Here is a 72,089-nt window from a genome sequence, read left to right on the forward strand (position 1 = left end):
TCTTAGGCCTTGTGCCCTCCAGATGCCCTGCTTCCTGCTTTTCAGATGCCTTCCTGCTGCTCTCACCCTCTCCCAGGTGTCAGAAGGATGGTCTCCTGTCTTACCATCTTTCTCTGTCCCCGACTCGGCTCTTGTGCTGGGGGATTTTAGTGGCTGCATGGACGACCCATCCAGCCACCTGGCCTCTCAGCTCCCTGACCTCCTTATCTTTCCTGTCATGGCCATTCTACCCAAGACTACCAGTCTGATCCTTACCATCATCTAAAACAGCCATCTTTCAAGAATCGCAAGTTCAAGCATTCCCTGCCCTTGTCTCCATTGCTTCTCTGCCATCTTCCCTGTCCCCTAGATGCCACCTTGTATCTTCTTCAGGCGCTCTGAAACATCCTTACCTTCCTTGTCATTTATGTCTGCCCAACGAGTCCATTTATGCTTTTCCAACAATTCCATTCATGCTTTTCCAAACACCTTTGCAGCTCTTTCTTCTCAAGGCAGCCATCTAGCAGGAGTCTTGACTTTGAAATTACTGCATTATGTCTTTTCTCCATTATGTCTTTTACCTGCACTGCGTAATTGTGTAGGGCCGGGCAGTCACCCAGTAGGATGGGGTGTTTCACTAAAAATGAAGCATCATAAAATAAGGTAGACTTCTCAGATTCTCATAATCCTGCTGTGCATAGTTTCTGACTAATAACTGTTATTTTAGATCTCCTCCACCTTCTTCCATCATCAGACCTCCGCCATCCCATCTTCGTTCCCTTGCTCTCTCAGTAGTTGACCCCAACTCTTGCTTCATGAGGAAGGCTGAAGCCATCATGTAGGAAATGCTCTCAGCTTCCCAGCCAGAACTCTAGATCTGTTTCCACCTAGTCTCACCCTGTCTTCTTATTTCCACCCTCCTCTTCTCAGGGACATGGACTACGGAGTCTTTCTCTATCTCCTTTCAATCTTCTTGAAACCAGGTCCTTCCCATCAACATCTACACATGCTCGAGTCCCTCTGCAGTAAAAACAAATAAACAAAACCAATCCTCCCTGAGAAAATCCTCCTGATAGACCCCCTCACCTTCCCCTTACAGCCTGTCATTCTATGAGAATTGCCTTTACTCCTGCCTCCAGTTCCTCACCTCTTACCTCTCAGCCCACTTCCAAATGACTCCTGATCACATTAAGTCAGCAATATAATGCTTGCTAAGATAACCAGTAACCACATTTCTAAGTCCAGTGACTGTCCTTCAGCTCTCCATTATTTAGCCTCTCTGTCACATTTCTTGGTGTTAATGCACTACTCCGTTGACTACTCCCCCTTGAACCACACTCTCTCTTTGGCTTCTGTGACATGACATCTACTTCAATCTGTCCTTAGGTCATTGTATATTAGAATTAGTCAAGTCTTAATCATAGGCCCCCTGTACATTGCACTCCGTACTTTTAACTCTGTACTTTCTGCCTAGGTTGCCCCATTGATATCCACGGATTCAACTGTTACTGCTTCACAGTGACCCATTAATTTAAATCTTTAGCCGTTTCCAATACATACATTGACTGCTTATATGACATCTATACTTGGATGCTTCTGGGTACCTTGATCTCAGCATATCCAAATTATTACGTTTAGTTCCTAATTTCTAATGTCCTTTGTCTCAGTGAATAGGTCGGCATCCATCCAGTATCATAAGCCAGACTTGTAGGAGCCAAACTTGACCTCCTTCTCCCTCATCTCTGTACATCTAATCTACCAACAAGCTCTCTCAACTTCTAAAGATTTAGAAACATGTCTCTTGCCACTGCCAGAGTCTTAGTCAAAGTGGTCATCATTTTTCATTCATCTTCACTATGCAATTAGCCAAATATTTTCAAAATGCACACTGACCAGGCCTCATGCCTGCTCTTAGCTTGAAGATCATAATATTTAACATGGTCTTCAAGGCCCTTCTTTTGTTTATTCATGCATTGCTTGATTCATTCTTTTTAAGAAATACAGCATACCTTGAAGATAATGTGTGTTCCATTCCAGATCACCACAAGAAACCAAGTATTGCAAAAAAGCAAGTTAAATAAATATTTTGGTTGCCCAGTGCATATAAAAGTTATGTTTACACTACATTATAGTCTATTAAGTGTACAGTAGCATTATGTCTAAAAAACCACTACGTACACATTTTAATTTAAAAATGATTTATTGCTAAAAAATGCCAAGCATCATCTGAGCTTTCAGCAAGTTATCATCTTTTTGCTGGTGGAGACTCTTGCCTCAAAATTGTTGGCTGCTGACTGATCAAGGTGATGGTTGCCGAAGGTTGGGGAGGCTGTGGCACTTTATTAAAATAAGACAACAGTGAAGTTTGCTGCGTTGACTGATTCTTCCTCTTACAAATGATTTTTCTGTAGCACATAATGCTTATTTGATAGCCCTGTCAAACTTCTTTTAAAATTGGAGTCAATCCTCCCCAACCTTGCTAGTGCTTTATCATGAGTTGATGTAATATTCTAAATCCTTGGTTATAATTTCAATAATCTTCACAACATCTTCACCAGGAGTAGATTCAATCTTAAGAAACCACTTCCTGTGTCCATCTGTAAGAAGCAGCTCCTTATCCCTTCAAGTGCTATCAAGGGATTGCAATTCAGCCACATCTTCAGGCTCCACTTCGATTCCTAGTTCTGTTGCTGTTGCCACCACCTCTGTGGTAGCTTCCTCCATGGAAGTCTTGAACCCCCCCCACAGTCATCCATGAGGGTCGGAATCACCTTCTCCTGAACTCCTGTGCGTGTTGATGGTTTGACTTCTCCCTGTGAATCACTGATGTTAATGGCATGTAGAATAGTGAATCCTTTCCAGAAAGTTTTCAACTTTTGTTGCCCAGATCCATCAGAGGAATCACTGTCTATGGCAGCTATAGCCTTATGAAATGTATTTCTTAAAGAATAAGACTCAGAAGTAGAAATGACTCCTTGACCCATGGGCTGCAGAGTGGATATCGTGTTAGCAGGCATGAGAACAACATTAATCACATTGTACATCTCCCTCACAGCTCTTGGGTGCCTGGGTGCATTGTCCACCAGCAGTAATACTTTGAAAGGAGTCTTTTTTGTTTTTTGGTTTTTTTTTTTGAGCAGTAGGTCTCAACAGGGGGCTTAAAATATTCAGTGAACCATGTTGGAAACAGACATGCCGTCATCCAGGCTTTGTTGTTCCATTTACAGAGCACAGGCAGAGTACCTTTAGCCTCACTCTTAAGGGCGCTAGGGTTTTCTGACTGGTAAATGAACACTGACTTCCATTTAAAATCACTAGCTGTATTAGCCCCTAAGAGAGTCAGCTTGTCCTTTGAGGCTTTGAAGCCAAGCACTGTCTCCTCTTCTCTAGCTATGAAAGTCCTGGATGGCATCTTCTTATAGAAGGCTGTTTCATCTACACTGAGAATCTGTTGTTTGGTGTAACCTCCTTCATGAATCATTGTAGTGAGACCCCCTGGATAATTTCCTGAGGTTTCTCCATCAGCACGTGTTGGCTCACTTGCACTTTTATGTTATAGAGAAGGCTTCTTTCCTTAAACCTCATGAAGCAGCCTCTCCTGGTTTCAAACCTGCTTCTGCAGCTTTCACATCTCCCCCAGCCTCCACGGAATTGAGGAGAGTTAGGGCCTTGCTCTGGACTAGGCTTTGGCTTAAAGGAATGGTGGGGCTGGTTTGATCTTCCACCCAGACCACTCAAACTTTCTCCATATCAGCGAGAAGACTGTTTGACTTTCTTATCATTCACGTGCTCACTGAAGTAGCACTTTCCATTTCCTTCAGGGGCTCTTTCTTTGCATTCCCCGTTTGGCTAACTGGCACAAAAGCCTAGCTTTCTGTCTCTCTGAGCTTTCACCTTGCCTTCCTCACTGAGCTTAATCATTTCTAGCTTTTGATTTAGAGTGAGAGATGTGTGACTCTTNAAAATGTACATGGATAAACAAAACCTTTCCTCCTTCTTTAACTCCCTTTTCTCAGGACCTGGTTTTCCTGCAGCCGTGTCAAGAGCTCATTAGTTCTCTCTCTCTACCCAGGACTCCAGGGTCAGCTGGTGGGGTGTGTGATCCTTCTTGCTTCCCACGGTCACTTCTGAACCATTTCTTCCCATCCAACTGGCAAAGGAACGTCAGACAAAAAACATATTTTCCTCTTAGGCCTTGTGCCCTCCAGACACCCTGCTTCCTGCTTTTCAGATGCCTTCCTGCCGCTCTCACCCTCTCCCAGGTGTCAGAAGGATGGTCTCCTGTCTTACCATCTTTCTCTGTCCCCGACTCGGCTCTTGTGCTGGGGGATTTTAGTGGCTGCATGGACGACCCATCCAGCCACCTGGCCTCTCAGCTCCCTGACCTCCTTATCTTTCCTGTCATGGCCATTCTACCCAAGACTACCAGTCTGATCCTTACCATCATCTAAAACAGCCATCTTTCAAGAATCGCAAGTTCAAGCATTCCCTGCCCTTGTCTCCATTGCTTCTCTGCCATCTTCCCTGTCCCCTAGATGCCACCTTGTATCTTCTTCAGGCGCTCTGAAACATCCTTACCTTCCTTGTCATTTATGTCTGCCCAACGAGTCCATTTATGCTTTTCCAACAATTCCATTCATGCTTTTCCAAACACCTTTGCAGCTCTTTCTTCTCAAGGCAGCCATCTAGCAGGAGTCTTGACCTTGAAATTACTGCATTATGTCTTTTCTCCATTATGTCTTTTACCTGCACTGGGTAATTGTGTAGGGCCGGGCAGTCACCCAGTAGGATGGGGTGTTTCACTAAAAATGAAGCATCATAAAATAANGGCTTCCTCCAAGGAAGTCTTGAACCCCCCCACAGTCATCCATGAGGGTCGGAATCACCTTCTCCTGAACTCCTGTGCGTGTTGATGGTTTGACTTNAGGTAGACTTCTCAGATTCTCATAATCCTGCTGTGCATAGTTTCTGACTAATAACTGTTATTTTAGATCTCCTCCACCTTCTTCCATCATCAGACCTCCGCCATCCCATCTTCGTTCCCTTGCTCTCTCAGTAGTTGACCCCAACTCTTGCTTCATGAGGAAGGCTGAAGCCATCATGTAGGAAATGCTCTCAGCTTCCCAGCCAGAACTCTAGATCTGTTTCCACCTAGTCTCACCCTGTCTTCTTATTTCCACCCTCCTCTTCTCAGGGACATGGACTACGGAGTCTTTCTCTATCTCCTTTCAATCTTCTTGAAACCAGGTCCTTCCCATCAACATCTACACATGCTCGAGTCCCTCTGCAGTAAAAACAAATAAACAAAACCAATCCTCCCTGAGAAAATCCTCCTGATAGACCCCCTCACCTTCCCCTTACAGCCTGTCATTCTATGAGAATTGCCTTTACTCCTGCCTCCAGTTCCTCACCTCTTACCTCTCAGCCCACTTCCAAATGACTCCTGATCACATTAAGTCAGCAATATAATGCTTGCTAAGATAACCAGTAACCACATTTCTAAGTCCAGTGACTGTCCTTCAGCTCTCCATTATTTAGCCTCTCTGTCACATTTCTTGGTGTTAATGCACTACTCCGTTGACTACTCCCCCTTGAACCACACTCTCTCTTTGGCTTCTGTGACATGACATCTACTTCAATCTGTCCTTAGGTCATTGTATATTAGAATTAGTCAAGTCTTAATCATAGGCCCCCTGTACATTGCACTCCGTACTTTTGACTCTGTACTTTCTGCCTAGGTTGCCCCATTGATATCCACGGATTCAACTGTTACTGCTTCACAGTGACCCATTAATTTAAATCTTTAGCCGTTTCCAATACATACATTGACTGCTTATATGACATCTATACTTGGATGCTTCTGGGTACCTTGATCTCAGCATATCCAAATTATTACGTTTAGTTCCTAATTTCTAATGTCCTTTGTCTCAGTGAATAGGTCGGCATCCATCCAGTATCATAAGCCAGACTTGTAGGAGCCAAACTTGACCTCCTTCTCCCTCATCTCTGTACATCTAATCTACCAACAAGCTCTCTCAACTTCTAAAGATTTAGAAACATGTCTCTTGCCACTGCCAGAGTCTTAGTCAAAGTGGTCATCATTTTTCATTCATCTTCACTATGCAATTAGCCAAATATTTTCAAAATGCACACTGACCAGGCCTCATGCCTGCTCTTAGCTTGAAGATCATAATATTTAACATGGTCTTCAAGGCCCTTCTTTTGTTTATTCATGCATTGCTTGATTCATTCTTTTTAAGAAATACAGCGTACCTTGAAGATAATGTGTGTTCCATTCCAGATCACCACAAGAAACCAAGTATTGCAAAAAAGCAAGTTAAATAAATATTTTGGTTGCCCAGTGCATATAAAAGTTATGTTTACACTACATTATAGTCTATTAAGTGTACAGTAGCATTATGTCTAAAAAACCACTACGTACACATTTTAATTTAAAAATGATTTATTGCTAAAAAATGCCAAGCATCATCTGAGCTTTCAGCAAGTTATCATCTTTTTGCTGGTGGAGACTCTTGCCTCAAAATTGTTGGCTGCTGACTGATCAAGGTGATGGTTGCCGAAGGTTGGGGAGGCTGTGGCACTTTATTAAAATAAGACAACAGTGAAGTTTGCTGCGTTGACTGATTCTTCCTCTTACAAATGATTTTTCTGTAGAACATAATGCTTATTTGATAGCCCTGTCAAACTTCTTTTAAAATTGGAGTCAATCCTCCCCAACCTTGCTAGTGCTTTATCAATTGAGTTGATGTAATATTCTAAATCCTTGGTTATAATTTCAATAATCTTCACAACATCTTCACCAGGAGTAGATTCAATCTTAAGAAACCACTTCCTGTGTCCATCTGTAAGAAGCAGCTCCTTATCCCTTCAAGTGCTATCAAGGGATTGCAATTCAGCCACATCTTCAGGCTCCACTTCGATTCCTAGTTCTGTTGCTGTTGCCACCACCTCTGTGGTAGCTTCCTCCATGGAAGTCTTGAACCCCCCCCACAGTCATCCATGAGGGTCGGAATCACCTTCTCCTGAACTCCTGTGCGTGTTGATGGTTTGACTTCTCCCTGTGAATCACTGATGTTAATGGCATGTAGAATAGTGAATCCTTTCCAGAAAGTTTTCAACTTTTGTTGCCCAGATCCATCAGAGGAATCACTGTCTGTGGCAGCTATAGCCTTATGAAATGTATTTCTTAAAGAATAAGACTCAGAAGTAGAAATGACTCCTTGACCCATGGGCTGCAGAGTGGATATCGTGTTAGCAGGCATGAGAACAACATTAATCACATTGTACATCTCCCTCACAGCTCTTGGGTGCCTGGGTGCATTGTCCACCAGCAGTAATACTTTGAAAGGAGTCTTTTTTGTTTTTTGGTTTTTTTTTTTGAGCAGTAGGTCTCAACAGGGGGCTTAAAATATTCAGTGAACCATGTTGGAAACAGACATGCCGTCATCCAGGCTTTGTTGTTCCATTTACAGAGCACAGGCAGAGTACCTTTAGCCTCACTCTTAAGGGCGCTAGGGTTTTCTGACTGGTAAATGAACACTGACTTCCATTTAAAATCACTAGCTGTATTAGCCCCTAAGAGAGTCAGCTTGTCCTTTGAGGCTTTGAAGCCAAGCACTGTCTCCTCTTCTCTAGCTATGAAAGTCCTGGATGGCATCTTCTTATAGAAGGCTGTTTCATCTACACTGAGAATCTGTTGTTTGGTGTAACCTCCTTCATGAATCATTGTAGTGAGACCCCCTGGATAATTTCCTGAGGTTTCTCCATCAGCACGTGTTGGCTCACTTGCACTTTTATGTTATAGAGAAGGCTTCTTTCCTTAAACCTCATGAAGCAGCCTCTCCTGGTTTCAAACCTGCTTCTGCAGCTTTCACATCTCCCCCAGCCTCCACGGAATTGAGGAGAGTTAGGGCCTTGCTCTGGACTAGGCTTTGGCTTAAAGGAATGGTGGGGCTGGTTTGATCTTCCATCCAGACCACTCAAACTTTCTCCATATCAGCAAGAAGACTGTTTGACTTTCTTATCATTCACGTGCTCACTGAAGTAGCACTTTCCATTTCCTTCAGGGGCTCTTTCTTTGCATTCCCCGTTTGGCTAACTGGCACAAAAGCCCAGCTTTCTGTCTCTCTGAGCTTTCACCTTGCCTTCCTCACTGAGCTTAATCATTTCTAGCTTTTGATTTAGAGTGAGAGATGTGTGACTCTTCCTTTTACTTGAACACTTTGAAACCATGGCAGGGTTATTAACTGGCCTGATTTCAGTACTGTTGTGTCTTAGGAAATAGGCAGGAGGAGAGGTAGAGAGATGGGGAAACGGCTGGTCAGTACAGCAGTCAGAACACACTTAACATTAATCAGTTTCCTTCACCATCTCGTATGGGTGCGGTTCTGGGTGTCCCAAAACAATTACAGTAGTGACATCAAAGATCACGATCACAGATCATCATAACAAATGTGGTAATGAAAAAGTTTTTTTCAACTCTAGTAATTGCAAGAATTACCAAAACTTGACACAGAGACACCAAGTGAGAAAATGCTGTTGGAAAATGGCACCCATATACTTGCTGAAGGCAGGGTTGCCACAGATCTTCATTTTATAAAAATGCAGTGTCTGTGGAGCTCAGTAAAGCAAAGTGCAATAAAACATGATATGCCTATATATTTTGAATGCTCATACTGTTCAGAGCACCATGGAAACAGTGGTCAACAAAACAAACAATTCCTGCCCTCATTGGGCCATGGAAGAAATATTCTCATGGGGGAGATCAACAATTAAATAGTATAAAAAATAGAGATTTATTTTCAGGGGATGGTAAGTACTATGAAGAAACATTTAGTCCTCTAAAGAGAGGACTCCAAACAGAACATGAAAGCAGGTGAGGGCACACTTAGGGCTCTTACCCTCTGTTCTCCTTTGTTCTCCATGCTCTAGACTGACCAAATTTTTTTTTAAATTCCCCAATGTGTAAGGCTACCTCAGGGCCTTTACACATGCCCCCAGTTCTTCCTCCTCTTCCCCCTCCTCTTCTTTCTTCTGCTGCTGCTTCTTTTCATTCTTTTCCTGCTTCTTTAATACTTGGAATGTTCTTCTCCTTCCCCTTCACTGGACCTACTTGTTTTTTAATCTTTAGCTCTAGGCTAAACTTATTTCCTTAAGGAAAATCTTTCTGGCCCTCTAGACCAGATCAATCTCTGGTATTATGTATTCTTATTGACCGTGTTCTTGTCTTCATGTTGTCAGTTTATTTTTGTGTTGTATGGGGTGGACTTTACACATTCAATGAAATGTTTACGATTTACTTATATTTTAATTAATACTAAAATTACTACAATTGACATTTTTGAAAACTAGTTTCTCTTAAGCTTTAATCTGAATGATGAATCATGTTTTTTGATTTATGAATGTTTAATTTCTGCATAAAAACAAAAAATGTTTAATTATTTGATTAATGTCATTTGATTAATAGGGGTGTTAATTATAAATTTAACAGATTAAATTTTCTATAAAATTTAACCTGTCTTAATTAATCAAACCTCCCTAGATGTTTTAGATTGCAAATATTATAGATCTGATTCTCCCAGGGCACAGCTATAGGCAGAACTACAAGTCGAACACAATTTTCTTAGGCACTTAAACATTGCTTTCAAAACTAATAAATCTCAACTTTTAGACATAATGGATCAGATTATCAAATAAACACCATTTAGAAATATAATCAGTCAAATTATTGTAAACATTTCAAGATAAAATTGCAAGTCTATTACCCATTAACCATTTAAAATCAAAATAGCAAGTCCAGTGGCTTAGTGAGCTTACACATTTCATACACCTTAAATCGGCATTTATCCACCAGTCTGCCCAGTGTGTCTCAAGAACTGATGCTCTCAATCCGTGGGGCAGGCACGTGAGCCTTGAGGTGGCCAGAGTTCGTGGTCTGACTGCATCCTGCCCAGAGCAGCCTCATCCAGAGTTCCAGATCCCATCAGTTAGCAATCCCAGTATTCCTTTGAAATATTATTGGTCTCATGACATGGTAAAGGTTGGGAAGCACTTCCATAAATAACAAATAAAGCCACATGAGTTATTATGATTGCAAAACCTTTCAAAGCCACATATTAAAGCGTAAATTCTGTGGGTGTGTTTTGCCTATTTTATCCACTCTAGGCTTATTTCCAGACTTCCCAGGGTGGAAAGACACTTCCCCAAATAGGGAGAGCAGATGTGCCATCTCTGGCCAGCTGAGGTCACTGGCCTAAGACATGGGATACTGACGGATTTGGCTGCATGTGCAGAATAAATCTACCTGAGCCTCAGCTTTAGAAGCTGAGCCCTATTTTATAGTCAGGCTCTGCTTTCCTTCAGAGTTCTCAGAAAACTGTAACCTCGTTCACAATTGTACCACCTGATTTGAGGTGGTTTTACTTGTCCTGCCTAGACTGAAACTACCCCCTTTCCATAATGTGGCAACTTCTACCCTCCTTATATCTTCGCTTCTCCTCTCTTCCTTGCCACCATTATTCTAGTGTCTTATTAGCACAGTTGTAATTTCACAGTGAGGTCCTTGACCACTCGATTATCATCTGTCTCTCTCACTGTGAACTCCACTGGGGCCCCAACTCTGTCTGTTTTTTTGTTCAACACCTTATCTGTGTTCTGTGGGACAGGACACCCAGATAATAAACTTACGAACCAAGTGAAGAAACAATGTAGACTTATCCAGAGAAGCCTACTGCATTTCACTGGTCCTCAAATCTGGGAGAATCTTCCTTGCCATCTTCAAAACTTACCAGATAGGTAATACATAGGTATTACATCAAGGGATATGTTCCCCGGGTAACAACTTGGTCATAATAAATACTTAACTGCTCTCTGAGAAATGAGAAAAGCACCAAAACATAATAGATCAGGGTAGATAGACATGAAGTCAAAGATAGAAAATACTCCAGGCCAGCAAGGTTGGTTTGATTTTTTCACTGAGAGGCTGCTAGTCAGTGTGATAGTCACCAAGGGACACACTGACATTAGCCTTCCTAGCAATGTCCACAGAAAAAGGAGCGCCAGGACACCTGGTGCGGACTTTGAGGAAATAATATCCAACTTCAAACATCCCGGCAGAGAAAAAGGCATATGGCTTGTGAGCCACAAGATCTAAGAGCCATAGGATGCACTTCCCTGCTTTCCTCTCCCTCCCACTACTTTCCAGGCCTCTCCTCATCTGCTACCTCATCATCATTCTTTAGGCATCAGCTTCAGGAGCACTGCCTCCAAGCTCTTCCCAGCTGTGCTCCACTGCAGCCCCTCATTCTGGGACGGGTGCCTCTGTCCGGGGCCCCCAGAACATCGTACACCTCCCATGCCACATCATTCACGCTCCGCATCATTTCAGAGTTACCTGTGCACCTGCGTGTATCCTTTAATAGGTTGTGGATTCCGTGCTGGCAAGAGGGAGGTATGATCAGTTGATGATTCACAGTACCTCACACAGAGTCACCCTCAGAGCCACTGTTCAGTAAGTGGCTGTTGCATGAGTTCATTGTTGTGATCCCTTGTTGATTAGGGGACCACTTTCTGCTGGTCGTTGGCCTTCACGTGAAGAGAGCATGCACAGGGACAAGGCTGCGGGTCGAGAGTGCAACAGGTGCGGTCCCCTCAGAATTGCTCACTTTCATGGGAAAGTGGTCCATTGGTATTCTGGCCTCTACATCAGTCTCTGGGCACTTAGTTAATGTGAGTCCATTTCTGAGAGAGAATCGTGTTTGGCCAGGTTCCACCCAGCTGCAGCAGCAGCCTCTGCCCTGCAAACACCTTCTCCATCCGCATCTTGTTCTGACGCCACGCTTGGCTTTAGAAATGCTCATACCTGGGAGGAAAAGTGACTCCAGACCCAACCTGAAGGCAGTTCTGCCCTGAAGGAAACGAGCAAGCCAATGATAAAAGCAGCCTGCACGAAGACTGCGTTCATCGGGGGTGCGTGATGTTAGGTTTGTATTCACTTAGTTAGCTGTCTAGCTGTTTAGCTCTTGAATGTTATGATCTAAATTTATTCTACATTGAATCTGCAGAGCATTTAACCTATAATGAAAAAACAGCTTGTTGTACTGGTTTCCTCCCAGGAAACTATTTTCCCCTTAAATGAAATATTATATAAATCTTTTTTCCTGCTTTTCCCAAAGTCTTGGGGTTTAGTGACAGTGACACTTGAAGCACAGGGGAGGAAGAACGGAGGGCCTCTGGCTGCTGTCTGGGGAGGCCGTGTCCCCGTGCGGGGCAGGGGAGTTTTCCCTCCGGGCCAAGCTTGTCTCTGCGTTATTCTGTGTTCCACTTAGCTTCCGTCATGAATGACGGACAGCGAGGAAGGAATAAAAAAGAGCCGGGTCTTTGGAGGCCACTTGCAACACTTCATCCTGTTTTTATTTCAAGAGTGAACCTTGGCTATAGTTTCTTTCATTTGTAATTATAAGTTGGTTATTACCATTATTGCAGGTTTTCAATAGTTCAGACCCTTTGCTAAATCCTTGCTATGCATTTATCCCATTTAATCCTTCCAGTGACCCTGTGAGCTCCACACCCATGCCATCACTTTCTAAGGCTTGGAGAAGTGAAATGACTCGTTCACAGTCACAGAAAAGAGATTGGCAGTGCTGAGCCTTACACCTCTTTCTGTCTGATGGAAAAGCCCGCCTTTTTTACCCCTGTGATAGCTTCCACAAAAGCAGCTTAAACATCACTTAGGAAGCACCAGTAGTTCTAACTCAAGTGGCCACTGCCGCCAACCTGTCCCAGACCGTAGTCTGCTGTGCTTTCTGTCGCCCTTTGGGGCCACAACCCCCTGAATTGCCAGGGCTCGTGCATCACAGTGGCCATTACTTTAGGAAGAGCTATATATCAAGAATGCTTTCCAGGTACAGCGGAGACAGGAACCAAGGGAAAAACGCAGTTTTTCTCTGCTTTCTAGGTGAAGGGTTTTGAGCACTTTGAAGATAGGAAGAGATATGAGAAAGCGTATCATGTTCAGCATGAAATAGAGAGAGCAGTTAACCCTCAGATAGAGCCAATCATGTGTCCCATGTAGCTAAAACAGGTAGCATTTAGTAAAAAGAAACTTGGTCACATCAAATCAGTATGTGTGATTTTGTTCTTTATTCAAGAAATATTTACTGAGCGTTTAGTTTACTCTGTGGAAGGCTCTGTGCCAGATGCTGGAGACTTCCCCCTCTATTTAAGCTTCTGTCACAGTTCTCAGATCATCATGTAATTAAAGACAACTCGTGTTGACCCATAGGTAACATGGGATCTAAATCCACTTTCCTCAGATCCAGGTACAAACCTTCCTCTTCAAGGCAGGAGTTCTGTGGGGGCGCCGGTGTTATGAACCAGCAACGTGCATCTTCAGGAGCGTGGACCTGCGGGGGGGCCCATCCCACGTCACATGAGGGGCGTTGCCAGGACACAGTTCTGCCCTCTGAATAAGGTTTTGGGGAAAGGAAAAGTAGTGGTTGTTGAATAGCACTCAGCTTTTTACTGAGCATGATTCCAGGGTGCTTTTCATCTTTTCCCGTGTCTTGAAGAAAGCACCTTAGCTCTAAGGAGAGAGCATACTCTGAATATGCCTTTTTGGGGGTCTTCTAAAACAGAACTTTATAGATAAGGTCAGTTGAAGTTCAGTGCTTCTTATTCTCAGGTCTGAGTATCTTTAAGATCTACTAATCCTCCCTCCACACCAGCAGACTTCATGGCCCATCCCTTCTTTCCCAACTTCCTAAAGGATTTGTCTACTATGAAATATATGACATAATGCGGGTAGCTCAGTCAGTTAAGCGTCTGCCTTCGGCTCAGGTTATGATCCCAGGGTCCTGGGATGGAGCCCCAGGTCCGGCTCCCTGCTCAGTGGGGAGCCTGCCTCTCCCTCTGTCCTCCTGCTTGTGCTCTCTTTCACTTGCTCTATCTCAAATAAATAAATAAAATCTCAAAAAAAAATCTTCTCCCATTCTGTAGTTTGCCTTTTAGTTTTGTGAAATAAGTCAAGCAGAGATCCACAATTATCCTATGGTTTCACTCTTATGTGGAATATAAGAAACAGCTCAGAGGGGGGCGCCTGGGTGGTGCAGTCCTTAAGCGTCTGCCTTCGGCTCAGGGCGCGATCCCAGCGTTCTGGGATCGAGCCCCACATCAGGCTTCTCCACTAGGAGCCTGCTTCTTCCTCTCCCACTCCCCCTGCTTGTGTTCCCTCTCTCGTTGGCTGTCTCTCTCTGTCAAATAAATAAATAAAATCTTAAAAAAAAAAAAAAGAAACAGCNGTGTTCCCTCTCTCGCTGGCTGTCTCTCTCTGTCAAATAAATAAATAAAATCTTAAAAAAAAAAAAGAAACAGCTCAGAGGATCATAGGGGAAGGAAGAGAAAACTGAATGGGAAGAAATCAAAGAGTGAGCCAAACCATGAGAGACTCTTGACTCCAGGAAACAAACTGAGGGTTGTGGAAAGGGAGGTGGGTGGGGGGATGGGGTAACTGGGTGATGGGCATTAAGGAAGGCATGTGATGTGATGAGCACTGGGTGTTATATGCAACTAATGAAACACTGACCACTACACCAGAAACTAATGATGTACTGTATGTTGGCTAGCTGAAGTTAAATAAAAAATTTAAAAAAGAAAGATGTTAGTTGAAAAAAAATAAAATATATGACTTAATACTTAACATAATAGTTGGCTGAGGACTTACTACGTACCAGACCCTGTACCGAGCAGTTTTACAGAAGCTATGTCAGACCAGTTTTCTTCTTACATGCATTGGATAGATGAGGGGAACTGAGGGTTAGCAGATTTAGGTAAATTGCCGAAGTAAGCAGCAGAGCTGGGGTCGGATGCAAGTTTTAGCAGCCCTGACCTTAACCAAATCAATACACTCACCGTTCATCCAGTACTTATGGAGTGCCTGCTGTGTGTCGGATGCTCTGGACACTGGGGATCTGGAAGAGAGGAAAATGAAGTTCCTGCCTGTAGAGACTTCCTTGGGATGCTGGGGGAACAGTGAACAATTAAATAAACATGTACTGTAGTATCAGGGAGTGAGAGTTATGTGGGCCATGTGATCTGGACTGATAGCTATGTGTGGATATGTGCTTATTACCAACGTGCTGAAGAAAAAGACTAGAAAGACATATACCATAAGGGTGGTTATCTTTGGTTGTCACATTTTTATTTTCTCCTTCACACTTTTTTTTTTAAAGATTTTATTTATTTATTCAACAGAGATAGAGACAGCCAGCGAGAGAGGGAACACAAGCAAGGGGAGTGGGAGAGGAAGAAGCAGGCTCATAGCAGAGGAGCCTGATGTGGGGCTTGATCCCATAACTCCGGGATCACGCCCTGAGCCGAAGGCAGACGCTTAACCGCTTTGCCCACCCAGGCGCCCTCTCCTTCACACTTTTTTGAAATTGTTCAAATATTCTGCAGTGGCAGAATATTTCTGATATAATCAGATGAAGCCCATACATATTATTAAAAACAGAATTTAATCTTAGAAAATCCTGACAAATGGCATATGGCTTAGGCTCTGTCCTCTTCCCTCTTGCATTTCAGCTCTTTATATTATAAAAGAAGCCTGGTTTGGTTTTTTCGTCTGTGCCAATGTCTGAAACATTTACTGCTCCCCCAGGAATGATGTTGGCTCCCTCTGCCCTAAGCTTTTCTGAGTTTGTGCATATCAGGGCTTTTCAAACTGGGCTCCACATTTGAATCTCTGGGGAGCATTTCAAATCTGATGCCAGGGCCTCACCCCCAGACCTGCTAAAGCAGAAGCTTTGGGGTGGGGTCTGGGCCTCCTTATATTTCAGAGTTCCCCAGGTAACTCAACTGTGCAGCCAGGATCCGGAATCCTTGGGTAGTGGACTTCCTCCCCCTGCTCCTCCGAGCTCCCAAACACATTTCCTGGGGAGCGACCAGGGTAGAAAGTGGCAAAGTGCATCCTTAGCCTCCTCCTTCCTCTCTGTCTCATCAGCTCTGGGATGGCCAGGGAGCAGGAGGGGGAGGAATGGGTCTGAGCAGGTGGCCAGAACCAGGCAGAAGCTGGGCCAGTCCCACGCCCTCCAGCACCTGGCTGCAGCCCTCACCACCCCCTCCTGACCTACTTACTCAGGGCCCGCAGCCTGAGGGACTAAGGACTGGAGGACAGCAGAAATGATTAACAGAGCCAAATACTGTGCAGATGGGGAGCAGAGGACACACTCCAGCCACACTAGAATTCTCACCGTTCCGGAACACAGCACTCCCCATCACAGCTTTAGGCCTGATGCCTGTGCCGCCCTCTCAGACTGAAATGTCCCCTGATGCCAACTCAGTCCTCCCCTGGGGGCTGAGTTCTGCTTTTCCTTTAAGGCTAAGCTTTGTGAGTTCCTCCCTGACCCTCTGCACCTTGATCTGTGGCTCCCCACTGCAGGTATTTGTTTCCAGCATTAAGATAGCACTTCACACCTCATGTTGTCTGGGGAGGTGTCTGCCTCCCTGACCAGGTGGGGAGGCCTTGAGGGCAGAGATCGTCCTCATTCATCACAGTGTCCCCATGTCCCACACAACTGACTGTCCAGTCGAAGGGCCTAGGCCTTTAAATTGGACAGAACCCACTCAGCCTTTGAATCCTCACCTCCACGGCTAAAAGGCAGAATCCCAGGTCCCATATCAGAATCTCAGGTGATTCCAGTGCACACTAAAGTTTGAGAAACATCAGTAGTCTCATCGATCCTTAACTTCCTTAGCTGTGAAACAGGAAGAGGATTGACAGGGCTGTTGGGAGGCATGAGTAAGGAAACACACAGTGTCTCCTGCAGGATGGAGCCAGGGCTATTAGCTTCTGTTCTGCGAGGGGACAGGAGTCTGCAGCGGCCCACACTGAGCGGTCTTCAGTCTACCCCAGTGAGCCCTGCGGTGAGGTGGAGCAGGCTTAGAAGCCCTCCAGTGGGGAGAGGGCGAAGGCGGAAGGCAGCGTGTCACCGTGGCCCAGGTTTGAGTAGGGCCTGCCGTCTCTCTCTGCTTCTTAAGGGCCCCGCCAAGAACAAGTGTGTGCTGACCTGCAGTGCTCAGCTGCTTTGAGCCAGATGCCCAGTGAAGCCCGCCCAGACCTCTCTCACTTTGTCCAGTCCCTTATCCACACTGGGTGAGATCCTGTTTGGGATCTCAGCGAGCTGCCAGCACCTCGTGCATGAGCAAGGTGCCGAACGGGAAGCTGTGGCTGTTTGGATTGAGCATTTTTTAAAAATTAATTAGCCTTACTGATAATAATAATTCCATCCACCACGGGGACGGCACCACATCATTTCACATTTATGAGGACTTCTTTTGCATCTACCATTTCATTTTATTTGGGGGGGGTTAAATATCTTGTTTATGTGCCAGGGGATGCAAGAGAGCACAAGGGGGAGCAGCAGAGTCAGGGGGAGAAGCAGACTCCCCGCTGAGCAGGGAGCTGGATGCCGGACTCCATCCCAGGACCCTGGGGTCATGACCTGAGCCGAAGGCAGATGCTGAACCAAATGAGCCTCCCAGGCGCCCCCATCTTCACCAATTTAAGTATATAGTTCAGTAGTGTTAAGTACACTCATACCGTTGCGGCAGATCTCTAGCAATTTCATCTTGCTAAACTGAAGCTGTGATACTTGTTGAACAGTAATTCCCCATTTTCCCCTTTCCTTTTTTTTCTTATTATGTTCAGTTAGCCACTGTATAGTACATCGTTAGTTTTTGTTGTGGTGTTCATTGGTTCATTAGTTGTGTATAACACCCAGTGCTCATCACAACATGCCCTCCTTAATACCCATCACCCAGTTACCCTGTCCCCCCACTCCCCTCCTCTCTGAAACCCTCACTTTGTTTCCCGGAGTCCATAGTCTTTCATGGTTCATCTCCCTCTCTGATTTCTCCCCATTCAGATTTCCCTCCCTTCCCCTATGGTCCTCCGTGCTATTGCTTATGTTCCATAGATGAGTGAAACCATATGATAATTGTCTTTCTATGCTTGACTTATATCACTTAGCCTAATCTCCTCTAGTTCCATCCATGTTTATGCAAATGGTGGGTATTCATCATTTCTGATGGCTGAGTAATATTCCATTGTATGTATGGACCACATCACCTGTATCCATTCATCTGTTGNCCCTCTCTGATTTCTCCCCATTCAGATTTCCCTCCCTTCCCCTATGGTCCTCCGTGCTATTGCTTATGTTCCCCTAGATGAGTGAAACCATATAATTGTCTTTCTATGCTTGACTTATATCACTTAGCCTAATCTCCTCTAGTTCTATCCATGTTTATGCAAATGGTGGGTATTCATCCTTTCTGATGGCTGAGTAATATTCCATTGTATGTATGGACCACATCACCTGTATCCATTCATCTGTTAAAGGGCATCTCGGCTCCTTCCACAGTTTTGCTACCATTCCATTTTATATTGATTTATTTAATATTGAGAATCTTGATAAGACCCGTATGGAGAACATTTTTGGGGAAAATTATTGCTGTTTCAAAAGATAGCCAGGGAAATCCTGTTCCCATGTGGTATAGTCTCCCCTCAGAATTCCCTGACTCGATTGCTGCTGGAGAGAGGGCCCCCATGTCTGCCTGGCCCACACGCAGCCTTTCTGTGGGGCAGCGGCGGGACTGAGACACCTCTCTGCTTACCTGCGCTCTGCTGTCATCAGATCCTGCCAGCCCATCAGGGCAGCTAACAGAGGGGAATGACTGTTTCAGGGACACCAGCTTCAGTTTTTAAACTTTAAACCTTGCCCCCAGACAAATTAGATGAAGGTTACTCTCAACCTGTTCTCTGGGACATGGTGGAAAAGCCTTACATGGAGAGCTAACAGAAGCTGCTAGAGAGATGTAAATACATACTGGCAAGAGGCATGTGTGTCCTTCACTGACATGGCTTGAGGTTGGCTCTGGCCAGGAATGAGAATTTGGGACTCTGGGCAGCTGGCAGGCACTTTTTGGTAGGGCTAGAACCAATTGCCAAGGTGGGGCCAAGCTGGTTTCTAATTACAACAGCATATACTCAGGACACAATTCAGATTGAAGTTGCCAATGAGGTGGCAGACCAGGGAGCAGGAAGCCAGCAGGCGCAGGCCCAGGGGCATCTAAGTACTTCCCAGGACCTTATAATCTAATAGGAGACATTAGACTCCCAGCTATAAAGAGTTCAGATAAATGTGGCTGTTGCCAGAGTGAGTCAGCACCTGGTCTAGCCTGCAGTCTCAGATCAGAGCTCAGAGCAGTAGAGAGTAACTGGAACCAGAAGGTGGATTGCTGAACTCAGTTTTCCCCAATGTCATGGACAGGTAATTGACATACGATAAACTTGCACATGCTTAAAATATACAGTTTGATATGTTTCATCATCTTTGTATACGTGTGCAATCAACACTACAAACAAGATAATGATCATATCCATCACAGCCAGAAGTTTCCTTGTGCCCCTCTGTAAATTCTCCCTTCTATCCCTCCCTGCTACCCCAGTCCCCAGGCAACCACTGATCAGCCTTCTGTCACTATTGTGTAATAGTTTGCATTTCCTAGAATATTACCTAATGAAATAGTACCTATTTGCTCTTGTCAGACTTTTTTCATTTAGCGTAATTATTTTGAGATTCACTCATGTTTCATGAACCAGCAGCTCATCCTTTTTATTGATGTGTAGTATTCCATTGTATACCACAGTTTATTCATTTACCTGATGATGGACGTTTGAGTTGGTTTGTGTTTTGCGCAATTAAAAATAAAGCTGCTATAAACATTTGTATATAAGTCTTTATATGGACATATCTTTCATTTATCTTGGTAAATACCTAGGAGTAAGGAGAGCATCATACATTACATCTATATTAAGCTTTGTAAGAACTGCTAGACTCTTTTCCAAAGTGGTTTTATGCATGCAATATTTAGAACATACTTATACTAAAAAAAAATTATCTGATGTTTAAATTTTACTTGGTGCCCTGTATTTTATCTGACAACCCTATCCCCAGGAAAAACCCAAGATCAGACCGTTCCCTCCTAGATCAGTGGTTGGCATACTTTTTCTGTAAAGGCCCAGATAGTAATTTTTCTAGGCCTTATGGGCCATACATTTGCAGTTACTCAACTGTGCCATTATATTGTGATGCCAGCTGTAGAGAACATGTAAATGAAAGAGCATGGCTATGTTCTAATAAAATTATATTTACAAAAAACAGCAGGCAAGCTGGAGTTGGCCCACAGGTCATATAGTTGCTGACTCCTGTCTTAGATCAGATTTTCAAAGTATGATTGCAGGGTCCACAGTGTATCACCTGGGAAGTTGGTAGAATAGCAACTTCTTAGGCTCTACCCCTGAATTACTGAACCAGAAGCTCTAGGGATGGGGCTCAGCCATTTCGGCATCAGGACATTCTGATGCATGCTACAGTTAGAAGGATTCTAACTGTTGCCCAATACGGATGACCAACAGAATCACCTGGGGCACTTCCTCAGAGACAGTCCCCAGAGCCCAGCATACCTTCCAACCAGAAATGCAGTGTGCACGTTGGGAGTGAGCATGGGAAAGCTGAATGTGTATGTTTTAGAAGGTTTTACAGTTTAGAACATTTATAATGAGTGATCATTGAATATTAGATGCTGACCTGCTCATGTTTTAAGATTTCAAAGCATGAATGTAAAAAGAGTTAATCTCCCCAAATTAATGGACCTTTCACATCCTGAGTTGTCCCATAATGAAGGTATGCATAAAGGTGGAATTAGGTTCAGATTGGGAAGATAAAAACAATAATGTCCTTTATTCAGAGATCTCTTTTCTTTGCTCAGAAACTAAAAATGCATTTAATAAATCCCATTAACTACATTCCTGTGATGCTGTCCCCCTAGGCAGAGTTGATTAGACTAATGCTCACTCCACCTCCTTTCCCACGGGGAAGGAAAACTAACGTAATTTATACAGGCTAATATACTACAGTTCTTTCCTGCACAGGATATCATTCTGCCCGAAGAGAAGTAATTAAATCAGTCAGCCATGTTTCTTTTTGGCTAATTCCCCCTCCCTAACCTCCCAGATACTTTCCACCCTGGCAAACTACAAATATGTCAAAATGTTATTTTGAATGTTATATGAAAATTCATTTAATGCCTCTTTTCTCACAAAACAGCCTCAATTAATGTCTTAGACCCTGCTATCTTTGACTTTTAGTTATTGACTTATTTAATTTCATTAAGAACAAGTGATCAAAATGCTTTAGCCAAAGGCCTCTGGTCTTTCCCTCAGAAAGACTGTTATTAGTTAGTTGGCACAATGAGAAGTCCTTTGTAGCAGGAGATGGCTAATCACAGTTTCAGGAAGAAGTTTTTGGGTCTGCAGCAAAAGAAGAGAAAAGCAAATAAAGGTCCTTTACTGTGGAGAAAATAGCAGCTTACCTTGTCTGCTTCTTAAATTTTACTTTGAATACTCCATAAAGTTGAACAAGCAACTTAAAAAAACAGTCATTCGGCTCTCTCTCTCTCTCTCCCTAAAATAAACAAATAATCTTTTATAAAGGGGGAGGCACCTGGGTGGCTTAGTCGATTAAGCGTCTCACTCTTGATTTTGGCTCAGATCATGATCTCAGGGTCGTGAGATCGAGCCTGGAGTCAGGTTCTGCCCTCAGTGCGGAATCTGCTTGAGATTTTCTCTCTCCCTCTCTTTCTGCCCCTCCTCTGCTCTCTCTCTCTTTCCACCCCCCATAAATCAATCAATCAATCAATCAATCTTAAAAAACAGAAAACAGTCATTTGGGCCCAGTTTAATTAAGCAGCTCTGAACGAGAGCGTGCAATCTGGGAAGAATAAGGCCAAGACATTGGAAAATCAGTTTGGCAATATCTTAGCAAGAGTCAAAAGTGCTTCATGACTTTGAGATCAAAAAGAAAGGAAGGATGAGGAGTTCTTCCAAATAGCTGCAAATCTCTTCTCCAAGTATCCTCTTGAAAATATCTCATAAGGATTATTTTTTTCTCGTGAATATTCAGGGAGTATGAAGGGATGGGAACTTTGAAGTGTGTGTGTGTGTGTGTGTAAAGAAAACCAGTATATAATAATAGATATAAATATTTAGAAAAATAAACATATAAATATGGGAAGAAAACGAAATGTAGTCATCCATGGAGAAAAGGTCCTCACTTTTGCAGTGAAGGTGGTATTTGTGAATCTCTCCCAGTGGGATATCTCTGAGAACTCTTCCCTATAGTGGAGATAGTCCCACCCTTTAATAGTTGCCAGTTGGTTGGCCAGGTTCTGCGCAGCTGTCTATGAATGGCTGATCTTTGGAAGGAGAAACTGGCAGGTGGCAAAATCTCCATCCATAGAATACAGTAAATATTTGTGAATACATAATCAAAATGTCGACCGCAGTTTCATTCTTAGCGTCTCCCATTATGTCATGTATACTTGCTTTGGAGGGCTTTATGTACTTGAAATGATTCCTTTCCCCACAAGACCCCTTTGAAGGAGATATGATTTTCTTTGGTTAACAGAAAAGCAAATTTAAGAGTAGAAAAATGGTAGTTTGCCTTAAGGTGACACCGCCGATCAGTAAAGTAGGAGAGATTTGAACTCAGGTTCATTCAGCTTTAATGTCTTGTCCACCACACATAGTTTCCTCCGTTCCATTTCTGTACACCTTGGCAGATAACAACTGAGTAGCTATTTCTAAGAATACATAATAAAAATAATAATTTTTAAATGCATGTTTTTATTAACTTTTATTTGTCCCAGTTCAGTTTCTTTGTAACTCAAGAGTGTAATCACTGTAAACAACCTCTAAAATGTTAAATTTGCATGCAAATTTAACAAAACCAACAAAACCAACAAAATCAACAGTAAGACCATGTGTACCTGAGTGCCAGTATTTCTTTTTATTTTATTATTTTACTGGAGAAATGCAAAATTTCTTCTACCCCATTCTCTTGGAGTCTAGAAACTGAATAATGGTCAAGACCACGGACTCTCACAGGAGACGAATCCAGACTTAGCCACTTGCAAATTACATAATTTGGGGATGGTCTCAATCTCCCCATTTGTAAAGTGGAAATAGTAATGGTGTCTATTTTATGGGGTTGTCGGAAGGATAATAACATGAAAACCACTGGCCTATTCCTGGCACATAATAGACGTTTATCAAATTTTATTTTCCCTTTCTACTTGCCTTCTGATCTTGTTTGTTAAACATGGCAGACAAATACATTGTGTTTACAGATAAAGTGGAAACACTGTCCCACTATTCGTATGTATGTATGTGTGTGTAAATAAAATTTTTCCTTAGAATTGTGGCATATTAAAAAAAATGCTATTATCTAAATCCTTTCTGCCATTTCTTTTTGTGAGCAGAGAATCTCTCTCCAAAGATTTCCTTTTCTGTTCTTTTAGTCAGTAAAACAAATAGACCAAGCAGACCGCAGCAAACAAACAAACAAACAAAAAGCCCCAGAAAGCAAGAACACCAGGGAATGTGGTACACATCAGCCACAAATAGAAGGAAGGAATCTTGCCTATCTGAGAGCCCCTAAAATCTCTTTGAAGAGTCTTTCAAAAGAGAAAACATGGGGATGTACTGTATGGTGATTAACACAATATAATAAAATAAAATTAAAAAAAAAAAAAGAGAAAACAAACACCTTTTTCATTAAGAATGGGGAGCATTTCCTGTGGTCCTCTCAGTCTCTCAGCCAGGTGCAGAACCAGCCTGTGCTGCAAGGGCATCTAAGAGAACTGAGGGAGCAGCGTGGACCCAGTGAGCCAGGCTGGAAGGTTTTCAGGCTTTGGGAGGCTGTCTGCCTGCCCCCTGGCTCCACTGCCCACTGGAACCTGCCAGATCACAGAAACACAGAGCAGCTCAGCTCCCCTTAGGAAAAGCTTGGAGGTCCAGCCAGGCATGTTGAAAGACCTGGCCTGTGTTCCGGGCTTCTCCGGTAATCTTTTCACCATTACCTAGTGATGTCACTCTCCTCTGTGGAGCTCTTTTCCAGCACAGGTGTCCCCGCTCCCTCCTTGGTGTCCCCGCTCCCTCCTTTTCTTAGTAGAAGGCCAAAAGGAGAGTTTGAGCTTGCAGCAATATGATTTTTCTTTGGAGTTAGGGAGAGGTGACAGCGAAGAATAGCCCTCTCTGTGAATCAGTAGTCTTCATATCTTCACATATAGCAGCTGCCATGTATTGGGCACTGAACATGGGACTCCCAGCCCTTTTTCTACATGATCAGATTGGACCTTGATAGCAACCCTACAAGATAGCTATTATTATCATGTCCATCCTGCAGAGGAATAAACAGAGGCTGAGAGAGGTTCGGTTACTTTCCTCGGACTAGTCAGCGATCTGTGGTACAGCCTGGATTTACTCCCAGGCCTGGGCTTGCTTTCTTGTTTTCAAAGAATAGACACAAACTCCTAAAAGGGGAAGCATCTGTGGATATGCAGAGGTCCTCTGTGCACGTGGCTCATGGTTTGTTCCTAAAGTCTTCCTGGCTTGACATTTCGGAGAAGAGTCTTCACGCAGGCTGTTGGATTTGGGCACTTGGATGGCAGATAAGATGGCGCCGTGCCACCCTCATTCCTGAGGGTAATGTGCGTCATGCGGACCCATCTGAAACCTGTCATAAACTCTCATGTGGGTGCCGTGTGGGGCGCACACAGAAGCTTTGATCCTGTTGTGAGAAAGGGAAATACTGATGCGTGCAGGCCTATTTTATCATAAAGGTCAAACGTTTGGATGAAGGTGGAAACGGGATGGTGGGGCTTCTTCCGTGAGACTGTAAGACAGGGAATAAAAGCAGATCCAAAGTGAAGAGGGGCCTCCGCCAGTGAGGGGTTACTTTTGAGGAAATGTCTCTCATTTCTGGTCATTATGGAACCACCCTGACATGAAATTTTGCATCCATGAAACAAATGAAACTCAGGGAAAAGGCAGCACCTCCAAGAACAGGGACTGTTGAGACGGGCAAAGCGACGAGAGGAAAGGATTTTGCCACCATCCTCATATGAGGCTCAGGACTCCTCAAGAAGCTATCAGCACCTGTTGAGCAGGTTGTCTCCCCAAAATTACGTGCCCCTGGCAAAGGCAGCCTCTGGCAGCAGGGAGCGTGGACCAGGAGAGGTGCCTGGTTGAAATCCCTTAATGTTTTTCTGGTGACGTTTGAGAGCTGTTTTACACTGTTCAGAGAGTCTCCACGGGTGAGTCTGGGATCCAGTCATACCTCCAAAGGAATCCCCACCCACTGTAATGGCTCAAGAAGAACAGGTTTGAGTTCCCTGCCTCTTTTCTAGAATCTGCACCTCCCACACCATCCACCCTCCATCACTAGTTAGGAGACCCTCAGTGCGACAGCACCGTCTTGTAGTGCGCCATACCCACTGCCTGGCATGGGGACTCCCTGCATGTTGGTTGTTGAACTGAATTGAATTGATCAAGCCCATTAGTCCCTTTATCGATATGGGACTCCCTATCTAGCCCAGTTTTCCAGACCTAACAAGTCGTTAACATTAAGAAGCCTGGGGCGCCTGGGTAGCACAGTCGTTAAAGCGACTGCCTTCAGCTCAGTGCGTGATCCCGGGGTTCCGGGATCGAGTCCCACATCAGGCTCCTCGGCTGGGAGCCTGCTTCTTCCTCTCCCTCTCCCCTGCTGCGTTCCCTCTCTCGCTGGCTGTCTCTCTGTCACATAAATGAATAAAATCTTAAAAAAAAAAACATTAAGAAGCCCGCCTCACTATCCTTGGTGTGTTCACTACTGATTTCTCAGAAGGTTTATATGGTGTTGGAGGTGGGAGGGATCTGCACCTTGTACCCTGCCTGTAAAGCCTCGAGCTCTAGTAGGTGACAAAGACTCGTGACCATTCCCCACCCAGGACATGATGCCTCTTCTGAAGTTCCTTTGACGGGGTCCCTCTGTGCTTGGATTCCACCATCTGTTAGGTGTCTGTGGTCCCTTGCTGATGTCCCATCCTAGGGCAGGTCTAGATGAGGGAGGAGGAGGAACATTCAGCAAACATATGAGATTCTGCCATAGCTGTGTGACATGGATCCTCAGTGGCCTCACTGAAAAGCTGGAGCTGCAAGGTATTTCTCAACAACAGTTGTTCAGATGAGCACATGTCCCTGGAGAGCAGACGTGCTGACCATCCTCTCCAGGTGTCCACCTGTGTGTGGCTTCTCTGGAAGAGGTTGACAGGGCTCTGGTAAAGAGGGAATGAGAGGGGATCCTTATTAGCTGTGCCACATGGAAGCTTTTCCCATTGCCCTTGCACTGACCTGGGGAACCTAGAAGGGAGAAGCTCAGTTTGCATTGCTTCCTCATTCAACTTTTGCCATGGCCATTTTACCGCTCTGGTTTTGTGAGACCACAGAGACCTCAGTTCCCTCGAAGGCACCAGAAGAGGGGTAGAATATGACAAAAGGCGCAAAGGGAAGCTGAATTAGGAAGTCATGAATAGAGGTTTGTTTGAAAACATACCGTTGAGCTGTTTACTGCCATACCACATATGTACTGAGAAAGCGTAGGTCCACAGGCCGCAGGCGCATGTGCGGAACGTGCATGGGAAGTCATCATCCTCTGACTCACTGTGCACCTGCCCCATCCAAGCTCTGGAGCTGACGGTTAAGTAGCAATTCAGAGTCACCTACGTGTGTATCAAATAAGCAGAAAGAACAGAGCCACCACCAAGAGTCTCTGGTGTGGGAAGTGAGACTAGATTCGCAGCTTGAAGGATGAAGCTCAGATCATGTAAAGAAGCACAGGGTGAGGCAGGCAGGGGCAGAGTGTGAGCAGACATGCAGGGGCTGGGCACCAGGAGGACAGGCTGAGATGAGGTATGGGCTGGGCAGTGACCCGCCCGTCCAGTCGGCCCTGGTCTTGGCCCCCTGGGCACTGTCTTGGTACCTTCTCTAGAATCTCAGAGTTTGAAGGGGCCAGATTACAGTGCCACCCGTCCTGCCCTGGGGACAGAGGCTGACTTTATAGTACTTGAGATCCCAGTCTGCACCTTGGCTCCTGGCCCAGCCGCCTGTAGGCCACGGAACTGAGCATTCAGCTGCTCTTGATGGGCCTCCTTTCCTTTACGCAAAATGAGGGGAATTATGACTCTGCCGCAGAGCACAGTTGTGAGTGTTACGTGAGGTGACACGTGTAAGGTATTCTGTGCTATGCTTGATAATGGCTTAATAAATTGTCACCACTCTGTCACTCTTGCTGATAGGGCAATGGAAGCTCAAAAAAGTTAAATAGATATCAGGGTTACACAAATTAGAGGCTGTGTTAGGACTAGAACCCTCAACTCCTGACAGCCAGCCAGATGCTTCATCTCTGGAGAGAAATGGAATTTTTGGTTAGGAAGTGGAGTTGTATAATGTCCCTGGGGCAGATTTTGGTGTCAGAGGGCTTTAGCCCTCAGGAATGCCAAGACATTCCTTGGACAAGAGCTCCCTCAGTGCAGCATTTGTGTGAAAAACGGGTCTCGAATGTTACTACTTGACAGAAGGTTGCTTCATAGCATAACTGGGGACAGAGCCCACACAGGTGGCAAAACTAAATGAGCTGATTCAACCTGGTGTGTCCCCCTTGGGAGAGCCAAGTACACACATGATGCTTGAGATAGCAGAGCGCTCCTGAGGAAGGACGTGAAAGCTGCCCTCAGCCCCGCCAGACAGAGTGTCCCTGTCCACCAGAGCCCTAGAGATTTGCACAGCAAAGCAGGAAGCCCCTGCTCCACGCTGCTCTGGGCACCTGCGGTGAAATCCATCCCCTCCTACCTTTTCATTTTTGCTGATACTGGGGAGGAAGCCAAGTCAACAGTGTTTATCGAGCACCTTATGGGTGCTACACTTAACCATATATGCTTGTGCCCCCAGCTGAGGGCAGGAGCCACTGAGATGCCAGAGCCTCCTCAGGGTCTCCAGCCTAGATCATGAGGGGTTATTTTTTTAATTTGAATTCACTTAATTAACGTATACGGGATTGTTAGTTTCAGAGGTAGAGTTCAGTGATTCATCAGTCTTATGTAACACCAGTGCTCATCACAGCGCCACCCTCCTTAATGCCCATCACCCAGTTACCCCATCCCCTCACCCACCTCCCCTCCAGCAACCCTCAGTGTGTTTCCTATGGATCACAAGGGCCTATTAACTATTTTATTAATAATAACTACTTAATAAATATGTAAAATGTCTCAGGCAATGAGCTGAAGTACTTGACTTAAAAGTGTTATTTCAGTTAATCATCCCAGCAATCTAGTGAAGTAGGACCTATTACTGTGTGTGAGGCTCAAAGATGTCAAGGGCTAAAGGGCCATAGAGTTAGTAGGTGGTAGAACTGGGTGTGAATTCAGGCTGTGGAGTCCACATGATTCACCAGATCAGAAAGGCGAGATAAGCCAGGTAACCACGTGAGAGGAGTGGGGCTTCTCTGTCCCTTGGTCAGAATCTGGGCTGGAGTATCATTGCCACCTGTCTTTGTGGAATGGGGTCATGACCCGCCACAGAAGACAGGGGAATCTGGGAATGACAGCTTTTGGTCTGAAAAGTCCCTTCAGGCCTCCAGCCTCCTTCAAGCTCTAGCTGGGCCACCGCCCCTACATGGCTCTACCCAGACCAGGAGTTTTGGAATCAGGCAGACCTCTACCCTGCAGCTTCTGGCCCAGTGATCTTGGATAGGTCCCTTCGCTTCTCTGAGCCTTGGTTAGGTTGTCTGTGGAAGGAGACGATACTACCTGATCCTTGAAGTGCATCATAGAAGATAAAATGAGTAAACACAGTGTGAAATTGAGTCTGCCACGTGGTAGGGACTCAAACGGAACCTACCAGACCACCCCCTCTTAATTCAAGGGATCCAGGGACCCTCGCTGGCCTCTGAGACAGGACTTACCGTAATCTTTGACTTTTGCCTCTCTCCTGTGATTGAGCAAAAACCTGATACATTCACTTATTATAATAATGCTGGCTCTGGTACCAGAATGACTGAGTTCAAATCCTTTCTTCATCACTTACTGCCTGTTTGATCTTGAACAAGTAACTTGAACTCTCTGCGCCTCTATCTTCTTCCTTATATGTACAAAGGGAATAGTAATGGTACCTACATTATAGGGTTACTCTGAAAACTAGATGAGATACTTCATGACGAGCATGTAAAAGACACTCAGTAAATGTTAAACATAAAAAGAAAAAAAGGTATAAACTAATGTTTATGCAGCGTCTTCTGTGTCGACCTAGCGATAACTGCTGGGGATACTGTCGTAAGTGAAACCGATCCAGTCCCAGCCCCCACGGAGGCCACAGAGTCCAGTGAGGAGGACCCACAAGCCAGGAAACCAAGAAATAAGTCTAACATTACAAATTGTGATAGTCTGGGAAAGAAATGAGCATGGTTTGGTGATAGTAACAGTGAGACCTACTTTGTGAAGGTCAAGAAAGGTTGTGAAGTCTAGAAAATTCTGCATACTCTAGTTCCCCTCTTGGAAATTCATAATGTTCATTAACATATTAAAGGCTGAGAAATCTTCAGTAAAGAAGTAAAGTCCATTCAATTTTGTTTATCCTAGGTTTTTGCCAGATCCTTTTGACTGCACACTGTTTTTCCCTGAAGAAGACCTTTTAATCATCTTTTTTAAATTAGTGTTCTCCTGAACACATTTCAGAGACCTGAACTAAACTATATTTCTGTGTAATTAGCTCTTTTTTGGCAGCCTGAGGCAGGAATCTTTCATGGGGTTATTCTTTAGACTATAATGACAATACCGCTGGTGAAAAATGTCTTACCAGGTGTCACATTCATCTCGTTTTTCTTCAGCGCTATTGACTTCTTCTCTGTCTTTGGACTTCTTTCTTGGTACATTTGTTCGCGTCTCTTTGTTAGCAGACTAGTTTTCACTCTGTTCTTTTTGCAGAGGGGTGAAAAAGATGCTTTTCAAGGGGCCATGAACTCAGGTGAGTTATGTAGCAGGCATCACAGCACAGAGCCTTGACAGCGTTTTCCTGGAGCCAGCCCGAGGCATCTGTACCTGTTTGGGGAGAGCAGACGTCCTGTTTAGAATTCAGAAGTGACAGTGAGGACATGCCAGCTGGCAAAGAGTATTGGGCATTCCCTGATCGGCCCCAGCAGATAAGAAGAGAGAGAAAAGCAGCCCAGTGTGCAAACCTCTGTGTCCAAGATAAATGGGGCTCATCCGTTGCCACCAACTGCCAGAGTAGAGCATGGAGCAGGAAAAGGATGACCTTAGGGCCCAAGAAAATGATCTTGTGCATAGAATGTTTCACACCTCAAGCTTAAGGGGGAGCCAGAAATTCTACCATTGGGTCTAACCCTGGAAGCCCTTAATAAAATGTAAATTTTTGCTGAAATGAAATTGCAAGTATTTCACGAACTTGGGAATCAGATGGACTTGTATTTGTACACTGACTCTGGCAACACAATAGCTCTATGACCTTATTTACTCTTTTCAAGCCTCAGTTTCTTTATCCATAAAGTGGGGATATTGCCACAAACTTCACGTGAGGATTACGGGAGAAGGTGGTAATAGTGCGGTTGTAGGCACTTAGGAGAGTATTTTAAAATGTCATTTTGCCTCCCCTGCTCCTTGTGGGCCATAGTCAGCTGTTAACACCATAGGATGAGTAACTCACTAGATTAGTCCTATTAGAGAGCCGGGAACGGGGGGCAATGGTGGGGAATGGAAAAAAAGGATTGGAAAATTGCTGGAATACTCAGAAATATGTAGAGCGTGGGGGTCCCAGGCTCACAGCACTGGCTGCAAGCAATAAAGTGTGGGGGCCTTGGAGGCATGCAGAGAAATAAAGAAGTGCAGAGAAGAGTGTGGAAGGGCTGCAGGGAACACTGGCTTCCTGATGCCATGGCTCGGAGCAAGACGCGGGCCTGCAAGTCACAGTAAGCACCATTGGCCAGTTGTGTGACTGGCAGTGATGATCTGTTCTGTGCCCCTAGTGCCCAAGTGGTTGACAGGAACGCTCCATCTTTTTCCTCCTGAGGGTGCCAGGAATGTTGGCAGAAAGGAATGTACAGGACAGGGCTTAGAAGATCATCTCACTTTCTGTCCTCATTCCCCCGGGAGGGAAACTGAGCTATGGGAGAAAGACTGGCCTACTCAGTGGGTTGGCATAATCTAAGAAACCACATTCTTAACTCTGTGTTTCTAGTCTCCACTTGACTTAATACCACATGCCAGGAAAAATGTCCTGAATGAGGAAAGCTTCCCTAACAAGCTTTTACTTTGCGAACTATAGTGTCTCAGCCCTGGCATAATGCAGTGATAGGTGGTGTATTTGAACCCAAATATTAAGAAGCCATCTAAGAGACATCTATTTTTCTTCCCCTTACCCCTCCTCTTTTTGTCTTTTCTTAATGTGATGATGGTATAGCAACCGTTTTGTGACCATGAAGATACTCTGAGGGTGGGGCCAAGCCTCAAGGAGGCAGGACAGAAAAGTAGAAGGAGGCTGGGTCATCAGAGGCATCAGAGAGCCATCAGTGCTGTCTGGACCATCAGTTCTGGGCTTCTGTGATCTGAGAAAAAGTCTCCATTTTACAGTGTGTGAGGGTGTCCGCATGTGTTCATATGTGTTCGTATATCAGACAAGCTTGGCTTCAAATCCCAGCTCTATATGAGTTTAAACAACTTAGTTTATTTTTCTTTGGAATTTCCATTTCTTTATAGCCACATAAGTAATAATTGCCACTAATTACTCTATGTCAGGAGTTGTGCAGTGTACTTTATACACATCATAGAGTAGGTGTCATCTCCATTGTACAGACGAGAAAACGAAGGCTGACATTAACAAGTAACTTGCACAAGCAGGAATTCAGACCTAGGGTGATCTGACTTTGGGCACCTGTGTTTTTAAAACATGGGTGTCCATACAAGATGAATGAAATATCTACCTCATCAATTTGTGAGGATTACGTAAAATTGGTTACACGGGAGGCACTTATTAAACGTAGCTACTATAATATTGCCTAGGTTAAGTTCTGTTTCTTAGTTTTTACTTTATTTTTCGGTTTCGTTTGCTTGTTTTATGAGACCTAGGGAAAAAAAATCTGTGGACAAAAAGGAAGCAATCCCAAGAGGTAAGGAAAAAGCATTAGGATGGAAGGGAATTTTTTTCCCTCCTAGTAGTGGCCAATTGTTTCTAGGTAATTGGAAGCTAGTACTTTCTACTGTATCTACAGGCCATTCACAATGGGCCCCAGACTTCAAAGAGCTGGAAATGTGTTCTAGTTCAGATGTTAGTAACTCACAGGATGATCCTAGGCGAATCCCTTCCATTTTCTGGAGCCTAGGACTCACCTCTATAAAAGGCGATGATTGGATTGGGTTATCTCTAAGGACCCCTACAGTTGCTTCTCCGATAGTTTCAAGCTCACACAGAATGGCCACCCCACCTCACCCCAATTAAATACTTATTTCAATGAAGCCTTCATTCAGTGATTTCTAGAAACTACATATTCTTATTCAATACATATATTAATTTCAAGACCACTACTCATGGTCTATGTTAATTTTAGCATCACCAAACCATTTTCTTGTAAAATATTTACTACACTTACTTCTAAAAATCCTTTGAAGACATTAGAAGAAAAACTTACAGATAAAATCCAACTATCAATAATTCTCAAATCTGACTTTCTTTCCAAATTATGTTTTGTTCAGGTTGCTGTTAAAAATAAGTCCGAATTTCCTGTTTGACAGCAACAAAAGGTGCTTACAAGATTTCAGGATAGGGGCGCCTGGGTGGCGCAGTCGTTAAGTGTCTGCTTTTGGCTCAGGGCGTGATCCTGGCGTTCTGGGATCGAGCCCTATATCAGGCTCCTCTGCTAGGAGCCTGCTTCTTCCTCTCCCATTCCCCCTGCTTGTGTTCCCTCTCTCGCTGGCTGTCTCTCTGTCAAATAAATAAATAAAATCTTTAAAAAAAAAAGATTTCAGGATAAAGAGAAAACAGCCCAGATTACATATGCATTCTTTGACATGGCGTGAATCGCTTGAGTGACCTCGGCAGCTGTTCTAATAAAGGCTGTGTTCTATGCTCGCTCTGGGCCATTTTACACTGCGAGACCCCATGGCCTGTAAGCTGTCAGCATTGGAAATAACTGAGATTCAGGAACAGCCTGCGGGAGGGCACCTGTCTGGGAGGTTGCAAGGAATCCGCGCTCTCTTCTCAGCACCAGCCCTTCGTGCCCATCCGCACCCAGAGGGCAGAGCAAGAGCCCTTAGGGAAGAACTTCCTAACGATGAGCCACGTATGGGCAGTGACCTTCTTGTCGTTGTAAGAAGGCAAGTTGAGGTCAGGTGACCCCTTTAGTCATGATGTGGAGGGGATCAAACTAGGTGCAGGGTTGACCTTGATAAAGGTCCTCCTCCCTTCTTCGAGACTCCTGACTAGGAGTGCAGGCTTAGTTTGCATTACTGTTGACTCAACTCCAGATTAGTTAGATTTCATTAGTTTTTCCATTAACATCCTCTCTCTCTTACAGGATCCAATCCAGGGAACCACATTGCACTTAGCCATTATGCCTCCAGAGTCTCCTGAGGTCTGTAGTAGTTTCTTAGTCTTGTCTTTTCTTGTGACCTTGACAGTCTTGACATTATACTGAAAGTCTCTATAATAAGGCAGGAAAACACATAAATGTGTAAGGACTGGAGAGGAAGAATTAAAATGTCATTTTTCACAATAGATGTGATTTTTTGCAGAGAAATTTCAGAATAATCCATAGAAAGTTTACTACAATTAATAAGTGAGATACTAATGTCAGGTATTCTGTAGATGTTCCCAGTCTGAGTTTTTCTCATGTGTTTTGCTTTATTAGACTGGGGTTGTGGGATTTTTGGAAGAATACACAGAGGCGAAGTCTCATCACATCAGGGGACACATGGCATCCACATGACAACACTGGCAATGTTAGGCTTCATCGCTCAGTTGAGGTGGTATTTGCCAGGGCTCTCCACAGTTTTCCCCGTTTCTATCCTCTATTCTTTAGATATGAGTTACTAAGTTAGCCTACTCTCAGGGAGGCTGGGGCGGAAACTAAGAAATAAGCTCCATAAACGGTATCTTTTAAAATTGTATGTTTGAGCTATTTTTGCTGGTACTTAAAAATACAGTTGATTTTTATCAAGTGACCTTGCATCTAATGACCTTACTGTTTCACTTTTTTTTTTTTTGAAGATTTTATTAGAACCAGTGAGTGAGAGAGCATGAGCGGGGGTGGGGTGGGGAGTGGCAGGCAGAGGGGGAAGCAGACTCCCCACTGAGCAAGGAGCCTGATGTGGGACTCGATCCCAGGACCCTGGGATCATGACCTGAACCGAAGGCAGACGCTTAACCAACTGAGCCACCCAGGCGGCCTGTGCCTGCCACTGGTCACACCTCTTGAGTGAGCACCGACCACTGTTGGCTGGTACTGATGATGGACAGTGACTGACTTTAGTGACTAGTTAGCCCAGCAGACACACAGTCGGTCACTCTCACATGAACAGGGGTGTTTGTTTTTCCACCTGGCCTCTCGCCTTGTCTGTCGGTCTGGTGCTCTGGCTCTGTGGTCCGAGGTCAGAAGCCCTGCCTACCACAGGAACAAGATGAGGCTGAGTTGGGCCTTGGCCCTCCTGGAGCTCAGGTGAGGCAGCCTGTGGAGATTCTGTCAGCTCAGACTCTTATCACGATTGTTTGGAGAAAAAATAAGGGTATTTGGGAGTGATTTAATTATATGGATTGGAATGACTTGCTCTGTTATTGATTTTATATATTCAAGGAGTCTTTAAAGTGATTATTCTTGGAATGGGCAACCACCACCACATTGATTTCTGTGAAGTTGATGCTATCTGGAGAGGAGCCAGTCCTGTGGACAGAATGCATTTGGGAGTGAAGTGACAGATTATTTCTAATGAGGTTCTGAGAGGAGAACATTAAATATGGAGGAGCAAGCAGATTGCTTTAAATGCAGCCAGCATAGTCCACTTATGCTCTCCTCTTTCCTACGTGTGCCTATCCGGTCCTGGCCTTCGGACTGGACCTTCATTTTCCCTGCACCTGCCCCAACCCTGGGGATTCTGGAGGCTCGGAGAGAGGGGCACCAGAACATTTTAATGTAAAGTAATCACTTAGGGACACCTGGGTGGCGGAGTCAGTTAAGTGTCCAACTCTTGTTTCAGCTCAGGTCCTGATCTCAGGGTCCTGAGATCAAGCCCAGACTCAGGCTCTGTACTAGGCAGGCAGTCTGCTTGAGATTCTCTCTCCATCTCCCTCTGCCCCTCCCCCAGCTCACGTGTGCTCTCTTTCTTTCTCTCAAATAAATAAATAAATCTTTAAAAAGCTAAATAAAAGGTAATCACTTAGTCATAGTACCATTCATATATGAATTTTTATTTGCATATGAAAAGAAGTATGTGTATCAAAAAAGGCAAACAAAACTAGTGGTGATAATTTTCTGGTAGATATATATTTTTCCACAATTACTTTTATATTCTGAAGTATATTTGTATGGCCAAAAACATATTTCAGAAAAGGACTATATCCTCTGACCTAGTAGTGTTCCACTTCTAGGAATATATCCTAGGTTCATAATTTAAAACACATAAAATGTATTTATGTATAAACATGATGATGTATAACAAACCAATTATTTGTAAATGAATTATACTTTTTTAATTAATCTAAATATGCAGAATAAGGATATGTAGGATTAAATGTTACTTGTAGTATAGAATATAGTGTAGCGTTTAAAAACATTTTTAAAAAGATTTTAATGTTTTATTTTTTTAAGTTGAATATAATTAATGTACAATGTTACACTAGTTTCCTCTATACAACATATTGAGTCAATAATTCTATACATTATTGTGTCACCATAAGTATAGTCACTGTTTGTCACCCTACAACATAATTACAGTATTATTGACCATATTCCCTATGCTGTACTTTTCGTCTCTGTGACTTGTTTATTTGACNAAATAAAAACATTTTTAAAAAGATTTTAATGTTTTATTTTTTTAAGTTGAATATAATTAATGTACAATGTTACACTAGTTTCCTCTATACAACATATTGAGTCNTAGTATAGAATATAGTGTAGCGTTTAAAAACATTTTTAAAAAGATTTTAATGTTTTATTTTTTTAAGTTGAATATAATTAATGTACAATGTTACACTAGTTTCCTCTATACAACATATTGAGTCAATAATTCTATACATTATTGTGTCACCATAAGTATAGTCACTGTTTGTCACCCTACAACATAATTACAGTATTATTGACCATATTCCCTATGCTGTACTTTTCGTCTCTGTGACTTGTTTATTTGACCTGGAAGCTTGTACCTCTTAATCCCCTTCATCTGTTTCACCTGTTCCCCCATCCACCTTCTCTCTGGCAGCCACCACTCTGTTCTCTGTATTTGAGAGACTGCTTTTCTTCTTTTGTTTTGCTTGTTTTGTTTTTAGATTCTACATATGAGTGAAATCATATGGTATTTGTCTTTCTCTGACTGACTTATTTTATTTAGCATAATACCCTCCAGTTCCACCTGTGTCAATATAAATGGCAAGACCTCATTCTTCTTTATGGCTGAGTAATATTCCATTGTATATTAAAAATGATTTTTAATGATCTTGAGGAAAGCACAGTACAGATTGTGAAAATAAAATGCAACTTAAAAGTTTTATTTACATTATAATACTTTTAAATATAATTTGAATTCTGTAAAATATACAGAACAATTTTCAGTAGGTAGTTTTGGGTGGCAGAATCCCAAGTGACTTTTCTTTCCCATATTTTTTCTTTCCTATTTTGTCCAAATTTTCATTAGTGACCACGGATTACGCACATACACGCACACTCACTGAGAAAGTCATTATTAGAAGGAACTTTAAACCCTTAGAGTTTGAGCTGTGTTTACTTAAATAGGAGAATAATTGGGGCTTAAAATGAATGTAAGTTTTTATATTGATTTGATTTTTCTCTCTAAATTCAAGCTTGAATGTTTGTGCAATTATTGAACCAATATCTAGAATAATTTCACCAATTATTTGGAAATCATGTTAACTTTAAGTGAATGCAAGGGCACATGACTGAAATGAGCCAGAGGCCCTGAGGTCACATGTTATTCCATTTTCAGAAGATATTCCAAGTATGTGCACTAATCAGCCTCTGTCTTCTTCTAAATAAATGCTTGTTCTGCTCAGAGACCATGGCCTAATTTGATCTATTTATATTTGAGGGTGTTAGCATTTATAATTCACTATGGGTTTTGGATTGCTGCTGCATTTGTCACATTGCCACTAAACTGTATTACTCTGAGGCAGCATTCTGTGCGTGCGGCGTACCCTGGAGCCCTCGGTGCAAGGCATCTCAGGGAGTCATTCTGCAGAAAGCAGTTTTTACGTAGCGTTCTGCTGGGCAGTGCTCCCTGGAGTAGAAGGGCCCTGAATTTTACACAGATTCCTGCTGTGCTTGATTCCTCACTTCTCTCCTCCCATCAGATTTCATTATTCAGTTGGGTTGAGTTGTTCGTATTAGCTAGAATGGAAGAATGAAATAATAAGAGGAAGAAGAGGTGGTCAAAAATGTAGGGAAATTGGAGCGAACTTACCGAAATCAGATTCTGTAATCCTTAAAATAAGACGTGTTTTAAACCTTACTTCCTAAACAGGGATCTACTGACTCTACAATTATGGAAACTGGTGACCAAATCAATACTGTGTATTACTGATATTATACTGTGATGTGCCAAGTCTGAATGGGGACGGGAGGTTTAAAGCAAGGTCATTAGCCCGATTGGCAGAATTGTTTAAGTGGTTGCCCGTTGCGATGATGGTCTGTACGAAGATTTAAACAAAGCTAAACCTCCACCGCTCCCCCCACAGAAAAGAAACAAAGGGTAAAAGCAGTTGTGGGGTTTTTTTGTTTTGTTTTGTTTTGTTTTGTTTTGTTTTGTTTTGTTTTTATGTATATAGATTGGCTAATCTCTGTTGCAGTAAAATAGATATCCCGAGTCTTAGGCTTACACCAACCAAGTTTTGTCCCTCACTTACATCTGATGTGTATCAGGGATGTTCCTGAATGACTCTCCTCCAAGCAGTGACTCAGGGGCCCAGGGCTTTTCCATCCTGCCATTCTACCATCTTGGAATCTTTTGTTTCCGACTCTTTCAGTAGACGACAGAGAGAGGGTCCAAGGAGAAGGTGCTCGCATTCTTAATGAACTAGGGCTAGAAGCAAAAGATCCATTAGCTTCAAGAATTACTCATATGGCCTACCAAAGATGCTCAGCAACTGGATATTTGGAGAGGATTAATAGCCTCTGCCACAAGCACTAAGTGAATTGTTGCATTCTAGTTTGAAGTGTTTATTTCCATGAGAGAGCTCATGCCCCTCTTGTGGCAGCTTGGTGCCTGGGGGTCACCCATGTGACTGCCCCAAAGAGCATGAGTCTGTCTACAGCGCCAGTGAGTTCCTGACATCAAACTCAACTAGCTTGTTTTTAATTATTATTTTTTCTTTTATTTGCTTAGTTTTTTGAATATTTATCACTAAGTCAAACACAAATTATCAGTTGTCACAATGTCCTTTCGAAAACTTTGCTCACATCGGAAACGCAACTACCCTTTCAACCACAGCTCCCTTTGGTCACATTTTCTTTGAACTAACACATGCATTCATACATCATTTCAAGACTTGTATGTATCCTGTTCAAGCTGCTTGCTTGAGAATTGAGCCATCTACTTCCGGACTTTTAGTCACCTGTTCCTTTCTTCCATAATCGCTGTTCTCTTCTAACTCCAAACGCCACTTGAAATTCCTTGTTTCTTCAGACGCATTGTGAGTGAATGTGGATGTAAAGGCACGTTGCTTCGCTTCCATTGTGAGGCCATCTTCAAGCCTATCAGTTACATAGTCATTAGTTCAGCAGGTATTTATGGAGCATCTCTTAAGTGACAAGCAGTGTCTTAGTCCCTGAAGAACTAGCGTCAAACAAAACAGATAAATCCTCTCATCTTGTGGACTTTATCTTCCAGTTGAAGGAGACGATAGTAAAGGAAAAAGTGTTTTTAATCACCAGTTCTGATAATGGCTATGAGGATAATAAAGCAGGACATTGTAACAGAGGAAGGTGGTCTGCTTTCGTTTGGGCAAGGCCTTTTCGACGTGACAGGGTGGCTGACACCTGACCACTTGAATATGTGCTCTTTCCTCCTTATGGGGCTTACTTCCCTATGTTTTCACCACTTATAAAATCGTTCTCATAACCTACATGATACTTATTTTGCCTCTGCCTCCTGTTCTAATCTATGAGATTGTGAGCTTTTTGAGGGCAAGAACTATGTTTTATTTATCCCTCATTTTGAAATAACTTTACATTTTAACTTTTAATTTAAGTAAACAGTTAATGCCTGACATGGTGCCCTACACTTAGTAGGTCCTCGGTGAATGGAAACCCTCAGCTTAGTGAATAGACACACACACACACACACACACACACACAGGATAAGTGTATTCATACCTGACTGTTGGATGTGAAGAGAATTGTACTGACTCGCCATCATCAGAAGTAACTCAACAGTGTTAAAGCCAGTTTGTTCATGTCTAGTTGACAGTGAGACAGTTTCCCTGTGGCACCTTGAAGCCCAACGGCATATTGACAGTCATCTCTGCTTCTTTCATATGTCACTCTGAACACACAGCTAGCCCAAAGGGTTTTCTTAACATCCAAGCACATTTCCTCATGTAATTTACTGGCTAGGGCTCATGGTTAGAAAAACAGGACACAATGTATTCTCCTCCAGACCCTGACATCTGTCTTGTCCGAGACTGAACTGGGAGCAGGCTAGACTGCTGTAGCTATTAATCAGCATGGCCCGGCCAGTTTCTGGGGTATCGAGCAGAGAAGGCCATGCTGGATTGAATGCCCTTGCCATTACAAGGCAAATTGTATACTGCTGCTGCTGCCGTTGTTGTTGTTGTTGTTATTTTGTGCCTGAACAAAGCCCTTGACATGTCTTTTTTCACATAATCCTCCCACCAGCTTTATGAGATCCATTCTGTTATTACCTTCGTTTTTCATACAGAGAACTGACGCTTCTCAGCAGGTATTTATGGAGCATCTCTTAAGTGACAAGCAGTGTCTTAGTCCCTGAAGAACTAGCGTCAAACAAAACAGATAAATCCTCTCATCTTGTGGACTTTATCTTCCAGTTGAAGGAGACGATAGTAAAGGAAAAAGTGTTTTTAATCACCAGTTCTGATAATGGCTATGAGGATAATAAAGCAGGACATTGTAACAGAGGAAGGTGGTCTGCTTTCGTTTGGGCAAGGCCTTTTCGAGGTGACATGGTGGCTGACACCTGACCACTTGAATATGTGCTCTTTCCTCCTTATGGGGCCCACTTCCCTATGTTTTCACCACTTATAAAATCGTTCTCATAACCTACATGATACTTATTTTGCCTCTGCCTCCTGTTCTAATCTATGAGATTGTGAGCTTTTTGAGGGCAAGAACTATGTTTTATTTATCCCTCATTTTGAAATAACTTTACATTTTAACTTTTAATTTAAGTAAACAGTTAATGCCTGACATGGTGCCCTACACTTAGTAGGTGCTCGGTGAATGGAAACCCTCAGCTTAGTGAATAGACACACACACACACACACACACACACACANCACCTTTGTGGTCCCATGTCAACAGCCAGGTGCACACAACTTCTCGTCTTTCCCTGTGAGCCCCTGCTCCCGCTCCTGCCCCCACCAGTACATCAGGTGGATGTCGCTCGTGACTCTGACTCTCCAACACCCACCGTAAGATTTTTCACTTTCCCATGTATACCATTGGTATAAGCAAACTTCTATTAAATTCCATATTCTCATAGTACTCTGAGAAGCTCTGTTGGCATAACTGACACACATGTGAAATGGGAAGGATACAAAATAAATGATAGTAAGACCACCACTCCGTGCACCTTATGTCCCAGTCTCGTGCTAAGGGCTCTAGATGCATACCTGGTGATTATGCAGATTCACTCTTACCTGAAGCCCTTTCTGAGTTTCAGTGGCCATCCTTTCAGTGAAGAAGAGGTCTGGTTTTGTCAAAAGCAATTTATGACTGAAAACACCAGCAAGGTGACTTTGCCAAACGCATAGTGCTCTGGTGCTGATGGCCCTGCCTGTGTGTTTGACCTTCCTAGGATTTTAGTCCCTTTGAAGGATTATTTTCATGAGCTCTTAGTGACTTAACTTCTTACTTGGTGACACGTACCCCTTGTTCGCTGGCACTGAAAGGCATTCATCAGAACCTTTATGAGATGACGCCCCAGGTGTGTTCTTGCCAAACAAGGATTTGGTGCTTCATATACTGCCCATGTCAAAATGAACGGAAACCTCAAATTTCACTTCCCATCTTTACAAATCTCTGTTCCCTTCAGTAGCAACTTCAGCTCCAGCTCCACAAACTGTGTGATAAATGTTTTTATGCAAAAAAAAAATAGTTTTGCAGAGGACAAGCATTCTCCTTGTTTCCTGAAGATGTCCACAACTGTTTCATTCAAGGATGATGAAGCTAGTGGTGCCATCATCAGTGAGTTGTGATTGACTTAATGGCCGTGCCAGGCCATGTCCCTCTAATACCAACACCTGCTTCTATCTCTCTCAAGAAGTCTCTGTGTACAGGGCTCTACATCACCACACGTCCACAGGCAGGAAGCTATATGCAACTCTTGTGTATTTGACCACTCCTATTAGTCACGTTATGTGAACGCCCAGGCCCTTAAAGCCTTGTCTGCAAAAAACTGCCAATTCCCAGTATTTAGATTCCATAACCACCTGTGCCTTCTATTTGAGAAATTAAAAAGCCCACCTTACAAGAACACTAGCCCTCAGTTGACCTCGTAGAATGGAGGGATGTGGGATCCAGGCCCCAGATATTCAGAAGGAGCTGCGTGTGGTTATGGGCAGAAGAGGGACCAGTGATTTTGAAAACAGGCACCCCATAACCCCTCTTGGGGCAGTAGTGTAAGGAAGCGTCCCCTGCTCCACCAAATGAATCCTTGACACTATCCCTTGATCCCTGTGAGCGCATAGATCCAATAACTAGCTCTCTACCTCCCATAAAGAAAAAACACAGTAAGTGGTAGATGAATGAATGGCGGATGAAAAAAGTTTACATGAACCCACGTGTAAGAGGACCAAGACTTTTCTCCAAAAGAAGTAACTTACAGCACAGCATAGAAATAGGTAGAGTTTCAAGGAACTTGGATGCCTATTTATTAATTGTGTCCTCCAGCGTAAGCTTTCTTTACCCATTTCTACCTCGTGAAAATATGGCGTTCCAGATTTCCTTCATCTAGAGATACGGACAAATGGGTCCCTAGAGTGCCTACCTCAGTCACTCATCTGACTTTCCGGTACAGTCCACACAGTACCGGCAAGAGAGGTGTGTTTTCAGGTGCAGGGATGTAAGTTTGACAGGCAGACCATGAATTTACCCAGACCTTCGTCTGACTGGAGGTATGTGTTTACAAAACACCTCCCTGAGACTGGATGTGTAATATGTGGTCATCAGATCCTCCAGTCCACCCGGGAAGAAGCAGGGTCTTGCCTCATTGTCCCAACCTTGTAGCCGAGTAAGTTCCCATGGCATCCCGTTTGGTTCCAGTGACAACGACAGCCATGATGATGGTGATGATGATGGTGAGCACTGAAGAGGTGCTTCATATGGGGACCCTTTTTAAAATGTAATCTTCAAGCAGTAACAGTTGTTATTCTCATTTTATAGATTTAAAGAAACTGGGTCTTAGATTAAACATCTTGCTGAGGCTAATTAGAGCTTAATGTGCTTACTTGTTTGATCCTTTGCATTTTGAGGAGAGGCACCCTTGTTTTCTTCTCTTCTAATTGAAAATCAATTCCTTCTACCAAAGTCTTGCGAAATACCAATTTTATATCTCCTTCAATATCCATAAGAAAAATGCACTGAAGTTTGTTAAATTCCTTCCCAGTTTTTCTCAGTACGATTTTAGATTGCTTCCCTGGGCCATGCTGATCAGTCGCATAATTGAGTAAAGATGTTTTTAAAGCCACAAAGATTAGCACATCATTATTTATGACATTAGCCATAGAAACATACATCTCTTAGGGTGTTTAAAGCACTCATCATATTTCTAAAATCTAAATTATCCAAACAGCATCATTAAGGAGGAAAACAAAATGTACGAAATTAAAGCGATCTTTGGAATGAATGACACACGTGGATTTTGTGACAAGCTGTGGGCTGGGTCAGGAAAGGGTCATCTCTGGTTCTTTTATAACTGGTGCTGTTTGGGAATTCTTCCCAGGGTTGTTAGAGATGGCTGCAGAGCATCGGTTCTTACTCCGCATCTCTTTGCCAACCCTGGGATCAGCTGGCTTCATGGGCTCCCAGTAGAAAATGGATTTGGGCAGGAGCTTGAAAATTCTGTTCTCTCATCTTGCATGCCTTTCTTCTCTGGCTGAACACAGGATGGCAACAAAAATGCCAGACTTTAGAAGCATGAGGAAGCAGTATAAAAAGACAAGGTAAAGAAAAGGGCTGAGTGGCTCATGGCAATGCAAAGCCAAAAGGGTTTTTCAAGGTGAGGGTTCCCCACAGAATTTGGCCAGCAATTTGATTCCCAGCCCAGCTCCCACTGGCACACCCTTACCTAACCCAGAACTGTGGGATATACATACAGGGAAGTAGGAGGATTCAGGGCCTTGTTGGCTCTGGACTGATTGTTCTGGTACAAGCACAACAAAACTCAGCCTCAGGAGAGAGAACAATTATAGGGGCAGATGCTGGACAATAGGTAGACCACTTGTTGTACTATTGCAGATGAGGTCCTGGGACAGGATCGAATTTTGTGAATGCCAAAGGGCCCAGCCCTAAGAATGATGAGCATTCAATCTCTCCTGGCCTTGCCATGCTATTTCTAGGTCTGGTGTGTTTCCTTCTTCCTCCTGGTGCCATGCATTGGCTTTGGAGGCAGCCCACCCAGATTCCTGTTTGCCCCTCTTGGTTTAATAACATCCTGCTGCAAGCAAAGCATCCGGCCCCAGGGGACCACCCACCAGATTACTGGATAATATGGCTCTTCTCAGTTTCCTCTGTTACTCCAAAGTCATCTCAGAGATGTTTACTCTCAGATTTATTTCACTGTGCCATCTTTATTTCAGCCGGATTTTGTGAGTTAAGCTTTGTATTTAGGAAGCAAATGGTTTTCATGCTAATTTCTCCCCTAAGGCTCTTTAGCAATGTGTAAACCAATATTTGCTTTGCTCTGAGGTACAAGAATAATATTTATGCAAAACACATTAGCTTCATTGGACCTTTTCCTATTTCCAAGATGTATGCTCTTACACCTAAAGAATTTTGGGCAAACATATTCCTTTTCTGCTTTGCTCACTAGGTATCTTTCAGATTATCTATAAGAAAGTATTCGGTTGACTTTCAATTGGCCAGAAGAAGAAACAGGAAGCTGGTGTGCTTTGGGTCCATGATGGAGTTGAAATGCTTCTGAGGCCATTGCCCTGAAGGCTCCTGGTGCAGTGACAGCAGGCCTGTGGGTGGGAGGCTGTGTTACAGGCATTATGTGTGAAGGTGTAGGGCTGCACAGAGTTTCAATCCCTGGTCTGGTATTGACTGGCTCTGTGACCTGGGCGGGCCTCCTAATCTCTCCCAAGCTTGGGGTTTTCAACAATAAGGGGATTGATTTTACCTAGATCATAGGGTTAGTGAAAGGATTATATGAATTTATACCAAAAGGTGCTTAGCCCTGAGCTCAGGATATATTAAGTATTCGTGACAAGGTAGCTTTTATTAATAGAAAGGACTTTAGTGAGGGGGCTGGCCAGTCTCATAGACTATTATTAACTGAGACCCTGACATCAGGACTTGGGTGAACCTGTATTTGGATTTGCATTTGCAAGAAATTAAATATCAGCTTTCTACAAGGCACTGACTGGATCACTGAAGTCATAGTACAGTTAGTTATTTTCACACAGAAACTGTGTCCACGAAGTAGTATTTTTGGCCTTATATCTTTCCTTACCCAATTCTTAAATTGTTTTTAATACGACTAGATTAGAGAACAGCATAGGTGATATTCTGCTATCTGTTCTTCCAGTCTGTTTCCTTCACACTCACCCTTTAAGTATACTCATACACACACACACTATATATATATACATATACATATATTATATAAAATCAAATGGGATAGTAATTTATACTCTGGAGAAAAAATATTGTATTTTCTTAAAGATTATTCTACCTAATCAGTACTATATGGTGGCAAAGTTGACTTCATCAATTGTTTAAAATTTATTTCCACTTCTTAAATATCCTAAATGGCATTTTGATAAGGATCTTGAGACATTTATATGTGTACATGATTGCTATTATGTTCTTACAAAAACTTACACATGCGGAAATTTGGGGTCATGGAATATGCACACTTTTTTAGGGCTTTCATTGCATCTTGCCAAATTTGCCATCAGAAATTCTAGACCAGTGTATATTCTGCCAGGTGAATTCCAGCACCCCCTCACCATCGCCATTTAGGCTGTCGTTGTTTAAAAATGCTTGCCACATATTGCGTGGAGTACTGGGTGTTATACGCAAACAATGAATCATGGAACACTACATCAAAAACTAAGGATGTACTGTATGGTGCCTAACATAACATAATAAACAATTATTATAAAAAATAAATAAATAAAAAAAAATGCTTGCCAATTTGAAAGATGAAATTGGTACCTCAGTCTTACTTTGCTTTATGTGTCTTTGAACATTTTCACACATTTATTGGCTTTTCCTCTTTAGTGACCTGCTTTTTCTAACCTTTTCTCTATTAAAGAATCAATGAGTTGTGAAATGAAGATGGGAATACAGTTCCTTTTAAAATATGTTGTTGGCTTTCACGACTGAGAAAAAAACACAATGTGACCGTGGTGGTAGACAGTTGCTTCTTCCCAGCAGAAGCTGTGCTCCGTAGAACCCCGCGGGCCCTGGAGACACCAGTTGTGCTATGGACAGTGCATGGTGGTGGGGACGCGGCCTCCCGGTAGTAACAAGTGGTGGCAATTAAGCATTTAGGCCCTAAGCAGTCATCATGAGACAATGCCAAAAACCTTTCCATCCTAAATACAAAGGTTTATTATAGCCCACCAATGAATGCTACATGTACCAGTTTCCGGAATTTTCCTGGGAATCTGGAAAGGTACTTACATAAGTCTTACTTACAGAGCCCTAAGTTAATAGTCATATAAAGAAACTTGCAAGTTGAGAGGTATATAAAAATATCATATATATTATATGCATAACATTTGAGGGAGATATATATATGAAGGTCAATCTTATATCATTTTTATTTCTGTTTTATAGAAGGTATTCAACAAAATCGGTTGCATGAATGGTGGCCGTGGTGACTTCCATACCTGAGTTGACCCAAGGCTTCACATTGAAAATGGAAGCTTCTGCCAAAGGTAATGCACCCAGGAGATCAGACAGAGCTCACCCATGTCCACACCTCATCAGACCTTATACATTCACCCCTCCTGGACCCAAGCAATTTAAAGTGACAAATCCTGCTGTGAGTCTGTGTTGAGTGTGTTCGTATATTTACAGGAACACACGGGCAAGTCCATGTTGAGAGGGTGACTGTCTCATAACTTAGGAATCAAGGGTCAAGTGTTGCAAACCTGGATGCCTTAAAGGAGAAGATTGTTCCACAGAATTTGAAAAATGCAGCTGCAATTTAATTTGCTTTCTTTCTAAGATCCAGTCCCGAGTGAGACACGTGTGTGCTTCACCAAGTGACACAGGCCCAGTGCTCCTACACAAACACGCACACGAACACATACCCCTCCGAAAGCTCTTTCACAGCCAGCTGTCACGCACACTTTGCTGGGAGGTACAGAGGACACGGATATTGTACCTTCTCTGGCTCTGCCCTTCAGCCACACATCATGATGCTTATACCCCTTTTCTCCGGACTTAAGGAGCAACACAGTAAAGAAGAGGGTAGCATGGGGCGCCTGGGTGGCTCAGTCGGTTAAGCATCTGCCTTCACCTTAGGTCATGATCCCAGAGTCCTGGGATCGAGTCCCGTGTTGGGCTTCCTGCTCAGCGGGGAGCCTGCTTCTTCCTCTGCCCTTCACCCTGCTTGTGCTCTCTCTTGCTCTCTCTCTGTCTCTCTTTCAAATAAATAAATAAATCTGTTTTAAAAAAAAAAGAAGAAGAAGAGGGCAGCTTGTACTTCAGAGCCTAACAGATAATGACACACTCTGGCTTCTGCTCCTTCCTAGCCCTGCGACCTTTAAAAGTAACCTTAAAAAAGTTAAAAAAAAAAAAGTTACCAGTTTCCTTTTCAGTGGAAAGAGCATTAAAAATAGCATCACCTTCCCAAAGTAGTCATGTGGATTAAATGTGATGAAATGTGCAAAAAATTTAGCAAGGCGACCCAGATGCTGTAATTTAAGCTCTCATTATGACAGTTGTTAGGAAACTCTTCCAAATAGCTTCTGTGGTTAAGAGGAATAGTGGTTCTGAACTCCGCACAGAAAGGAGGGTGACAGAAGGGTGGGCATTTGTACTATTTAACGATAACACAAAATTGCTGGACATCTGTATAGATTCTTTCCTGCAGCTCCTTCCCTTTGCCACCAGCTACTTCTCAACACAAACATCAGCACCTACTTAAATTTCTACTTAAAAAGAACGCAAAGCCACTTTCCTATTGTGTTTGAAGAACTGAATGAGGGAGAGACATTTGCGGAGGTAACGAGGGTGCTCCCAGGTTCTGAGGAGCAGGCGTCTTCGCGCTTTTGCCCATGCGTGCTCTGCTGGACGTCTGTCCCTCCCCAGGCTCCCAGTGCCAGGAAATAGGCAGCGCAGCAAGGAACCAGCGTCCTCTTCATTGGCACAAACATCCCAGACTAACGTACTTGTCGGTACCTTCATCTCGGCTATGAAACGGAAGAAAAAATAGAATGGAGTATTTTTCCTTTTTAATGTTATCTCCATTTTAATTACAAAATAACATATATATAAAAAAGGTTGGAAAATACCCCTAAAATAGAGTAAAAAGTTAATTTGCAGTAATCACACCACTCATAGGTCATGAAGATATTGGTATATACCTTTCTAGACTTTTACATGTATTTTTAAAAGATGGGATGTTATTTTAAGCCTTATCTCCCCACTTAATGGAACATGAATATATGTCCATATAAATCATTGTATATAAAACATAAATTTGATGGTTCCATAATATTCTCCCTTGGAACACTAGCCTTATTTAACTCACCTCTTATTTTTGTACATGAGGCTTCTTTCTGATTTTTTAATTCTTAGAAATAACTAAGTGAACAGCCTTTTACAAGCCCATTGAAGAGTATTTCTTTAGGAAGGACTCGAATTGCAGGTTTATGGGTCTGTGGAGTTCAAAGCTTCTGATACGTTTTACCTAGGGAGTTTACATCAACTTACACTGCACTGGCAGCCTATACGGTTTAATCCACATGGAGTGTAAATGTTAGCCAGTCTAAGCCAGTGGCAGAACTCCATATCTCTTCCCGGTGACTCAGTTGGTCATGGGCACAGGACCCAAGTCTGGCCAGTTGAACCTGCAGGGACTCCTTGAAGGCTCCTAGGAAGTGGGTCACTCTTTGATTCTAAGAAACACAGAGGGAAATGCTGTCCATTCTTCCAGTTCTTGCAGTGGAAGGGGACATCTAGAAATGATAGGTGCTGCACCCAGATTGTGACCATGAGGGGACTCATGGAGGATGAGAGGCAGTGTGCAGACGATGACAGAGATGGAGAAAGTGAATCCCGGACAGCATGGTGAGTCACTAAGTTAATGAGCAGGGACCGACACCAGACCAGTTCTTCTGTGTGAGATAATAAACTTTATGGTTTACTGAGCTACCTTTTCATCAGGTTTTCTGTAATTGCAATGAAAAACATCCCACCTGGGTAATAAACAAAACTGATATATAATGGTTTTAGTTTTCGTTTTCTTGATTACAGTGAACTTGAACTTTTCTTTATTTAACTTGGCCGCTTACGTTTCTTCTTTTTGGATTGCCTTTTATTTCTGTTTTCGTTATTCTTCAGGGGTGTTGCCTTCATAGTGATTTACAAAAATACCTTTATATTTAAAATATTAACCCTCAGGGTGCCTGGATGGCTCAGTTGGTTAGGCGTATGCCTTTGGCTCAGGTCATGATCCTGGGGTCCTGAGATCAAGTTCCTCATTGGGCTCCCTGGTCAGTGGGGAGCCTGCTTCTTCCTTTCCCTCTGCCTCTCCCTCTGGCTTGTGCTCTCTCTCTGTCTCAAAAAAATAAAATCTTTTAAAACATCAACCTTCTGTTGTAAATCCTACAGATATTTTTCCTACTTCCAAACTTTTCGACATGTTGAAGCTTAAAATTTTTCTCTAACATAGGAATATTTTTTCTGATTTCATTTCCTTTTATACTTACTAAGTGTTTTGACAGACAGAACAGATATCCATCTATATATTGCTCTAGTTCTTTCACGGTCTTATTTTTTACATTAATTGTTTAATACACATTTTGGTGAATAATATGAAATAAAGATTCAGTTTTTTAAAAAGGTAGGCATATTCTAACACTATTTATTTTGAGGGACAAAACCTCCCTGTTGGTTTGTAGTATTCTTATCTATATCAGTGCTATTCCTGGGTCTGTTTTGGAATTCTCTATTCTTGTTCTTAGATACCTATCTGTTCTCTTACACTAGTGTCATCCTGCTTTAGTGACTGTAACTCTTTAATGTAGTTAATTTTTCAGAATATAAGCCCAGCTTCACTGTAATTTTGTAAATTCTTTTTGGTTACTCTCACTGACTTTATATATACATACATATACACACACATACATACATTCTACAATGCTTTTTTTCAAAATTCTACAAAGCTTTTTAAAAATTATATTAAAATAATGTAAGGAGAAGTAACATGTTTATAATATAGTGACTTCTTACTCAGGACCACATTTCATTTGACAAATCTTTTCAGTCTTACTTGATTTTCCTCCCAGTATTTTGTTTTAATTTCCTGCATGTAGTTCCTATACACTACTTTTTTCCCCCTAAATGATTAGATGTTTACAAACGTGATACATTCGCCTCCATGTTTATCAGAGAAACAATCATTGTTTTTTAAAAAACCGCATGATACAGATGTCAGTAGCAACTCTTCAGTACTAAATATAGCCAGTTAATTATGCAGTTTCCTATCTTTCAGAAAATAGTAATGCGTATTAGACAGGAGCAGTATCAAATTAGACACTTAGCATTGGTATCCTCACTGTTAGGAACTTCCTGTTAATTCCAAAACAATCTCATTTGAGAAGGAAAGAAAGATACTGTCATCCAATAAACCCGAACTCTCTCAGAGGTTAGAAAGGTTATGATGATCATACCAATTACAAGATTTCTGCGGCATCTCCCTTTAACATTCTGAACCTGAAGTCAATGCAGTGTGAATACTACCATTTTTACTAAATTGCTTAAAAATATTTGTGAGTCAATCTACTTGGCATTATTTACATAAAAATAAGACTGTTTCACAGCACAAGATATAAGAGTAGTGTTTGGAGGAAATTTGAAAATACTATGGCCTTCAGAATCCTGCTTTCTTGCAAGAAACTCAGGCACATTCAGAGGAGCCCAGCCCCTCAGCCTGTCTAAACAAATTCCCAAAATCTTAAAGTTATTTTTTACCTGTTTTCAACTTTTAGGGTCTTACCACTCCCACATTATAAATTAAAAATGTCATTTTGATGTCTTTAATGTTCTCTTCCCTTTTTTAAAAAATTTTGTTTTCAGTGGTTTCTCTAGGGTTTATCGGCACTAACTTTGAGGAGAGTCTGTTTCAAATGTGTATTAGCTTCCTTACAGCGTTATATAGAAAGGTCATTCCTGGGGTGCCTGCGTGGCTCCGTCAATTGAGCCTCTGACTCTTGGTTTCAGCTATAGATCATGATCTCATGGGTCATGGGATCAAGTCCTGCATTGGGCTTGCACTCAGGACAGAGCCTGCTGGAGATTCTCTTCCTCTGCTCCTTCCCCGACTTCTCTCTCAAGTAAAGAAATAAATCTTAAAAAAAAAAAATAAAGGAAGAAATGTCATCCTATAAAGCTGTATTCCCTTTACCTCATTTTTTGTGGTATGGTGTTATACACAGTATATCTACTAATGTTACAAACCCCCAAAATACTGTGTCATAGTTGCTTTGCCACCTGTAGTAATTTCCTTAGCCCAATGCAGTGCTTGTGCTATTATTTGCAAGTGTAATTCACAAATATTACATTTTGGTATAAGTTCAACATTACATTATATACATAGTATTTTATACAGTTGCTTTTTAAATTAGTTTTCAGAAGAAGAAAAATATGCATAATACTATTTTTTATAATTACCTTTACCAGTGCTTTTTATCATTTGTATTCAAATCACTGTCTAGGTTATTTCCTTTCAGTCTGAAGAACATTCTTTAGTACATCTTGTAGGGCAGGCCTGTTAAGCAATAATTACTTACAATTTTGTTATTTTGGAAAGTCTTTATTTCACCTCTATTTTTTTTTTTTTAGCTAGTTTGACTTAATAGACATATATAAAAAACATTACCAGGTGCCTGGGTGGCTCAGTTGGTTAACCGTCCAATGCTTAATTTTGTCTCAGGTCATGATCTCGGGGTTATGAGTTCAAGCCCCATGTGGGATTCTGCTCTGGGCATGGAGCCTGCTTAAGATTCTCTCTCTCCCTCCCCCTCTGCTGCTCCCTCCCCATGCTCACGCTCTCTCTCTCAAAATAATTGCATCCAATATCTTTAAAAATACAGACTTTTTATTTTTTTATTTATTTTATTTTTTTTAAAGATTTTTTAATTTATTTATTTGACAGAGATAGAGACAGCCAGCGAGAGAGGGAACACAAGCAGGGGGAGTGGGAGAGGAAGAAGCAGGCTCATAGCGGAGGAGCCTGATGTGGGGCTCAATCCCATAACGCCAGGATCACGCCCTGAGCTGAAGGCAGACGCTCAACTGCTGTGCCACCCAGGCGCCCCTAAAAATACAAACTTTTTAAATTCCAGTATAATAACATACAATGTTATATTAGTTTCAAGTGTACAATATAATGATCCAACAATTCTATACATTACTCAGTGCTCATCACCTCTGTTTTTGAAAGATAACTTGGCTGGATATAGGATTCTCAGTTGATGGTTTTTTAATTGAGCAGTTTGAATCCTATCCCACAGACTTCTGGCCTCCGTTGGTTTTACTGGTAAGTCAGCCATCTCTCTTATTGGGATTCCTTTATAAGTGATGTCATTTTTCTCTTGCTGTTTTTAGGGTTTTCTCCTTGTCTCTGATTTTCAGAATTTTTACTATGATATGTCTGTGAATCTCTTTGTTTTTATCATACCTGGAGTTGATGGAGAGTCTTAGATATGTAGGTTGTTTTTCAATAAATTTGGGAACTTTTCTGCTGTTAATTTTTGGAATATTTCCTCTACTCCTCTCTCTCCTTTCCTCTGGGACTCTCTTTCAATGCAACTGATGCATTTGTTGGTGTCCTACATTTATCTGAGGCTCTGTCCACTTTTTCTTCCTTTTCACAGAGTTTTTTGGCTTGCATAAGCTCTGTTGATCTGTCTTCAAGTTCGCCAATTCTTTCTTCTGCCAGTTAAGGTTTACTGTTGCACCCTCTAATGATTTTGTAAATTTCAGTTATTGTACTGCTCAACTCCAGAATTTCCAGTTGCTTCTCTTTTTTAATATAATTTATGTCTCTTTATTGCTATTCTTTATTTGATGTGACATTGTTATGACATCTTCCTTTACTTCTTTAATTATGCTGTCCTCTAGTTCTGTGAACATATTTAGAAAAGCTGTTGTGCAGTCTTTTTCTGCTAAATCTGACATCTGATCTTCCAAAAGTGGTTTGTGTTGCCTGCTTTTTTCTTTCTTCAGTGTAGCAACTCTGGGCACTAGTCTCCCTCCTCTGGAGCTTATTGTTGTTATTGGCTTGCTTATATTTTAGTGACTGGCTAGATTATTGTACTGAAATTTATCCCTCCTCCCACACAACATAGTATTAATTAAGGCTCCATTGTTGCTCCTCAGAAAGTCACAGCTTTGGGACATCCATGGTCACCTGGGGGTGACAGTGATATTGGCAGGGCTGCCTTTATCTTTTTTCCTGATCACTTCCAGGTGTACATTCCATTGAATGTTCTATTGTATTAAACAATGCCTTGGGCATAAATTGCTTTACAAACTAATCCTGACAAATTGTGGGGTGGTTTCTGAGGTTGGTACAGTAGTCCCCCCACCACTTATCCACAGGGAATACATTCCAAGACCTCCAATGGACACATGAAACTAGATTGTACCCAATCCCATATATAGTTAGTTTTTCTTCTATATACATACCTGTGATAAAGTTTAACTTATAAATTAGGCACAGTAACAGATTAGCAACAATAACTAATAAGAAAATATAACAATTAACAATATACTGTAATAAACATTATGTGAATGTGGTTTCTCTCTCTCAATAACTTATCGTACTGTGTTCACCCTTCTTTTGATGGTGTGAGATGACAGATGCCTGCCTTTGTATGTGACAAGATGAATGAGGGGAATGATGCAGACACTGTGACATAGCATTAGGCTAGTATTGATCTTCCATGGATACCTCGGGAGGAGGATAACTGCTCTCTGTCATTGGCTACAGGTAATGGAAGCTGTGGCTAAAGGGAGACTTCTGTGTTTGATTCTTGTTCTGACTCCAGGAGGGCTCCTTCCTGCTATTTTATTCCATGGGTTTCTACTACAAACTAGCCAGCCTAAAGTGCAGGCCGTATCTGCATTAGATCTACCCATCTCCTCCAATTGCCTCTTATTATAGCCTGCTCTGTTCTTGAGAGCACCTTGGAACTTCTCAGCTCTCCATAGCAAATGAAGTCAGTTCCTTTGCAAAGTGCTTATGAGCTCTCTGTTTTATGGTTTACTTCCCACCTTAGGCAAAAATCTCTCAGCCAGAGCTCTGAAGCTGGAGGTAGGGATGATGACAAGCTGGTCTCTAAGTGACACTCTTGCTCCAGGGGCTGAGTACTCATTTGTGCGTGTGTGTGTGTGTTCGCACGCGTGTGTGTGTGTGTGTGTNGTGTTCGCATGCGTGTGTGTGTGTGTGTTTGTGTGTGGTGAGGGCTGTTAGCAGACTGTAGTTCTTTTAGCTTGCCTCTTACATTGGAAGCACCACTTCATGAGATGGAACAGTGACGAGGGGATCAGTATTCTCCATGTTCAAGGTAGAGCCTCCCTCCACAAATGGGGCTTGGGTGGAAGAAGGGAGCCCCCACCTCTGAACTGCATTCAACTGGGATTAGCCTTAGCGACCGGTACCTGAAGCCTGCTCCACCCCTTGACCGGTTGCTGGAGGAGAGACAGCCCTATGTTCTTGAGGGAAGCAGTCAGAAGTGGATTGTCTGCCTTGCTGAGCTAGGAGATGGGAAGGAAGGAATGTTTTTGGTTCAAATAATGCAGACTTTAGAATTTGGACTCAGCATATTTGTAAAAGAGCAATTCAGAGAAATAGGGAGGGAAGGGCATAAACTTTATATGTGCCAAGCTTTTATGTATCTATATAGCAGTCACAAATAGGGTGCTTTTCAAAATGGAATCCTATTTTATAGCTTCACCTATGTTGTTTTGTCTTGTCCTCCATGCATTTAAGCGTAGGCAGTGGTTCTAGTCCTATCAGAATTTTAATTCACAAGACCCCATGTCTCTGATTTCTCATGTAGTTCTCATGAGGATACTTGGACTTCTCATCCATGTGCCCTGATTTTTGTCCTCATGCACTTGGGCCCATTAGAGCTCTTTACCCTCCTGGGAAAGCCTCTTCCCAGCTCCTGACTTTCCTCATGCATGAGGCGGGGCAGGTATAGGCATACCGGTGGGCTGCACTTCTGCTTTGAAACAAGACAGAAATAGAGCACGAAGGGTTTAAGCAAGTTGCCAGAGGTCGCACAGCTGTACTAGTCAAACCGGGATGTGGTGTTAAGAAGTCTAGTTAGCGTAGTGCTCTTACCTATTACCTTGCCCTGCCTCTCCTAGCAAGTATTCAGCCAGCATCAGTTCTCCTTTCTCTCCTTTTATATGCTGAACTCTGGCTGTCGTGTAGTGAGGACTTGATTTATGTTTGGAGTCATGAAATACTGGACTAGTTCAGGCCTATTCTCTCTATCTCAAAAACCCTTATGCAGGGATTCTCAAACTTGCCTTCCATGGCAATCACCCGGGGAGCTGTAAAAAATAGTAATATCTGAGTCTCAGCCCAAAGATTCTGAGGGTATTGTTACGGGCATTAGAGTTTCTGCAGGCTCCTCAGGTACTTCTAATGAGGACCCCTGCTCTGATAACCTGAGCATCCTCTGATTCGACGGGCAAGAACAGTTTCACTCTTTCCAACCTGATTTTATTTGCTGGTGTGGGCACCAGCCAACATACATGGAATGTTCCTGCTTAGACACACACCTCAAGACGGGCCTCAGGTATGTCATGGTTCCCTGACACCCATGCCATGCCATGGTGCTGGATTCCTATTTTTGTATGTCCTTCAGCACTGGTCCCTGGAAGGGCATGTGTTTGGGTATAATAGCGTGGGGCTGTGTCTCAGACTATTTATACTAATCCTACAGCTGTTGAAGCTGTCACTTTGTAAATGCCGCTGTAATATGAAGGGCTGTTCCAAAAATAGTGTTTTTATCTTCCAAAGTCTGTGCTAACTGGAATTGTGGAGTACACATGGCTCTGGTGCAACTCTAGTAAAGATAAAAACCCCGCTTACTTATCTCTGTGTTACACCTGCCAGTGCTCCTGGGAAGCCGTTCCCACCTAGCAGGGCTGGGAAAGTGTTTAGCACTTGTGGTTTTCACACTGACAGGTGAAATCTCAGTGGGGTGGCGGGCACGAAGGCTTGTGAGAAGCCTCAGCTGCTCCCAGGAAAGTGACCATGTGCACCTTCCAGGAAGGCCAACCCCCTTTCCAGAAGAAAATCTGAAATGCAGACAGGTTCCAGCAAGCTATGTGTCCTGGGCTGCTGCAGCTGGAGAGGGGGCCATGGAACGCCAGAGCTCAGGATTCTGCTAACATGTTCACACTGCCAAGCACCTTCCCTAGCCTCACCAAGGCCCTGGGACCAGCAGTGAACAAGGCAGGCATGGCCTCTGCCTCTTCTGGGGTTCACAGGCTAATGAGGATGGACATTTAATGCTTAAAATCAAATAACTATAGAACTACAAATTGTGATAAATGCTGGGAAAGTGGAGGAGAGGTGCTATGAGAGAGAATAATAGAGGGAATGTTGTTGAGATTGGGTGGTGGGTGAGGGGAGAGGCAGCTATCCCAGGCCCAAGGGGTGAGTGGGATGTGGCTGGGGGAGGGGGAGAAGAATATTCCAGAAAGGGGACATTATGGGGGAATACTTAATGCTTTCCTCAAGAAATGAGCATGACTAGAGGCAGTGAGCAAGAATAGGAAGGATATTAGGAGAAATGGAAGAGTGAGGTCAAGCTCAGATCACTCAGGGCCTTGCAAACCAGAAGGGGGATTTGGAATTTTATCCTGAGACCCACTGAAGCCTTTGGCAGTTTGAGTGAGGGTCTGGTGCTGGGGGTGTGGGCCCGGTTGCATGACCACGTTGGTCTTCTAGGAGGAGGAGGGATTGAAGAAGCGTAAACAACCGTGAGGTCACTGGAGAGATGGTGGGAGGGGATGGCTCACAGTGTCCTCACCCATCTGACCTGCCTCACCCCTTCTCTTGCCTGCATCCCGGGGGTGAGGGAGTAGCAAGTGTGTCCACTGCACATCAGCGCGTGTGCTGTCTGTGCCGGCAGGAGTGAGGCGGCTAGATAAGAGGATGGCTGTGCCTCCGTGTTGCGCACTGTGATTCTTGCTGGCCTCTGGGACACAGCAGAGGGGCAGGTCTTTCTTTCCACACTGACCTGCAGAATTCTTGTCCTTGAGACTGTGCTGCCAGTCCGTGCCCTTTGGCGGTGAACAAACACCGGGGTATATTTACGCTCCGTGCCTCTCCTGTCTCCTTTTTTCCGGCCTCTGCCGACGTCTCAGTTCAGGCCCTGACCTCCTCTGACCTGGCTTGCTGCAGCAGATTTCCAGCTGCCTCCGCACTGGCTTTCGAACCTCCCTATCTCCTGCTAATCGGGCCTCCCTTGAAATCTGACTCATCTTTGCAAACCACGGCCTTCGGGACACCACTTCGTTGATTTTTCATGGCTCATCATTGCAGAATGAGTTAAACTGAAGTTCTTAACATTTGCATTCAAGTTTCCAGAGTGCCTCTGCCTTTTCATCTCCTCCTGCCCGCCCCCCCCCGGTGAGTGACCACACAGGACCATTCTCTGTTCTGGAACCATGGCCTTTGCTGTCGTGCCACCTGTCTTTGGAATTGGCCCTTCCTGTCAGAACTGAGTGATGTTTCCCACCCGTGAAGGACAAGGGCACATTCCCCCTGCTGTTCACTCCCAGCCTCAGGATTGATCTTCGCCACCCACCCTATCCTGCGTGTTCCGTGAGGGCATATACCATGGCTTATTCCTCCCTGCCGCTGCCCATCTTTGTCCTGGGGTCAGGAGACACAGGGCGCACTTGGCCACGTGCACCTGCCATTTTCTCCCTTCTTCACCCTGTCCTCATGGAGCACTGCCAGTTTAGCAGGGGGTCAGTGCCGAGAGACCCCTCCATTCTTTACAGCTAGACGCCCACTTTGTTTTTCATCCTGCTTTGTCTCTCGTAGCTCCAGTCATGCCAGCCAGTGTTTTCTTTTAACAGGATGCAGGGGTCTGGGGACTCTTTCTTCTGCCAGTGTATTTGCAATGTCCCCACCACACTGTCAGCTGCTCAGCTCCCACGGTCGCTCCCTCAGTGATGGGCAACTAGAGAAGGACCCGTTCCATTTTCACCTGCTCCACTCATTAATGGCCACACATGGGTAGCGCGAGCTGGCTTTTTGTTGATTGAGTCCCACTGAAGGGAGCGAAGAAGCTGTGTATGTGAACCCTGAAGGTTCACAGGCTCCCAAGTGTGCAGACCAGTGTTAAGTGGGCACATCACGAGGCCTTAGCACAGCGTTAGCTTATGCAGAACGTGCCCCTAATAGAGTGTCAGAAAGCATATTTGTGGTTTCTGACTGGCGCGGCTTCCAGTCCTGCATCTTCTGGTCATGAATTTCTCCAGGACCTTTCCCAGGTTTCAGGGATATCACAGCTTTAATGTCAAAAGAAAGGGTATCGGTGCCATCCTGGACTGAACCAGGAAAATGTCTGATGACAATGGACAGGCTGGGGGCAGTGGTCCACAACACTGCCGTCCGGTTCCTGGAGTGCTGCCTTCCTGCACACATACCTTGTCAGTTTCCAGACTCAATGCCAGAACAAATTATGAAAAGAGTGACAATACCAAACATTAATGAGGGTTTGGAGCAACAGGGGTTCTTGTGCATTGTCGGTAAACCTAACATTGTACAGCCACCACTTTGAAAAAAGGCTTTCTGTTTCCTGTCTTCTACCCTATGATCTTAGGCCTTTGTCCAAGAGAAACGAAAACATGTCTGTAGAAACACTTCTACTTAAAGGTACACAGCAGCCTAAGTATCCTTCAGTAGCAGAATGCGTGAACAAACTGCATATTCATGCAATCTGTATCCATACAGGGAAGTACGACTGCATGACAATAAAAAGAACACACAGCCAGCTCAGAGCACAACGTGGGCCAACCTGGAAAACAGGCTGAGTGAAAGAGGGCGTATGATCTGATTGCATGCAGTTCCTATGAAATTCTAGAACAGGCAAAACTAGTGACAGAAGCCACCAGAACGGTAGTTTTCTCTGAGGGAGATGAGGGCAGGCATCGCCTGGGAGGGGTAGAGACAGGTCTTTCTGGGACGATGGTAATGTTCTACATCTTGATAGGGACTTTGGTGACTCAGGGGAATGCATTTGTCAAAACCTGGAATGTGCACTTAAAACGTGTACATGTCATCATCTGCAAATTCTCATCAAAAGGAAAAAACTATGCAGATATTAAACTTAATGATTTTCACGCAAATGTATTTAGAAGGAAGTGCACCTGTTTGCAATTTACTTTTTTTTATAATAATATTTTTTTATTATATCATGTTAGTCACCATACAGTACATCCCTGGTTTTTGATGTAAAGTTCCATGATTCGTTAGTTGCGTATAACACNGATGTATTTAGAAGGAAGTGCACCTGTCTGCAATTTACTTTTTTTTATAATAATATTTTTTTATTATATTATGTTAGTCACCATACAGTACATCCCTGGTTTTTGATGTAAAGTTCCATGATTCATTAGTTGCGTATAACACCCAGTGTTATAGAAACAAAAAGGTAAGATGACTCAGTGGAAGGAGGAACGGAGAATAAGCGATAAAACAGAGTGTGAACGCTAGAGTTTAGGTGGGGGTTGTATAGGTGTTCGCTCTAAAGTTCTTTCAGCTTTGCAAAGTGGTATAAGCCTTAAAAGTCAGGCTCAGTGTTAGGTGCTGCCCTGACATCTGGTTAAATGAAGAGGGCCTCCAATGGCCTTACAGCAGCTTCCCTTACCACTTGGCTCCGATGGGTAATATGGTCCCCCAGCCGAATAACCCTCCTTATCCGCGGGGCCAGACACGGTCCCTGCTTTCCCTGAGTAGAAGGTTTTAATTCCCTGCCAGTCCACAGAGTCATTCAGCCAAGTCTGTCACATCCTCCCATGGCGCCAAGGGGTACCCCATCTTCTCGATGCCACAAAGCCTGCTTCCACAGGGCCCCTGCTTGTCCCCTCTTTTCCTGAGTGCTGCCCCTGTGTGGCCCTGCCTGTCCTGTTGTGGCCTCCTCCCCAGGTGGTAGGTGTGACTAGGAAATCTTAGTCTGTCCAGGGTCAGGTGTTCTGGGTTAAGCCATCCCTGTAGCCCTAAGGCAGGAATCCCTCCCTCGCCAATGGAATGAATAGGAGGCAATTGAAACATGCCGTATGTTTGCAGTTTTCATAAAATGTTGGAAAAAAAACCTTACGTGCCCAGCAGTGAATGACGTTACCAAGGAGAAAGCATTCCTGCTAACTTTACTGAACTTAGAGTTTCCTGAGGGAAATTCAAAATAGTAGTAAGTCACACACTGGTCACTTAAACGTGCCACACACTGTTTTCTGTCATCTAATTCTGACTTGCCCAGGCTCTCATGGTGAGTGGAAGAAACATTGTGAGAACCCATGGATCTGATGGCGGGCCCTGATGCCCTTCAGGGTAAAAAGCCCCGACTTACAGGCTCTTTACCTTTAGGCAAATCCTTCCCGTCTCTGGGCCTCTGTGCTTTGTCTATGTAATGAGCAGTTGCCACAATTCAGCCGTCCCGCCCTACCAGTCTACAGATTAAGTAATTTTAGAATTAGCATACACTCCCGCACTTACAATTACCTTGCGACAGGAAAAAGGAAAGGGGCATCTTATCTCTGGGTCCCTGATCCTTGTGTTGTGACTTATCTGAGAAATAACTTATTCTAATGCCAACATGTCCCTAGTAGCCACCTAAACACAAGCCACCAAAGAGCAGGAATTTAATTGGCTGCCTGATTTAATTCTCTCTTTTGAGAATTTGCACATTAGCCAGGGTAAACAGAATTTGCTGTTGTTGTTGTTACATGAATACTTCTGTTGTGAATCACACAAATATATTCAACCCAGCTGCCTTTGGGACAGTCTTTCAGAGGTGAGCCCCAGTTTTCCTAACTGGCAGAAAGGTTAGTATGAGGATTTCCTACCAGGGCAGCCACATCTCTGCACCGAAGCTGAGTGTGTGACTTAGTAATCTGAAGGTGTGGATAAAATTGTCACGCGCGGCCGGGACAGATTCACTGTGCGCTTGTGGAGATAAGGGCTTTTTCCTTTCATTCTTCTCAGGTCAGCTCTCTGAAGATTAGTGGAAGATGGTGGCTGATCTGGGGCATACTCACTGAGGACAAAACGAGACAGATTATGCTTTGGAGACATCTGGGGGTACATTAAAATCTGTCTGAAAGCTTGTGGGAGAAAGGACAGTTAATTCTTCATTCTGGGAGACTGTCCTGGGCATTGAAGAGTGTGTAGCTGCATCCCTGGTCTCTTACCAGTGAATGACAGTAGTATCACCTTACTCGTGGGTCAGATATGTCTCCAGACATGGTCAGTCTCTGCATTGGAGAAGCACGGCTCTAAAGCTGGGCATTCAGGAACGGTTTGGGTAAGGTGAGGGAAGGAACCGATGGCCGACCCCCTGACCTCGGATGACATTGAAAACAGCTTAGTTTCTAAACACTGCCTTCAAGTTGGCACACATTTTTTTTTAATTGTGCTAAAATACACATAACACAGGATTTACCATTTTTAAGTTTACAGTTCAATATTAAATCTCTCCCCGTTGTTGTACAGCCAATCCCCAGAACTCTTTCATCTTCCCATACTGAAACTGTACACCCTCCCAGTTCCTGCTTCATCCAGCCCCTGGCGACAGTCATTCTGCATTCTGTCTTCGGAAGCTTGACTGCTCTAGGTACCTCACATAATTGGAATCGTATAGTAGTTGTCTCTTTGTGATTTATTTCACTTAGCATAATTCCCTCAAGGTTTATCCATGTTGTAGTCTATACCATGATTTTCTTCCTTCTTCCTTCTTCCTTCTTAGGGCTGAGTAATATTCCACGGGGTGTGTGTGTGTGTGTGTGTGTGTGTGTGTATCGCATTTTGTTTATATATTCATTCATCGATGGACACTTGGGTTGCTTCCATCTTTTGGCGATGGTGGGTAGTGCTGCTATGAACATGGGTGTGCAGATATGTCTTCAGTTCCCTGCTTTCAATTCTTTGGGGGTATATACCCAGGAGTGGAACTGCTGGATCATATGGTAATTCTTTTTTTTTTTTTAAAGATTTTATTTGACAGAGAGAGAGAGACAGCCAGCAAGAGAGGGAACACAAGCAAGGGGAGTGGGAGAGGAAGAAGCAGGCTCCCAGTGGAGAAGCCTGATGTGGGGCTCGATCCCAGAACGCTGGGATCACGCTGAGCCGAAGGCAGACGCTTAACGACGGAGCCACCCAGGCGCCCTTGGATCATAAGGTAATTCTATTTTTAATTTTTTAAATAACTACTCTACTGCTTTCCATAGTGACTATTACCAATTTATATCCACAACAGCAGTGCTCAAGAATTCCGGTGTCTCCACATCCTCGCCAGCACTTACTATATTGTTTTTTGTTTGTTTGTTTTTTGTTTTTACAGTATCCATCCTAATGGGTGTGAGGTGATTTCGCCTTTGGTTTCGATCTGCATTTCTCAGATGATCAGTAATCTTGAGCATCTTTGCATATGCTGGTTGGCCTGTGTATCTTTGGAGAAATATCTATTCGAATCTTTTGCCCCTTTAAAAAAATGCATTATTTTGTCATTGTTGCTGAGCTATAGGAGTTCTTCATATGTTCTAGATGCTAACCCCTTATTATTAGCTATATGGTTTGCAAATATTTTCTCATTCCATAGGTTGCCTTTTCACTCCGTTAACTGTGTTTTTTTGATGCACAGAAGTTTTAAATTTTGATCTAGTCCATTTTATTTTTATTTTTGTTGCCTATGCTTTTGGTATCATATCCAAGAAATCATGGCCAAATCCAGTGCCATGAAATTTTCTCCTCTGCTTTCTCCTAAGAATTTTATAATTTCAGGTCTTACATTTAGGTCTTCAATACATTTTGTGCCACACACTTTTATAATTAATACTATTCTGTGCTGTATTTCCCTGAGGCCTGAGAGGCAGGCCTCCCCTGATCGCCCATGCCTAGAGTCATCATTACATGATTACATGGTTCCTTTGCTACAACTTCCTGTAAAGCCCCTGCACTATTTCTGGGAATACCAGGGGGCCTCACATGTGCACGCAGGCAAGTTCAGTCAGTCACTGTAGTTAACTGACACAAACCGTTATCCCTTTTGGCTGGGTACTACCAGCCCAGGGAATGCTACTGCCTTGTCTGGACCTCTCTGCCATCTCCTGCCAGGTTTGCCTTTACGTTTCCGTGAAACACTGCCATTTCCCATAACCCGCTGCCGTCCCTTCCACCAACTTGCATGGGACCATCACTGTCATCCTCGAGAGGTGCCAGAGCTCTGTGGTAGTCTGGGTAGAGGAGGGGAACATGTCTCCACTGTGTTATGGTGATACATTGTCTTAAAGGGGCTACACATTTTGGGTTGTGTGTTTGTTTTATTTTAGCAATATAGTCCTTTCATTATTTGTTGACAGTGTCCTCTCTCCTTAAAACCCAGACAGGAGTGCATAGGGACGAGACTAAGCTCAGGACACCAAGGGGCAGGGCAGCACTCCACTCCAATAACAGAGCTTGGAAACTGGGTAAAGCTCATGGAACCTGGCTCTGCTTTCCCTCTTGATGAATGTTTTCCCATGAGGATCTTCAGCTCCTCATGCAAATGGACTTTTGTCCCCCTGCTCTCAGTACCCCAGCTTAGTGTTCCACTAAGACCCCACCTGAATTACGTTAGAGCAATTGTGAGCTCAGGAGAGCAGCCTCACTGCCGGGCTGAGAATTTGCTGTGCCTTAGTCACGGCACCGCATGAAGCTCCCGTGGAGGTGTTCCCAAGCAGGTACGGAAATCCCATCTATCTGGCACTTACGAAGAAACTCTCTTTAGAAGTGATATTTATCATATACCATCCACTATTTATGAGTGAGTTTGAGTCCCACAATGAAACAAAATGCAGTATCTAACCAGAAACACCGGTAATCCTTCCATGACGCAACGCTATTGACATACTTGTTAATTTCCCTCTCATGGCAATCTTACCCCTGGAACAGAGGCATCTGTGTGGCAGTAATTCAAAGTGCCCCAACTTAAGGGGGACAGGAAAAGAGTGCAAAATAAGCTGGCAGTAGAGCCAGGGAAGAAAACTAGAAATTGCAGCATCTGGTTGCCAGCACCTGTTAGGCAAGCAGAAGGGTCAAGTAGCACCAAGAGCCACTAGCACGTTCCCTGGGTTGGACAGGAAAAGCGATTTTCCTTTGTGCCTAAAGCTCTCATTGAATTCATGGATAGGTTTCCTGAAGTTATTTATATAATAACAACTCTCGATAGTTGGAGAAGTGTAGTGAGGATTAATGAGATGGTGCGAGGAAAGCAGGCAGCACGGTCCCCGGAATTCAGCTCAATAAATGGTGGTTTTAAAAAAACCTATTTCCTTTTACAATGTACACTGAGGGCACCGTGCGCTTTGGGGGAAAGGAGCAGGCTTTGGGGCCCTACAGCTGTGATCCAGCGGCACCACTTCGTCGTTACTCTTCAGTTACCCTGGGAGCCTCGTCTGCCTCATCTGTAAAACAGAGGCACCGGCACCCTCAAGAGGTGTTGTGAAGATTGAAGGACCTAGTCCAGTGCTCAGCAGAGTCCCTGGTTCATCACCATCATCATGTGGCAGTGATGACAGTCAATGTTTATTGCTCACCAGCTGTATGCCTGACACTTGGCTTAACATTCTAAGTAGGTACTTTCATTATATCTGTTTGACAGATGAGGAGCTGAAACTCTGGCAGGCTAAGTGACTCACCTAAGGTCACATAACTTATAGACACGCACTTTTGAATCGAAGCCGGAATCAGTCTGATGCTCGAGCTCATGAATTAACCAGTCTGCCATATCGACCCGTCCCTTTGTTGCGGGACTTTGTCCCGTGATGCTCAGTGGCTTGGGACTAGAGAATTCAGAAGGAAGGCTGACAAAGGCAGGGATGGGTGCAGCAGGAAGATGGGAGAGACAAAATTCATAGTGCCGGGGTGCTCTATGAAGTGACTGTCTTGGAATGACTATAGACAAGATTGGGGGGGGAAAGTTGGGGAGGCAGGAAAGGGTGTTAGAAAACCTACATGAAGCCAAATGAGAGTAATGGACTGAGGAAACTGAGTGAGTCAGATGATTGGAAGGCAAGAGGAAGTCCCCAACCGTCTATCCAAGCGGTCTCTTCTTCAGGAAACCGTGGATCCATTGGCTCCTAAAGGCTTTGAAGAGAGAAATGGAAGCACATGCTTGTGTTGTGATGACTGCATTCAAACAGTCTGATACTTGTGGGAAGGAAACCACACCAGCAGGTAGAAAGCCATGGTAATCCAGCATCACTCATGCTGTAGACACTCTTCTCTAATGATTGAAGAAAAAGGCATGGTTGAGAATCTTAAGACCAAAGTAAAAATAGAGTTAAGAGGACCAAGGTCACAGAAAACTCTGTGAACACCTTAAAACTTACACATTCATCAATGCAAAATAAATCCAGCCCAACCCAATAAAAAGAATATCAACTGCATTTAATGTATTTTAAATTAACTCTAATCGTTCACAACAGGAACCACTGTGCAGGTACTGTTGTGCTAGTGCTCCCCCATTCCTTGCGGTCAGACACTAGGAACAGAGAACCAGCTGAGTTCAGACTGAATGGTGCCAGAGACTTCATAAGACAGCATTTATGTCGTGTAGAAGGACTACAGCTGAATTATTTGGACCTCAGAAACCCTGGTGAATATCAGTGGTTCCTCATGAGGCCAGTGTCCCAAATTCCTGAAAAGAAGAGCCCCGCAGGTGAATCCACGGCTGGGAATTACTTCTAAGTTAGTAGAGCAATGCAAACACATTGTTGGCTTTTTGTCATCTGGTTTGTCTTAATCACTAACTAAAAATTCATTTATAATGTTGTATATAAACGTCATGTTTATATCAGTATCGTATGCCGCTTGCTTGAAATCATATACATTAAAATTAAGAACAGAAATCCACGTTAATGTCAAAGACAACCAATAACAAAACCACTAAATTTCAGTTGTCAAACATCATTTAATATGTGTGTTTCTGGTTTTTTTAAACAATAATTATTAAAACTAAGGTGATATAAAAAATAAAAATAAAAAATAACTCTAATCGGTACTATACAGTTCATTTACATGTCATGGAAAAATAAAGTCATATGAGCCTTCCTTGGAGCTTCAGAAGAATGCCTGGAAATTCATTATGCTTTGTCACACATATCGTATCATTTTTTCCCTATTTGATCGTTAATCCAAATGTTTGATTCCTTTTTGAAGAGATGACTCAGACTACTTGACTCTGTCTCCCTGGTCTTGTGGTGCCAGGGACTGAGCCCAGAGCACAACACACCCATCAGTATGCTCCCAGAGATTTGTCCTCAGCCCTGTCTCCCCAGCAGACATCTGGGCATAGGTCTGAGCTGCGGTTGGCTTCCTTCAGGTTTTTTTTTTTCCTTCCTCCCAAGTCTTCACCAAAAATCTCCATTCTACTTCTCTGTTTTCTCTTCCCAAACCTAATCTCTTTTCCATGATAACAGCTAATAGAAGTGACTCATATGCTGTAGTCAAAGTTCTTCTGGATGTATAAAAGTTGACATAAACAGAGCTCTGGGCTCTAATATTTTAAGCATGGGATGTACTTGTGGTTTAGAAAGGATCATAACCTGGTGTTTTGAAGTCAGAATCAGAATCAGAGATGTTTTCATATTTTTCCCTGGTGAAAAGTTTCTCTCCAAAGACAGCTTCAGGGATGTCCAGTGAGCTGTCCCTCAGATAAAGCTGTGAAGGTCAGTTCCATGCAGCTGTCTCACCATGGAGCCTCAGAAAGACTACTGCCCCTTCAGTAGAGCTGTGTACGGCATTGATCGCCACGATACTCGTAATACCTACAGAACTTGGAAAGAAGATTCACAATGTCATCTGATGCCAATTGAAGCAATGAGAATGAGTGTTTGCCTACAAATTAACAAAATATTTCCTTGATGACCAATGTTGACGAGAATGTATTAACACAGGCACTGATAAACCACCAGTGAAATTGTTAGCTGGTACCACCCTCCTGGAAGGAGACTGGGCAAGATGTTCCAACAGCATTTAACCTTGATTTTATATACACAAGCAACTTCTAACTTAAATTTGGATTTTTATGTTTTTTGGGGGGTTGGGGGAGATAGCACTGGCACAGCATAAGGAGAACCTGTAAGACTGCAGGCCAGCCCCTGGACTGTGGTTTACTCTGAGCAAAGTGAGTGTGTCCTGGGCAGGCTTCTTGACAGCGATTCACTTGACAATCCTTTGTTAAGACCTTGACTGGTGGCTCCCAGTTCATTCAAACTGCCACAGAGAACATAGATCCAATTTACTCTTTGAGAAGAACTAGGAGAATGATGTGCTTCCATGCTAGAACGGGAAAAGATGGTCCAAGAGGACAAAACAGAAATAAGAGCAAGAGGGAAGGGCAGCAGTGTGCTTTACATCCATTTTGATACAACTGAGGCCCAGCCAAGATGTTTCGAGGCCGAGATAGGAACTTAGGGTATAGATGACAATAGAAGGGACTCAAGGGTCCTAAGGTAGTCAAACTGTGGGAACAAAGATGATTTTAGGAAAACAAGTATAACTGAGCTTGGGACCGTGCTGAGCTTGGGAAAGTTCTACCTTGGCTCTCTATTTATCTGCCACGTCATTTTCTTAAGGAAGAGTATATTCGTATCTTACTCCAGTAATTACAAGAACAAACATTCGAAGCGCGTGTCAACGTGTGAGAAGTTAACATGATGCGGTTGAGGGACTTTTCTTTCTTTCTGCTCTTCTGCACCTTTCAGATTCTCAAGATCTATGTTCTGTTCCGCTTTTCCTGTTCTCTTACAATAGTTCTGATATCATTTATTGAGTGCTGCTTATGTGCTGAAGATTCTACTGGCACATGCATCATTTCAGTTAATTGCAATAACAGTCCTGTCAGCGACAGACTGCTCTCATCTGTTTTCAGATAAAGGAACAGGCTTGGAGGATTTATGTGCTTGCCCAAAGTCAGTCAATAAAAAATGCCGAAGCTGAGGTTCAAGTCTCTGTCTGTGCCTCCAGAACCTACAGCCGTAACCAGCGTGCTGCAGAACTTCCAGGTCTTGTGAAGTAGACATTGCTCTGTCTGGAGTCTCTGTTGGAAAGACAGAAATCCAGGAAAAGATTCATGCTCATATATATGCCTACAATATTTATTTACGATAGGTAACCTTTGGGGATATGGTTAAATAAATACATGCTTATGGCAGATCCTTATGCAGCTTTGGAAGATGTTTCCAGATTAAGAATAGTTAATATCATGCAGGATAAATATTTACCAAGATATTAATCATAAAAAGCAGAGTATAAAAGTGCATAGAGAGAAGAAGCCAACTTTGTGGCCCTATAGGATGTAAATGAGAAACTAGAAAGAAAACAGCCTTGTCTGAGTTTTCCAGCTTTGCCTCATGTAGAGAGAAGGGTCACTTACCTACTTCCTTACATGGACAGGTTTGGAATCATTTCTTTTCAGTTACTGAGCTGGGGGTCAGGTAGAAAAAAAGAAGACAAGAATAGATATTAGTGAAAGAGTAAGAAACATCAAGGAGACGTAAACTAGAGCCTCTTGGCTGTCAGGAGGTATAACCCTAGAATTGGATGCTATTGAGAAAAGGGATTTCTGACCCTGGCAATTTCAAAGAGGAAACTGACACACTACCTTTGCCGGTTGGCTTATCGAGTCAGGGGCCTGGATTTCGCAATCCCCGAGGAATCTGATCCAAGTCTTAAAGGCTCAAGCGTGATTACTGAGAAAGCGATGATTTGCTTTCATGCCTCCTTCTCATCATCTCCGTGGCCAGTCTAGTCTTCATCTCCCTATTTCTGTCCCAGATTATCTGGGAGCACAGTAACTGTGCAGAATTTGGCTGCTTGCATTTTACAGAAACAATTCAAGGGAAATTGATCCTTAGATTCCTAGTGAATTGCTTAACTCTCTCAAACACTGCAATCTTACCTTTAGACTATTTACAGAAATGATAATGAAACCTACTTTCCCTAGATTTTTAAAAAACAGTTAAAAACAGAGTTGCTAGTATTTTTTTTTTTTTCAGAAAGCAAGTAAGTTTCTGTTCAAGTAAGTTTTAAAGCGTCTAGCAGTTCAGGGGTGCCTGGGTGACTCAGCTGGTTAAGCATCCAACTCTTGATCTCAGCTCAGGTCTTGATCTCAGGGTTGTAAAGTTCAAGCCCCTCACTGGGCTCCATCCTGGGTGTAGAGCCTACTTTAAAAAAAAATTGTGTAGCGGTTTAATTAACTACTAAAAACTATTAAAGATGAACAGTTACCATATTATTCAGAGATGAAAAGGATGGCATGTGAAACAAACTATGAACACTACACCAAGTAGTATCAAGTTGGAGAGAAATGCGTGTACCTTCAATGCCATGGGTTATAAAAGCAGTCTTATCAGCACAAATGGTATAGCAGTGAAATAAAGGTACTGTGTGAATACTGTAAAATTCCTGAATGATAGAGTTTGAAGAAAACAAGCTGAAAAGAACCTTGATATATTGAATCTAAGCCACACACTATATTGGTTAAAGTGGTTTTAAATGCAAGAAATATTAACTCCAACTGACTTAATGTAAGGAAAATACTGATCAAAATACTGTTTTGCATAACAAAACCAGGAGGTAAGGCAGGATTCAGGGTTGGTGGAGTTGGAGTTCAACCATTTTGTGGTGGAGCCATGTTTTTTTCATCCCTCTGATTCATCCTAAGGCTGGTCTGTCTCATGGTTCTGTGATGGCTGCCAGCTACAACTGCAGAACCGAGCTTCCCTCCTCATAGCCCCCGAATTACAGAATCCTAGTCCTTTCCTTCTCTTCAGTGGACGACGCCCACACATGTGCCCCCAGCCCTGAACCCCCTGAGCCATAACAGTTGCCAAGAACATGCCTTGTACCCCTTTGTTAACGAAGCATCTACCCTCAGGCTTATAGGATGGGGTCAGTTAACTAACTGTGTGTTATGGGGACAAGGGTGGATAACTGAACAAAATTGGGATTGTGTTAGGAAGGAAAGGAGGGGAAATGGCTGCTAAGTGAAAAAGCAGTAGTGCTCACCACAATCATCTTTGTGTATAGACCCACATATCTTCCTATGGATACACTTCAGCAAGCCTGACACGCCCATGAAAAACCCACTCACATGTCTCAGTCTCATCTAGCTGGTAAGTCGAGCGCCAGCTCCAAGATTTCTGGATGGTGGGCAGCCTTTCCCTTCAGATCTGAATGATCTGGTGAGAGAGGATAACGGGGAGATTTGGGTCTCGTGGGCTGAGCTTATGCCATTTGGGGGTCCTTATTTAAGAAAAACACTAAATTATAAATACAAAATTTGGCACACAGATGCACTATTTGCTTAGAAAAAGAAAACAAATCACAAGAAACTGCAAAATTTTAAAGGTTGCCCCGAACATCAAAAAAACTAGAAAAAATAATATCCTATTGTATAATGAGCATGTTTACTAATTAACTGCCTGACTCGTTATGTTCCTACATTTTGTCTCTTTCTTTCATTACCTCCTCATAGGACAGTGATATCATGATTCACACAATTACAGAGATAATAGAAAAATAATGCCACCTTTAATTTTTTATTTGAAAGTTTAGAAAATTTCTTTTACCTTTACAACATCTTTTTTCATTGTAATATCCCAGTTGTAACACCCCAGTTGTAACACTCTTCACTTTTTCTCATTCAGGTAGATTTTTCTGCTTTGAGATGAACTGCAGGAGAATTCCAGCCCTTGGTCTCGCAGGACACGGTCACATGGCAGCTTCCATGACAGCCAGTTCTACCTTGGCACCTCCAGTCCTCCCAGCCCCACCATGCTCAACTGGGGCAAGGGGGATGGCCACAAAGTGAGGAATCTTGGGTTGTCTTGGCCTCCAAGCAAGGCTCAGAGCAGCCGCTCGATGGAATATTTCTGCTCTGGATTAAAGATAACCTCTTGTATTATCCCGTTGTCCTGAGAAACAGAACCAGTAGCATGTGTGTACGTACATGGAGGGAGAGAGATTTATTTTAGTGAATTGTCTCACACGATGGTAGAGGCTGGCAGGTCCAACATCGGCAGGGCAGGTGGGCCAGCTAGAGACCCAGGGAAGAGTTGATGTTGGAGCTTGGAGTCTGAGGGCAGTCTGTCTGGAGGAATTCCTTCTTCCTCCATCTTTTTTCTCTTAGGACCTTCAAATGATGGGGTGAGGCTCACCCATGTGGAGAATAATTTGCTTTACTCCAAGTCTATTAATTTAAATATTAATCCCACCAAAAACTACCTTCACAGCAACATTTAGACTGATGTTTGACCAATTTCTGGGTACTGTGGTCTCACCAAGTTGCCACATAAGATTAACCAGCTCAGGGGCGCCTGGGTGGCGCAGTCGTTAAGCGTCTGCCTTCGGCTCAGCGTGATCCCAGCATTGTGGGATCGAGCCCCACATCAGGCTCCTCTGCTAGGAGCCTGCTTCTTCCTCTCCCACTTCCCCTGCTTGTGTTCCCTCTCTCGCTGGCTGTCTCTATCTCTGTCAAATAAATAAATAAAATCTTAAAAAAAAAAAAAAGATTAACCAGCTCAGCTTCAGATGCTGAGAAGTGTTCCAGAATTGAGGAGGTGTTCCTGGGGGCTGGGCATATACTGAAGCAGAGCGGATAGCACACTCACTCTGCCTGCAGCTTGGGTGTAGAGAGTAAAACCCCAGTTTGGACAGTATCCTGTGCCTCCCTGTGCTGTCTCCCGTCTCTCCCATGACACTGAGAACAAACGGAGTCTTGGAAGTGAGGGTCCCTGACACNCCCAGCTCAGCTTCAGATGCTGAAAAGTGTTCCAGAATTGAGGAGGTGTTCCTGGGGGCTGGGCATATACTGAAGCAGAGCGGATAGCACACTCACTCTGCCTGCAGCTTGGGTGTAGAGAGTAAAACCCCAGTTTGGACAGTATCCTGTGCCTCCCTGTGCTGTCTCCCGTCTCTCCCATGACACTGAGAACAAACGGAGTCTTGGAAGTGAGGGTCCCTGACAC

This window comes from Ailuropoda melanoleuca, chromosome 3, assembly GCF_002007445.2.
Source record: "Ailuropoda melanoleuca isolate Jingjing chromosome 3, ASM200744v2, whole genome shotgun sequence".
NCBI classification, from domain to species: domain Eukaryota; kingdom Metazoa; phylum Chordata; class Mammalia; order Carnivora; family Ursidae; genus Ailuropoda; species Ailuropoda melanoleuca.